This window comes from Populus nigra, chromosome 3 (assembly GCF_951802175.1).
Source record: "Populus nigra chromosome 3, ddPopNigr1.1, whole genome shotgun sequence".
Lineage (NCBI taxonomy): Eukaryota > Viridiplantae > Streptophyta > Magnoliopsida > Malpighiales > Salicaceae > Populus > Populus nigra.
This window is the reverse complement of record NC_084854.1, coordinates 3,905,791-3,965,634: the sequence shown is the minus strand read 5'-3', so window position 1 is coordinate 3,965,634 and position 59,844 is coordinate 3,905,791. Positions and strand designations below refer to the sequence as shown.

Genomic DNA, 59,844 nt, shown 5'->3' with positions numbered 1-59,844 from the left:
TTGAACATCAACTAAAACTAAATTCCTTGTTCATATTAAAAGAGTGTAGTAGTATACGAATATGATATGAGAGAGTTCTTGAGAACAAGTTAAAGACAAGGCGGCTCATAATAAAATTAGCTAAATTACGAGTTTATATATTTGTATTTTTTTTTGTTTTTGTATTTTAAAAATGTTTTTAAAAAATATTTATATTTTTTATTTTTTATCAGCTTCAAATTATTTTTTGTATTTTCATATCGTTTTGATGTAATAATATCAAAAATAATTTTTAAAAAATAAAAAATATTATTTTAATGTATTTTCGAATGAAAAACACTTTGAAAAATAATTGCTACTATACTTTCAAATACCCTCTTAGTCAGCTCCATAGACAATTTCAACAATAAAAATATGCAATCTTGTATAGTGAGATAATAAAGCAATTTTTTTAAAATAAATTGACCTCATATAAATGGCTTGAAAAATAATAAAGGACTTGCCATGAGTCCTTTTATTTATAAAAATAATATTATAAGGTTGTTTTTTATGTGTATTTTTTCATTAATATCTTGCATCATTTTCTTAATAGGCTTAACTGAAGCATCTTTTTATATTGTCTCTAAAACTCTAACCTCAAACTCTATATGTTTGCTAGTACCTTTGATCATTTCAACATCAACATAATCAACTTCTTTTCCTAGTAAAACATGCAAACTCATCAAAGGTCACGTCCTTATCAATAATAAACTTATGTGACTTGAGATCAATACATCATAATTGTTATTCCTTCACCCTAAATGCATATCTTAGGAATATGTATATTTTGCTCTCAATATAAGTTTATCTTCATTAATATGAGCATAAACAGGATAACCAAATACTTTTAATTTAGAGCATGGTTTTAAAATTCAGCTTAGCCCAACGGGTCTAACTTGGAGCCAAAACCAAACCAAGTTTAAGAAAAAATAGGAGAAGGAAGAAACCCAGGTTGACATGGTGACCTAGTTGACCCGGAAAGAGCCGGTCAAAAACTCAATTGCAACACGTTGACTATTTATTTATTTAACAAAAACAATATCGTTTTGCTTTATATAAAAAATTTAGGGTCTACCCATTAAAACTCATTAAAACTCGTGACCCGCTCCTTGGATCAGGTTTAAAAACTATGATTTAGAGTAATTAGCATAGGAACCAAACCATACTTTATATTAAAGTCTTTAACTTTAAATATATTGATGAAGATCTATTCACCAGATAACAAGTCATTTTAACTACTTCAGCCCAAAAATCCTTTGACAATACAACTTGTGAAAAACATATAACATATTTTTTTTTCTAAGGAAGTGTTTAGGAGTATGATTGCGGTTGCTCTTCACTCGAAAATGCATCAACATAATGTTTTTTTATTTTTAAAAAATTATTTTTGATATCAGCACATCAAAATGATCTGAAAACACCAAAAAAATATTAATTTGAAGTAAAGAAAAAAATGAAAAAAAATTTGTAAAGCATTTTTGAAACGTAAAAACAAACAGGGCCTAAAAATGTCTTGTTCATACATTCTGCAATCACATTTTGTTGTTGAATATTTCTGACAATACAATGTCTAACAATTCCTTTATTTTTGCAAAACTCATCAAACTCACCTAAGTAAAATTTCAAACCATTATCAATTTATAAGCACTTGATCTTTTTATAAGTCTACTTCTTAATCAAGATTTTTCACCACTTAAAGGTGACAAATACATCACTCTTTCTCTTCTGAAAATACACTTAGATTTTTTTATAGTTTTTATCAATAAATATCAATAGATATTGTGCTCCACCTTTTAATAAAATATGAAAATAGCCTCAAATATCAAAATGAACATAATCTATAATACTTTTGATAAGATGAATAGTTGTACCAAATTTGACCATGGACTATTTACTATAAACACAATACTCACATAAATTTAATTTGTTTTCTGATCGCATAGTAAATCTTGTTTGCTTAACTCTATCATCCCCTACTCACTTATATGTCTCAGTCGCAAATGTCATAACTGAGTAGAAATACTATCCGTTTGAAGTACCTGTCGAACTTTTCACATTTTATTAGAATACAGAATAATTAACCTTTTGCATGAGTAATTTATTTATTAATTTATATCATAACACAATTTAACTATTTTTCTTATTCTCAGTAATACATATCATTCATACTTATACCATAATACAAGTTTAAATTTCTCAATAGTCATACAATCGGTAACAACCAATTTCTTATAAGAACTAATTGAATAAAGTTATCCCAACAATCTATCCATAGATTTCAAAAGCCCCAACATGGTTAACTAGTCTAATTATTATATCTCAATCATCCATACACGAATGTCACTGACCCTATTATGTTCGATTAGTCTAGTTATTATATCTTGATCATCCAAACATGGATGCCACTAGCCTCATTATATTCAGCTAGTCTAAATATTATATTCCGGTCATCCAAACATGGATGCCACTAGACCCATTACATTCAACTTCTCTAATTATTATATCCTGATCATCTAAACATGAATGTCACTAGCCCTAATTTATATCTCGTTAGATTCATATGGCAAATATTGAACAAATAATGTACACTAAGAACATAAATAAACAATGTTCACCCTTTTAACAAATTTTGCTTGTAGGGGTAATATAGTCTTTACATTATGCATATAAAAAATAAAAATAATAAATTGTCCTAATCAACCTTTTAGAAGATTCTGCTTTTAAAGGTAATATAGTTTTTACACTGTGCATTTCAAAGAAAAAAAGACCAAATTATCCCTGATTAATCTCATAATGACTAACAACCCTTGTGAAAAAAGACCATATTACCTTTAATAGTAAGTCCATTGTTTTTTTTTGTTGGAAGGGCAAAATGATAATTATATTATTATAGTGAATAATGATATGTGTATAGAGATAGTGAATTCTCCATGCCACTCAGTTTTTTTTTTAGTTGTTCTTCCAACTAATTGAGATATAAAGAAAATAAAATTAAGAAAAATGACATGGTATAAACAGCTTGAAAAATAAGGACTTGCGATAATAAATAAATAAAAACATGTAATAGGCTTGTCATGAGCCTTCCAGCACATACTAAATGCTTCACAAGCTTAGTTTAAGACTTATTGTCCAACATATTATAGATAGTTGCTTGTAACTTGTTTAGTGGGTCTAGATGATGATGATGATAAAGAATTTTATCTCGAAAACAACCTTCACTAGCTTTGTGTCACAACTAAGATATGAGCCTTTAAATTGGCTTTCCAAATTAGCAAGGCTAATGATAATCACATAGCCAGATCAAAAGTTATAATTTGTTAATTAATCATGAATGTTTATCATTCCATACCATTTTTTTTTGCCTTTGTAAGCCCAAAACAATTCATAAAGTGTATCATGAAAACTTTATTCATCATAAAATATCCATGTACACACAAAGAAAACCCAACCTTTCAACAAAAATATTTGCTTAATAAATCCCTTAACATAAGAGAGCGAACCAATAACCAAAAGAAAATCCTTACCTTAAGATCTCTTATGTAGCATTCGGTTATTGTTCTGAGACAAAAAAAAAAAAACTCAGACATTAATGATAGAAAAGACAAAATAAAATAAGAGACAATAACATAATTGTATTTGGTTGTGGTGTAGAAGATAAAGTAATTGTCTTTATACATTGTTTGATTGATAATGAACAAGATAAAAAAATAAAAAAAAAATCTATTTTACCCTTCATACATATTATTGTTAAAAACTCGGGTCAACTCGCAACTAGAATAAAATCTGATCAAGAATCGGGTCAAAAACTCAACTTTTTTATTTGATTTTTTTTTGTAAACATCTTTGTTATAATCATTTTAAAAAAATTGAGTTAACTCAAGTTAACCCTCACAACTCGTAACTTAGGTCTTGCCTAGAGTTAACATCCAAGTTAAGTTTTAAAATTATGATAATAATCATTTTTATCCTTATATGTTTTAATTGGACAATATTGAAATTATAAGTTTTTTCCTGAGATATTTTAGAGATAAAAAAATTAAAAAAATGTTGTCTATGAAATATGTTAACTTTTTACCTCAGTTTTGAAAGTACATAAATTAACTTTGAAATTGTTTCAATGACTTTTATTTTCGTATCTTTATTGTTTCTATTTTTTTATCTCAGAATAATAACCAAACATTACCTCACAAAACATCTTGGCTTGTCTTCCACAACATGCAAGGAAATTAAAGGTATTGTTTTTTTTTTAAAGAAACAGAACTTATCGGACTAGTATAATGTTGGTTAAGGGAGTTCATGGATATAATTGATCAGATTTTAACTTATAATTATATCTAACTCGACTTTTGATATTTTACAAAATATAAACTCAACTCATTCAATTTGTTTTTTACTCAAGCTGGTTGAATATATCGGGCTAAGCTAAATTTGTTTTGGATATTATAAATATCCACAAGCTGGACATATTAATTCTTTTATTTTTTGACAATCCTAAAAAAAATATTAGGTTGAAACTAGATAAAACCCCTAAAATAAATATATTAGGGATAACATAAAAACTATCATAATTTCTACAAAAACAAAAATTACAATCAAGCATTTTATCAAATAGTTAGGGTGCAATATAATACAAAAATAAACTTGCAGATGAGACTATGAAGTGCTTTTGAGTTTGTGATTTGACTAAAAATATAAAAGTTCAATATGGATTCTTGAAATTTTTATTTATTTCTCATAATCTCTTAGTTACAAGATAGAAAAGATTGAAATTGTAAAATGCATTGTGATTTATCAAAACAAACTTGAAAAAAAAACTGCAATAATTTATGTGAAAATGTGGAAGAGAGAAAAGAGAAAGAAATTTAGAAAATGAGACAGTTGTAAATGTGAAGAGGAGAGACAAAATAAATAGAGAGAAAATTATTATCCATACCAAAAGGTAAGTTAATTACATTGATTTATATAAGGCTAGGCAAGTTTTAAAAATCTCAACTCATATCCAACTCATGACATTCATTTATAAAATTAGTTTACTCACTATCATCTGTAAAATCTATATTATCTGACATTAACATGTAAGATAATGCAAATATTACATATAAACCAGTTTTTTTAACACTTCTAATGCTGCTGGGCACGCAGACAAGCAACCCTAAAAAAATTTGTAACAGCCAATCACATGACAAGCTTGCCAGAACTTGTCATGACAGGTGCATTACTCGCTAGTAGTGAGTGTGCTTAGCATGTTGCTTGCCACTGCTTGCCATGGCAGACGCCCTGCCACCTATCAGTCCTTGCCATAGCAAGTGCCCCGCCTTGTCGAGTTAAGTTCACACACGCGCAGTATCGCGCGCACACCAATCAGCAACCTTTGATTACCAAAAGAATGTACACAAGACAACCAAATGCAAAATTTAAAAGCAATGATACCAATTTCCATTACAAAAAGTTTCCCTTCTCACTGTACAGCAAAGAGGTTAGATTAGAGCAGGCTAGCCAGGATGAACCATGCGATCCTCCCATGAAGCGACCACTTAGGTTTTGAATTTGCTTAATGAAGGTAGAGACAGTTCCTTCCCCAGGTCAATATATGACTTTTCTGATCCAGATGAAAGCCTATAAAATTTGTGTTTTGTAATGCAGTGAAGTGCTTTTGCAAAAATGCATTTGTACTCAAAACATTACTTGATGCGTTGTCAGGTTCTTTTTTATGTTTTTAGCATCAAAAACATCCATAAACACTTTAAAAGGCATCAAAATCATCCATAAGCACTTTAAAAGGCATCAAATTAATGTTACGCGCTTTGAAAAGAACTTTCAAACGCAGTGTAAATGCATTACCAAACACTGCCCAAGTGAAGCGGTTATGTGAGAAGCTGAACCTTTTAAGACATCCAGCTTAGAGAATGCTCAATCCTCAACCTCAGTGTTGAAAATAAAACTTGGAAAGACAGTGCTTATGTCCCTGGAAGATAATGATGATAATAGAAAAGTCCAATCAGTAGTTTTCATGAATTTTCAGTCATGGTCAAAGAGAGGAGAAATTGGCAAAACGAAAAAAGCAAAATGGACTAATTTTACAAACAGGGAAAGTGCACAAGGTACAAGGCAAGCCACTTACTTCAGATAAGGAAGAGTCATGTTGTTCAATAGATTTGGATGTCGAACCACAAAAGCCTTCCATTCTTCTTTGTTGATTTTACCATCCTTGTCGGCATCGGCATCAGCAAATGTCTGAAGGGAGATTGAAGGTACTATGTGAGCATCAAATGTAATTGTCGGAAGTCGGAACAAGAAAATAAATATTTAGACGACAGCTTGCCTTGTCTATGATAGCCTCCAAAAGATCATCTGGCAATTTCACATCAGATTCCAATAAAATAGCAATCACCATTTGCTTAACCTGAAATCATTAAAAGGCCAAATATATAAAGTTTAGTTGATACCGGGAGTATATTTTTTTCAGTAGTTAAATTAGCTTGCCCGTTAACTATGGCAACAATCACTTGAGAACAAAAGCCAGTACAGGATACTCACTTCCTCTCGTTCAATGAACCCAGTTTGTCTCAGGTCGTACAGCCTAAATGCAACTGCCAAAAAACAGAGTTTGTGGGGATGAAACATGACCACAATTCCAATTTATTTTCGTGAATCAAAAGAAAAGTATTGAGCCTTGAGCCCTCACAATCAGTTTTTTCTTCCATGGGTGCGTAGGGATGGAACACATTGAGTGCACGGACAAATTCCTCAAATTCGATTACGCCATTCCTCTTTTCATCAAAGAGATCAAAAAGCTAGGGAAGAAAAAAAGACAAGCACACTATTTTAAAACAGTCGGTTACAAAAATAAGTGGATGTAAGAACAGCAATTAAATGTAAGGGAACTCCTCTCATTAATATCCATATTCTCCAAATGCATATTTCATATTTTGTGTCATAAATTCTTTTTTCTTTTTGGAAACGTAAATCTGTTATTTGGCTCCTACAAATATCAACTCTTGACTTCTATGCCAAGAAAAACATCAAACATAAAATGATTTCATATTATGCACGTATATATTATCCATGATCAATAGCGTTGTTTTCACTGTGGGAGTCGAGTCAATTATGAAAGATCTACAAATGCAAGTTCAATATTTCTATTGCTCGTGTCAAAATCTTTTTTGCACTTGTTAGACCAACTGAAGCAATAGAAATGAGGACGTAATAGAAGTTGTTCAAGGTTCATTACCCGGTCTAGAAAAAGATTCTCGCCATGAGGAGCTTGGAATAGCGCTAATTGGAGCTCTTCCTGCAAGATAACAAGCACAAACAATTAAAGCATGCAATCACAGGTCAAGTCTAGAATACTGTCAAATATGCAACAAAAATTAATGTATGCCTGCATGATCAATCAGTTACACCATTTGAGAACCAAAATGCTATGAAATTTAACATCACCAGAGAGCAAGTGCATTGATTCTGTTTTTTTCATTTTGCAATTTTTAGATCATCAGCTATACCTATTTTTTCATTTATAAGTCCCATACACAAATTTCTAACTGTCAACCTGATAATTACATAACCATTTGTTCACTTCACCGCTTTCAGGCAAGTGAAGAAAAGCTTAATATTATAAATCATGAGTTGTAGGGACAAATTCTGATTTCAACATCCATCAATAAAATTGATCATACTTGAGATTATCCAATTAAAAAAAAAACAGAAGTACACCATAACCATAAGGGAGACTTCAGCTATGTCATGTATAATGGCATAACTGACTACCTGGACTCTTTAAAATCCAAATGAACAGCCACACAAAGGCCATTCAATTTCATAGAAAGCTTGAGTTACCCATGAATATTTCAACCTCAACCATCATAGACTTCTCTACAAGTTATTTTGAATTAAAAAATAATAATCAAAGTTCATCCAGGCACCATGCCTTGCCAGACAAACACTTATAAAACGAAAACAAATTAGCAATAGTCAAATAATTAAAATCACCTTGTGAATCAAGCCATCTTTGATTATCGAGTTACTCAACTTCTTATACAGCTCGTACAAGGCCTCCACTTCATTAACAGTAACTGCAATATCATCTCCATTAAAAACTCAACCACCCTATTCTCTTTTGATTGTTAAAACAGATAAAAATCTAAATACAAGCATTTTCACCCAAAAACAAACACAAAACCCATGTTTTTTCCCCTAAACTTCACTCAAATTAAGCTAAGCAAGAGGCTAAATTAAAATTAAATTATTTTCTTTGCTTTTCTTAGAAACCAATCAGCCCTTTGATCATTATTCAATGACCACCAGGAAACAAAACATAACAAAAACCGAGAGAGAGGGGCAGTACATCGAGATCCATCGGCAAGGCGAGCTATATCTAGGAAACCACATCGATTTCTTTTAACACTTGGGCGCCACTCAAGGCAATTACCAACAGCCAGAATGAAAATCTCAATGATCGCCGCAAATGGTATACACGCGGCACAGATCCGCTCCCCAATCGTCAAAGAACTCAATCTCTGCTAAAAAAATATTACAAAAATAAAAATGATTCTCTTCCAGAATGGTCGCCAAAATATAACAAACACAAAATGCTATAATAATGAAGGTTTAAGAGGATGTAGTGATATAATAATACAGGTGATCTGCTGCTGTTGTTGTTGTTGAAATCCATGGAGGTAGTAAGCAGAGAGAGTTCATGAGATTATGAGCAGCACGTGAAGGGAGTCCTAATATGGAAGATGGCATTGCATTTGATTGATTTGACCGAGGAAACTACTGAAGCCACAGAGAATAGGATTTCGAAATGTCTACTTATTGCGGAAGACAGACATGAAGGCCTGTAATTTATACGGTGTTTATCCTTAACTGAGCTATATAAATATATTTTCACCAAGGCAGTGAAAACATATTACACACGTTAGCCCCACCTTAGAGTCAACAAAATAACAATCCGTGCGTGTTTGATATTGTGGTTGGAAATGTATTTTATTCTATCCATAATTTATAATTGTGTAGTAAATATTTAAACATAAATTTTGGAGATGAATCCCATTAAAAATTTAATTTATATCATCAATTTTGATGAAACAAAAAATTAATGTTTTTCATTTTTTATTGTCCGGCAGTTGACATATGTGTAGAGTGAATTAATTTATTATATATTGTTCATTAATTTACTCTGCATTACATTTACTTCAAAAAGTGAGCGCTATCAAATGGATTAATTCACTTGGCATTATTCACGTGAACAGTGTCAAGTGAATTAATTCATAAATCACTATTTATTTGATCGCGTCCGACCCAAAAAAAATTTAACTTTTTTTTAATTGTGTTTTACTTAAAAACTAGTGTTTGATATTATTCAATAACACTATATAAATTGAAAGGAGATCTCATGATGACATAGTATTTGCATAATTTGATCGCAATTTCAATTTTGTTTCTGATGATATTTTACATGATTTTGTTACACGCTCAAGAAACCATGAAAACTGTAGTCCTTATCGGATAAATTTCATACGTGATGAAATTGTAGATAAGTTAATGGAACAATAAAAAAATATTTGATATAAAATATTATTTATTTAATAATGTAATAGTGGTAGTTAAATCTACAATATTTAAATTAAAAACCATCAATATTAATATATGTATATTTTTTAGTTATTTTATAACCTTAATTTGAAAAGCATGTTTAACCAAACACATTAAACTATTTTTTATTCAATCACAGTTTTAAACAAACATATATAAATATCAAACTAACTTCAACCAAAAGTACTTTTTATAAAATAACTTTTTTCAAACCACAATCACAAAAACTACCACAATATTAAGAGTTCGTTTGTTTACGCGGTAGAGGTTGCGTTTAAAGCAAAACGCAGGAGCCAAGCATTTGGTAAAGAAAAAAACACTAATTAATGTTCATAGGCCCTGTTATTTTATGTGTTTGCAACGCAGAATTGAAAGAAGCAGTGGTCACATGCTTTTCTAACACTGTTTATGTTAATTGCACTATTCAATTAACAGTGCAATTAACATGAAATACACTGTTCATGTGAATAGTGCAAGAGAATTGCACTGTTCACGTGCACTGCGTGAACATTTTTTTTTTAGTGTGTTAATTTTTTTAACATTTTTTAAAAAAATTAGTTTAAAGTGAATTTTATACCTGATAATATTTTATCTAATTTGATTACACACTAAAAAAATTATGGAAACTATAGTTTTTGTCAGATGTATTTCGTACATAATGGAATTGTAGATGGTTTCTTGGAATAATAAAAAAAAATTATATTAAGTATGATTTATTTCATGATGTGATAGCAATAGTTAAATCCATAATATTTAAATTATAAATCATCAATATTAATATATATATATATATATTTTAATTATTTTATAACCTTAATTTTAAAAGTATTCTTAACCAAATACATTAAATTATTCATTTCAACCACAGTTTTAACCAAACACTTATTTTTTCAAACCAACCTCAACTAAAAATACTTTTTATAAAATATTTTTTTTCAAATCACAACAGCTACCGCACTACCAAACACATTAATACACTAAAATAGATATGTTGTTAACATTTCGGCCGTGGGGCGAGTTTTTTTGTTATGTAAGTTAAAATACATTGAAGTCGTCTTTAGTCATTGATTCAAGTTATAATTTAAATAATATAATAATAATAATAAATAAATTGATAAAAAAAATAAAAAAACTATGCTCGAACCTATTTAAATTATCAAACAACTCATATTAACTTAATTGAAAAGAAAAAAAACTTCAAAAAAAACACAAGACACCTTTAAAAAGGGGAGATAAAAACTAAAAAGACTCGGTCGAACCTCATAAACCCGTTCTAATCTAAAAAACTTGCAATTCGTTAAATTTTTTATCTGAGTTCAATAGAAAATTTAAATGTCATTCAATTTAATTTTAAAAAATTAAATCGTTAAGAAAATATTAATAAAAAAACTTGCAGAAATAAATAAAACAAAAAAATAAGTATAAAGTTTGAGAGAAAAGCACCTAAGAATGATGAAATTTAGGAAATAAAAATGATCTTAAAACACTAAATGTAATTAAAAATATGAGTACATTTTGAAATATTAAAAAATCACAGGGATGAAATTGTAAAACATTTATAATTTGATAGATTATTTATATATTAAAAAAATAGTTGAGATGAATTTTTTTTTTAAAAAAAGATCATAAAGTGATAATCCAATAGAATTAATCCCAAAAAATAAAAAAATAAAACTCAAAAAAATAAAAAAACCTAAAAATATTAAATTTTTATTATAAAAAACCAAACCTAAAAATTATATTTCAAAAACATCGGGACAAATGTTTTTTAGATGAGTTGCTACTTATATTTTGAAAAAAAGAAAACAGCCTTAAAATCTGCTCAAGTTATAACTTAAGAAATTGTGAATGGTGCATATTTACCCTTGTTTCACATTCCAAACCTTATATCCATAAACACAAGTACTGTAATTTTATTAAGAGCCAACTTGTATTTTTTAATTATAAACATATACATAATTATGAATATTAACAATGAATATTCTATCCTGGTATAAAATATTCATGGTATAAAATACAGAGATAAGTAAGTTTGTTAGGACTTTTAAACAGAAGCAAATAGGCCTGATCCAGATACTGCATAAAAATCACGGCATAAAAACCACTTAGTAAATCATGCATAATAATTTATGTATTTTTATTCTATAACACATCAAGATACTGCATGATAAACAGAACATATCACGGCACAATAGTCAAGGCAAAATCCAGCACGGCAGAGGCCAAATAGGCTCTTGAAAATTGCCATTTGACACCACCATTTCTTTAAAACTAATATATCGTCAAATAAATATTTTCTATACAACCATAATGAATTCTTTAGAAGAATTATTTTGCTGATTTGACTTCCCACCATATAAGAAATATTGAATAAGAAAGAGACCACATTAATCCACGTAAGCATTTAACACCTGGAGTTACTATATTAAACAGGAGTTGGAATAGTTATTTTTTAAAGTGTTTTTTTATTTAGAAATATATTAAAATAATATTTTTATTTTTTAAAAATTATTTTTTATATAAATATATTAAAAAAATATAAAAAAATTAAAATAAAAAAAATATTTTTGAAACGGGAAACAAAATTATCTTAAATTCTCACTACTCCACTAAATTATTGCTTGTCTGTGGTCTCTTATGACCGATTGCGTGTGACACCACTAGACTATTCATATAAATAATGATGTTGAGCCGACCTCTACGTGGTTGAGGATTCATTAATTAAATTAAAGCCACAATAATTAGTTAACGCAGGCATTGTCGTTATGGTTCCTTGTAAGAATTGATAATGTTTTTTTTAGTTTAATGTGGGTGTTTGGGTCAACTTACATGTACTTCGATTAATTTCACGGGTTTTGAAGTTAACGATCATATAAACCTTCAGTGGTCATCATATGAGTAATTACAGGGATCGAACCTGAGACCACAGAGAAAACAAACCTCTTGGTCTCAAGTTCTTCCCACTAAACCACCACCTTAATGGTTAAGAATTGAGAATGTTAACCATCTAGGTGGTGGCCTAGTGGTAAGAACTTGGGACTAAGGGGTTTGTTCCCTCTTAGGTCTCAGGTTCAAACCCTATGGCTGCTCATATGATGGCCACTGGAGGCTTACATGGTCGTTAACTTCAGGGCCCGTGGGATTAGTCGAGGTGCGCGCAAGCTGGCCCGGACACCCACGATAATCAAAAAAAAAAAAAAAAAAAAAAAAAAAAAAGAATTGAGAATGTTATTAAATCATATACATGTTAAAGTTTGATTTATGATAGCTAAGTTTAGACCATAATTTGGGATTAGACAATTAGCGCACCCTGTCATTATTTTGATGGCATTTTTGAATGCTTGGTAGTGTGATAGCGATTGCTTTTCAAATAATTTTTTGTATCGAAATGCATGTCAATGATTTTTTTTATTTTTAAAAAATTATTTTTGATATCAGCATATCAAAACGATCTAAAACGTACAAACCATATTAAATTTTAATAAAAAAAATTAAAAATTTTTGGGAACGCCGTTTACACTGCGTTCCCAAACATAGTCTAAACATTTAACACCTGTGTTATTATATTAAACAGGGGTTTGAAAGAGAAGTAAATATTATTTTTTGAAGTGTTTTTTTATATAGAAATATATTAAAATAATATTTTTTATTTTTTAAAAAATATTTTTCATATAAACATATAAAAATAGTATAAAAATATTAAAAAAATATTTAAATAAAAAAAATATTTTTGAAACGTCGATAAAATTATCTTAGATTCTCCCTACCCAACTAAATTATAGCTTGTCTGTGGTCCATTATGACCGATTGCGTGTGACACCACTAGACTATTCATATAAATAATGACGCTGAGCCGACCTCCACGCGGTTGAGGATTCATTAATTAAATCAAAGCCACAATAATTAATTAACGCAGACATTATCGTAATGGTTGCTTGTAAGAATTGAGAATGTTATTAAATCAGATACGTGTTAAAGTTTGATCAATGACAGCTAAGTTTAGACCATAATCTGGGATGAGACAATTAGCGCAACCCATCATTATTTTGATGGCATTTTTAGTGGGATTGGTGTGAGAACGAGTAACAACCCAGCCCCGTCTAATTTCATCACATTTCAAAATCTTTCGTGGGTAGTAAATTAATTAACAATGTCTGCTTTGGTTGATGTTCTGAATTAACAACCTAAATTATATTTATAAAACCTCGTATAACTTGTTGGGGTAACCTATCGATCCATTTATACATGATTTACTTAGGCAAAGTCAATGAAAAAAAAATCATCAAAAATATATTATTTTAACTTTTTTTTTAAATAAATCAAAGTTCAAATTGACTTTGATCAATAGTAGATTTTTTATTAGCGCTACACTACGGTTCGGATCAAAAATATTTTAATGTAAAAAAAACATTCTTAGTCATTTAACCTAGATCGATCCAGTGTGTTGTCCCATAACAAGAATAACTCGGGGCCTTGAATAGTATGTATTTAAGAAAACATAAAAGAAAAATTGACTAAACTTGACCTGATTAAAAACATAGGCCGACCAACGACCCGCTCAAAACCATAGTAAAAAAACCTAAAACTACTTTTTGAAAAAAAAATATTTTTGTCAACACACGTGTCAACCTGGGTTAACACTCTCAACCCATAACCCAAGACTTGTTTTGGATCAGCTCCTATGTTAAATTTTATAACTATAATAATAACTATTTTTATTATTGGATACAATGGTGGACACAAGTTTGAAATTAAAAGTTTTTTATTTGAATATTTTAGGGATAAAAAAATAAATATTATCTTTTAAAACATGTCTACTATGCATTTCATGTGTTTGGAAGTGTAAAAATCCACTTTAAAATTGTTTCATAGACGTTATCTTGTATTGTTTTTTTGTTTTTATCTTTTTTTTAATTAAAAGCAATTTTAACTTTAATATCTCTATTTTTTTCTGTTTTAGAACAGTAATTAAAAACTACTCAGAGATCTCATACCGATAATACAGTATCGCTCCATATTTTATAATCATGTAGTTTGGTTTAATAATCAACTGTTTTTTTTAATTGAATTCAAATATGAAAACCAATTCCAAAAGGAATTGTTTCATGTGAATGTGCTATATGAAGAAAAAAATTAATCATAATTAATTTGGGTGCGCTATGAATTACTGGGAGGAGCTCTGCCACGTGTAGTTGAGAGTGTTATATCCTCGACTTTTTTTTTTTTTTTCTAGTTGTTTTACTTTGTAAATTTTTTGCCACACGTCTCATCTTGAGGGGAAAAAAAACCGTCTCATTTTGCCGTGTGATTCCACTCTCATCAATCACTCAAAATTGCAAATCGTTGAACTGACTACGATGGTAGATTCTAGACGGAACTTAGAAGTCCATCATTGACACTCAAAAGTTTGTCATCCGATCTGAATTCATTTATGCTGATCTATATAGACTAATTAAGAGGTTTAAAATATTATACTTTTTATTTGTAAAAAATTATTTTCAATATTAGTATATTAAAATAATTTTAAAAAATATAAAAAATTCAAATTTTTTGTAAAATATTTTTAAAATACAAAAAACAATAAGTGATGTAGCCTCAGAGCAAATAATGGACGGTCTTCGCATTGAAATTAGAATTACGAATCAATTGATTCTTCAAGAAACAAGGAAAATCCTGCATTTGGTTTGAATACTGAAAGGATTGCATGACAGTGAATTGATTAAGGTGGGGAGATAGAGATTGAAATGATAACCTGTCACGTATTTTAATGTGATTGGAGCAAGTTTCTATCTCGGAACAACGGAAGAAAGCCCATCGTTATCTCATATTTGATGATCAAAACCAAGATATTCAAATAACTAGTGAAAGCCTTGAGGAATTAACTAGGAGGAGGAGGAAACGTGTGTGTACATCCACAAACTCACCGCAGATTAAGACAGATGGAATCTTAAGGAAAGGACATGAAAATAATTAGTAGCAGTAGAAGTTAGAGAAGCATTTATGCTTGACTTTGCTGTTTGGTGAATGCCAATAGACTAGTGTATAATCTCCTAGTCTTTTTTTTTTTAGCATAGTAAAAAAACTTGATAAAAACAATTGAAAAAATATTTAGAAAACTAAATACACTAACACCAATTACATATATCATTTATGACTTGTTCAAAATTTAAGACCAGTGTTTTTTCTCTGTCTCCTTTCCTCCTCTCCCTCCCTCCCTTCTCTCCCCTCTCACCACCGGTCAAGATTTCTTTCTCTACCATGAAAAACACCCCCTAGCAGACCTAAACACTTGTGTTTCTCTATCTTTAAAACATTCTGAATTAAAAATATTATGTAATTAGATAATTAGTGTTGATATAGGTTAAATTATGAATTATATCGAATTTTATATAAAATAATAACACTAGCTATGAAATACATGAATTTATTTAATAATTTTATTATGGTACCATAATTTAATTAAAGCAGGTATTCGTCGATCAATTTATGTTCTGTTGATAATTGATGCCCTTTGATTAACCCCAAGATATTAATCAAATATAATTGTGTTTGGTTGTGTTGTTTGACATAATAGCTGAAAATTTAAGAATATTATGTTTTCATGGTGGTATCATTATCAGTACCGGTAATGGTATCACTTGTAATGGAGAAGACCATGAATTTCTAACTACCACATCGGACATGTCCCTTAACAAATTATTGAGAATATTATATGATCGACTTGGCTGGAATATGTTTGAAATAGATGTTGAAATTACTTGAAAAATATTACAAACCGAGGTTAGTCAAGCTCGTTATGTCGATATACCAATTTGTAGTGACATGAATATAGATTTAATGTTTAAGTTTTTTAGGATTAATGGGATTAATATATCAGGGCTCTACTTAAATAGTAAACCTACACGAGGAAACTCTTTTGGTATGGAGTTGACCTGGTTTTCGAGTAGCTCTAAGAGGACTACATAAGCATCATGAGTAGATGGTCCAACTATGTTAAGTGATAATAATATTACAGCTCTAGTCATGAGAACATATTCATATCGAGCTTCTAGAGAGCTTGGATAAAAACATGATTGATAATGTCACTCAGAGGCTACTCTCCACTGGTTTCAAGTAATAATAAAATATAATTAATTCTAGTCAACATGTTATTTATATAATTTGAATGTAAAAACATATACTACCAACTTTATGGTTTGTCTTGTCAAATGACATGATGCTAGACATTTCATAGCAAATACCACTCATGTCCATGAGTTTTATCTGAATGAGTTGGACGCACAACAATCGCATCATGTATATATTACAAATATATTTGATTTTTTGTTATTTTAAAGCTAATTATTTAGTTTCAATTGATTATTTGAGATAATTGATTTATATGTTCTGATAGGTTATATGGATGTTATATATAGAGAACTTGATACTTTTAGCTTCATTTATATGTTGCGAGGGATCTGACATTTGATTAGCAGAAGTCCCTTCGCCCTGCTTCAACATTGTTAAGATGCATTGTCCAGATCGGGCAATATGACAATTTGGACTATCTCAACATATATCAAATTATGTTGATACAAAAAAGGAGCTACACAATGTTAGTCATCAGAGTACGCGCGATGAGAATTGGTGAGTAATTTATGCATCCTACTTTGATCTTTGAGATGTTAGGAGAGATCATGTTTTTGAGAAGCGACAACCTACGAATGATATAGATATCCACATGACATGATGTATGTCCATTACACATCATTTCATTACATTGACTCGATACACCATACCCCTTAGTATCCAAGATAGAATCGATTGGTATGCAATATCGTTTTACATTTATTAAATACCAGAATAATTTTATTGTGAATGATGACTACTAATTGGTTTTTAATGTATGTATATAGATTAATTACTTGGTACGAGAAGCTTGGAAAGCAACAACGGCTACCCGTGAAGGTGTCAATGAGATGAGATGTATTGTGGCCAACACCACACTCAATTTATATTATGACGGACTTCAAGAGACTAGAGAGGTTGAGTGTCTTTAAGCACATTAGCAGAAGATGAAATATTTATCGTGGGAGTGTTGAGGATACTGACCCGTCCACGAGCATCCCAAACTCATTCACGAGCGATCCAGGTCCATCCACGAGTTAGGATGATATTGTTCTTTCTCAAATCTACATGGATATTACAAGCCCTACCTCGAGTTGGATGAGACGAGGAGATTATTAGATATAATTACATATTATTATATGTTATGATAATTATGGATAGATGTATAGATAGTTTAATTTTTAATAAAATGTTATGTTGTTTTAAATGTTAGTGTACATTTGTTATTTGCGATTTAATATATTATGTATTGCTTATGTGAATTGTGTTTTAAAAGTGGAGAACTGTTATTTGTGATTGTGCGAATTATTAATTTTTTTTTGCAGAAAATTGATAGTAGAATCGACCATCTTTAGACGTTTCTATTAAAGGAGTCGTAGATAACATTCTACAACTCTCTCAACTATACTAGATTCCTAATTATTTTTTCATATTTATTACTTCATATTTTTTTTAATATGCTATCTTACCATAACACTCTATTATCTCTGACCATTAAATTTATTGCAAACATTTCAGCCTACATTATAGCCTCTTTGTTCAACCACCAAGATTATGAATTATCTTCCCAGAAGTAAAAGTTTGAAAATTCTAGTAGTTTTTATTTATACTAACATTTAACTGGTATTTTTCAATGTTTTAAACTCCATCAAATTCAAATCTACTTCAAAGCATGGATAACTAAATTAAAACATCATCGTTAAATTTTTCTTAAAAAAATTAAATTAAATTATAACCGGATGAAAAGTTGATGCTAGATCACTTAAATTTATCTAGTTTAACTCACGTGTTTTTTTTTTTTAGCCCATCCCAGTCCACATTCCGGATCTACCCGATATGCCGGACGAGTTTAATAATTAAGCTATTTTAATTAAAACATATACCCAGGCCAGGGCCATGTACATACAACTGGGTCCATTAGTACGGCAGCCCACCACTAGAATTCATCACAAACACAACATTACGTGTAAAACAGTCAAAAGTTTCCATCGCCTGATCGGTAAACCCAACCGCAAACTCTCTTAATTAGCGCGTGAAAGACCGTTTCTCTTTCACTTCTCCTTTCTTCTACAGTACCGCTACCACGCTAACACCGATTTTTTTTTTCATTCGAAAAATCTTGATGACGTTCCGAGTCACACCAGTAATCACTGAGTCAACTCGGAATCTCGGCAAATCAACGCTATATTTCTTCCTCACAATCGCCGCTATCAAAGCATCACATTCTCTCTGCCGCCGCATTCGCTCTCTAACAATGTCATCTTCTTCATCTTCAACGAGTAACAGTACTGCTGATGCCTCTACTCTCCGCCGAAATCGTATTCTCTCTAGCAAGCTCTATTTTGACGTGCCTCTCTCTAAGGTTTGTTTTCTAAGAAATAAAGCAATTAGCAATTTAATTTCATTATTGTGAGTTTTTATGTTTGATCAAGCAGGTACCGCTAATTTACTCGACGGCTTATGATATTTCGTTTCTTGGCATGGAAAAGCTGTAAGATAATTTATTTGAAGTTTATTGTTGTATTTGTTTGTGTAGCTGTAATTAATTTGCTGTTTTCTTGGTTGATGGTACCTTTGTCATGGTATTGATTTTTACTTTCCTTTCCTTTTTTTGAGACTTAACAGTATGATTAATTGTTAATTTCTGTGGTTTAGATTAAATATAGAGTAATTTATTATGTGCTAATAGCATCTGATCATATTTTAGAATTGTTTTTGAAATTTGATTATAATTTGTGCTTCCTTATAATAATAACCATTTGATGCTTTTTCACTGAAAAACTTTATAGAGCATTGAACTTCTGCGGAAGAACGTATTGAATACATAGCAGATATGTAACCTAGTCATGCCTTTTCTTTGGCATAGAATCAGATCTGTTTTCTAACTTGATGAAATGGTACTTGCTTTCCTGGCACTGCAATGTGCTAAACCTTTAAAGTATTTTAACTTTTAATTACCATGGTTAGTATCTATATGCTGCCCTGGAAAGTTCAAAGCATAATTTTTGCTCTTCACTGGTGTATTTTTCAATAAATCATGATTACAAGTTAAACTATAGATTAAAAATCGTGCAATGTTTGTGGAGTGCATTTGGGTCAATGATCATGGTTACTAATATGTTACCTAATGCCTAAAGGCAACAAGCTTTATGATGTTTGGAATGGTTGGGAAATCGATAAATTGGTGGACACTGTAATTCTAACAAGCTGTCCTGTTTGTTTTTGTGTTTCAAAAGCGTTTTTGAAAAAAATTGAATTTTTTTTCTTTACTTCAAATTAATATTTTTTTGGTGTTTTTAGATCATTTTGATGCGTTGATATAAAAAATGATTTTTTAAAAATAAAAAAAATATTATTTTGATATATTTCTGAGTAAAAAGCACTTTGAAAAACAACCGCAACCATACTCCCAAACAGGCATATTTCACTGCGACATTTCTGGTACTTTATTTTTGTGTTGTTATTGGACGTTTGAGATATAAAATTACAGATCTAGGAAAAGCTTAAAGAGATGAAAAAATTATATTGTTGCTTCTGCTTTTGAATTTATTTGCTGTTATGGGAAGTCGCATGGCTTAGTTCTGACCTGCTATTGGTATAATCAACTTTTGCATATTTTTGGTGGCTTTGACTTTTTGGTCTTTGAGTTCAGTCGTAATGCTCACTAGCCCATTTCTCAAATTGTAACTGATGTAGGCACCCCTTTGATTCTTCTAAATGGGGTCGCATATGTCGATTCCTCATCGTGGATGGTGTTCTAGACAAAAATAGTATCATTGAACCTCTAGAAGCATCAAAAGATGATCTCCTTGTGGTACTTTCTATATCTTTTTGAAAACTTTCACCCTCTTTTTATTCCTGTTTGTATTGAATGCTTTTAAGGGAACATATGATGCTTGGGAGAAAAATCATCAAAGAGACTAAGAACCTTCTGTTCAATCTATGCAACTCAGTGTTGATTTGCATTTACCTTGCTCCAGACTTTTAATTGGAGTGTTTTTAATTTCTGATTTTTACCTTAGAAATTGTGTGAGAGTTTGGTGAACAATTTAAATTGCCCGGCAAGGATGAGAGTTTTGGATAAATAATTTTACTACCTTATGGTTGGCTTCTTGATGTGAGATGAGTGCTTATGGACCGGATTTATATAGTGTACTAATTGGTTTTCTTTAACAGGTTCACACGGAGTCATATTTGAGCAGTCTAAAGAGCAGTGCAAATGTTGCCATGATAATCGAGGTGATGTATATTTTCTCCTTTTACTGCCAATTTCTTTTTGATTGCTTTCTTGGAATTGTAGTAAATTTTATATTGGATGCTAACTCCTTTGCAAATAAAAACCTAGGCAATATTTTCAACTTTGTTGATAACAGATCACTTTGAATTAGTGATGATCTCAAGATGATAGTATTTGATCTATAACACAGGTCCCCTGTCACACTATTTCCCAGTTAATAAACTTTAGACTCAATGTTTCTTTAGGGCGATTTTAGATAATCTTTTCAGTACTTCTTCTTGTGATAAACATGGACTAAATTTGTCCAATCCAGCTAATTTGCAAACTTCTTTGCAAACAAAACCTATCTAAGCTATTTTTTTAAACTTCATTGATAACAGATCACTTTGAATTAGTGATGATCTCAAAATGACAGTATTTGATCTAAAATACAGGTTCCCCCAGTTGCACTACTTCCCAATTGTCTTGTGCAGCAAAAAGTTCTTTACCCATTTCGCAAGCAGGTATGTATAGTTTATATTTGACCTCTATTTTTACTTTGTAAGGATAAACTTTAGACTCCATGTTTCTTTAAGGCGATTTTAGATAATCTTTTCAGTTCTTGTTATTGTGATAAACATGGAATAAATTTGTCCAATCCAGCTTATTTGCTCAACTTTGTAAAACTTAGCTAAATATGATATAAACCCCGAAGGATTTTAAAGGTACTCTCTAAATTTGACATTTCAGCCAATGAATTAACATTGATAAAAAATGCACAATTAATGAATATTTTATGCACAGTATAATTTTCTTTGGTAGGAATCATCCCATACATGTAAAATAGTGTCAGCATATCCAAACAAAATGAAGATATGATATTATCTCAACAATATAATGTCATTACTGCAATGTGTTGCCGGCAGATATCCTTTTTCTTTTTATGGCTACAAGAAGGGAGTTTTTCCCAACTTTTGGGATTTCTTTGTAAATGCTATGAGAAATGAGAAAAGTATGCATAAGATTGCTTAGGCTCAAAGTGTTTTATGCAAGGTGGATTAATCTATCTAGAACAGGTGACATCTATTGCAACTAAATTTGCATGGCTGGTGTATCATTTCTATCTTCGTATAAGACAAAGGTTTCCATGTTGCTCTCGCTAATTGAGCATAGACCAGGGGACCAATCCTATTGTTCCAAACATAGATGGTCTTTTTGGTGCATATGCAAAGTCTGCAATTCAATGAGTGCAAAAAAAATAAAAATTCACTAATCTTAGTTCAGCACCATGCTAATAAACAGCGTTTAACTTACTATTTTTACCATGTTTGACCAACTTAATTGAACTGCATTTCCAAGTTAGTCGGGTCAGCTATATAGTCAGGAATTCTACATTCAGTTCTGTACGGGACAAAAATCTCTTTTTGTGGTTGTTAGCTAGATTATTCTTGATCTTTTCTTCAATGTCTTTGTAGAATTTGCTCGAGTTAGTGGAGAGGATATTATAACTGCAACTCAATTTGGCCACACTTCTCCATTTCTTGCTTTGATTCTGTGGTTAAACCATATTTCACCAAATTGAATCACAATGTTTCTGTCTGACCAAATTTTGATTAAGTTGATGAAGTTCAACTATCTTCACAGATTTGACCATTGCAATAGGTTTAGCAAAGAAAAAGACCTTAAATTTAGTAAATTTTTAATCACTTTTATCAAATTAGATTCATGAAATAGATTTGGTTGAAGTCCATGTCATCACAACAAGAAGAATTGCAAGGTTTCAAATTTCTGTACATAGCGTGGTGTCTACACTGATCATAGCCTACCATAGGCAGGGGGAACTGTTCTGGCAGCAAAACTTGCAAAAGAGCGAGGGTGGGCCATCAATGTTGGAGGAGGTTTCCATCACTGCTGTAGTGAAAGAGGAGGTGGATTTTGTGCTTATGCAGACATTTCTCTTTGCATTCACTATGCCTTCAACCGGCTTGATATATCAAAGTAATGGCTGCTGCTCAGATGAAGCAGATGCTACTTTTTTTGGTTCATGCTGCTATAGTGTCAGTTGACAACCATCCTTTACGAACACGCTTCTATCCTCACTGTTTGCAAAATTTTGCAGGGTGATGATAATTGACCTCGATGCACACCAAGGAAATGGCCATGAAAGGGATTTTTCCAATGACAGTAAGTTTATCTGTTCTTCTCCCCTTGCGATGTTTTAGTCCATTCATATTGTATTTGACTAAATAGTTTTGAAATTGACTAAATAGTTTTGAAATTTTGTTTCTTTCTGACAGGACGGGTTTATATTCTGGATATGTACAACCCTGAAATATATCCTTTTGTAAGTTGCATAAATTCAAAGTTGTCCATTTTCTCTCTATATATTTTATACATATATCACTCTCTGTAGTTAATTTGTGGATTTCATCTGTTTTAACAATCAAGTTGCTATCAGGTAAAAAGATAATTTGTTTATTGTGGTTATTTTAGTTTTAATTCTTAGTTTGTGGGTATTTCTCTGATAGGATCATGAAGCTAGGAGATACATTGATCAGAAGGTTGAAGTAGTGGTACGTAATTTTTGGTGAAGTTGGATTTGGTTGATGAACTATGCACCAGAATACAATTTATTCCTTTTCCCCTGTGGACAGAGTGGTACCACAACAGATGAGTACTTGGTGAAACTTGATGAAGCACTCGCGGTAAACATTCATGCCTCCTTTAAAATTGTTTTCACTGCCTCTCTATTTTTGTTCAATTGTATCAACTCAATAGAGCATAAGCTTTCAGTCTGAGTCCATGATAGTCTTCTTTATATGCTATGTGCTGGCTTCTTTATTCCGAAACTTCATCCATCTTATAGCATTCACTGGGTTCCTTGATTTTATCTTTTGCCAGTTTCAGTTTCATCCTTTTTTTGCTATGTGCCTACCTGTAATTTGTTGAACAATTTTCCATAGCCTTGATACTTGTGTGAACTACCTATAACTCTTCCTTTTCAGCTTGGTTGAGTTTGGTGCATCGGCACAATATGTCAATATAGATTTTGGTAATGCCCTTATAGTTCTTTGTAACCTAAAGCTGCTGGTGTTGACTTTATGCCATTCTTTCAGTTAGTGCATCGGCACAGTATGTCAATATAGATTTTGGTAATGCCTTTATAGTTCTTTGTAACCTAAAGCTGCTGGTGTTGACTTTATGCCACTCTTTCAGTTATCACTTCACTTTGCAGGTTTTTCTAGATCTTTATTACTTTATGCGTTGAAATTCCTGGATCTGATGCATTTGTTATGCCGAATCTATTCTTATAGATTATGTTTATGCGACACTAATTATTACAAGGTGTGAATGTTAGGTTGCTGGTAAAATGTTTGATCCTGAGTTGGTGGTCTTCAATGCCGGCACCGATATCCTAGATGGAGACCCATTAGGGAGGCTAAAGGTATCACAATCCTTGGATCTATTTGTGCAGAAAAATATTGCAAGTGTTTAATCTGTAATAGCACCTAAATGTGCAGAAGTTATGATGAGAATCTTGCATTGTCATTGGGCTTTTTTGGCTGTTATGCCAGAGGAATTGTATAATAAGCCGAGCTTTAATCATCCCACCAACATGATAATCTCCAGTTTATTATATAACTTTCATCATGCCAGTCTGATGTCATTGAATGAATTGGATTTGAAACTGTCGAGGATGCATCTATAGAATCTAAGAAAAAATTAATAGAATTTAGGTAGCCTATTTTCTCTTGAGCTGTTATTGATTAACTAAAGGAGATAATGTATGTGCTACTTGAAATGGATGTGCTGTTGTAACCATATAAGAAGTTAATTAATCATCGCGAGTCTGGTAGGAACCCATGTAATATACTATGCTTGGTGCAGATTAGCCCTGATGGAATAACTAGCAGAGATGAGAAAGTTTTCAGGTTTGCTCGTGAAAAGAATGCCTCTCTTGTTATGTTGACATCAGGTTCGGTTTTCAAATTCATGCTTAGTTTGTAATGGTCAAACTTGCCTATGCATGGGTTTGTGCTTGTATACCTGTGTGTGCTTTAAATTTCCATAGCCTGGTTGGTTGAGAGAGACTGGTTCCCTTGCAAAGAAAAATCTGTTGATTATCATATGCTTCATTCTTCTATGATTTCCGTTTTGGTGGATGGAATATGAGGCCCTTCAGTTACATCTCCGCGTATACTAAGACACATCACAGAATTTTATGATCCCATTACTAAATTGTATCCAATCCAGCTTCTTGGTAATCATGGTCGTCAACCAAACTGCAAACTGCATTAGGTTGCTAGAAACTGTTTAAGAAATTACAACTTGCGTTGGTTCCATTTTCGGATGGACGAAGCCTGAAATTATGAGGAGGTGTGAACACGATGCTTGGGTTTCTCCAAATTGTCAAGCATTTTGTCCATGCGTATAGTATCTGAACCAGCAATTCCCTTTTTCCATGCTTACCTTGTATAGTATCTGAACCAGCAATTCCCTTTTTCCATGCTTACCTTGATTCATTTCATCTCGAGACTTAAAAGTAGTTTCCTTTTGCTTCTCCGAAGAGAAATAGTATGTTGTCGTCCCTTTGTATTGCTTCTCTCAGATACAGACAGAGAAAAGATTGAGATATATCGCATGGAATGGTGCAAAAGGATCCATATAGCTGACCCCAACTGGTCTGGGTTGAGGTGTGGTTGTGGTTGCAACCTTTATTTTTCATCCTCGAGTGTCTTTGACGATCTAGGCCAGGTTGCTCATGCATGATAATTAGACAATCTGAGCTTTACCATATAGGATATGAATTGTTTGATTGGTTACATCGTGAGAATTCATCTTGGATAAATCTGTCTAGCTACATGCATTGTTTAATAATGTAACTTGTTCTTGTTTCAGGTGGTTACATGAAGTCCAGTGCCAGAGTTATAGCAGATTCGATAGCGAACCTCTCAAAACAGACCTTAATAAATTTCAAGACTAGTAGACCGGTCCTCAGTGAGGGTAATTAATATCAGTCTGTGGCATGCCCTTCAGGATTTTGGTCCATGTTTGAGATGAAACCGTGACAGCTTACCTCTTTATGCAGAAGGTTGTAAATATATGAAATGAAGAAAAAGAAAACACGTAGGACATTCACAGGGAGCAATTTAGTGCTTATATATATACGGGCTGTAAAGCTAAAAATGCTGTCCATGCCATTTAATGTGTACGTAGTAAATTTTCAGCTACCGTAGTAAATTTTAACAGCCTTTATCAAAGCTCTCTGTGCAGAGAAACCTGAACTGATCTTCCAGAATCCTACCGCGGGCCTGGAAGCTCTCTTGATTGTGGCTATTTTGTTTTTTCCGTCGTAAAGTGTTTTTGCAGAAACTTAGATTTGTTTTTTTTTGCTGAAAATGATGGAGATCAAAGGGTAACTTCTTTTATTCCACCCAATTGAATTTCAATGAAGAATCATTAATCTACTGTATATCTTGGCAATTCGGCAACAAGAGCTCCAGCAACATGCTGGAGATGCATTGGGTGTGAGGATCTCGAGAAGCTAGTTTTGGTTTCTTTATAAAAAAACTCTCTCACCTTTGATTGACAAACACTACTCCTCAGCCGATTATTGGTTGCTTTTAGTTGGATCTTACCTTTTCTATATAGAAATAAGAAGAGAATTTTATAAATGTAAAGAAGATTTTGTAATATATATTATATATAAAAAAATATATTGGGTTCCATACCCACACATTTTGGACCGACATGCCTAACCAAGTAGACCACCCTGAAAACACTGGTCATAGTCGATCATGGGTTTTGAACTCTAGTCAAGGACACAGCTACAAATGCACCCAACTTGCATTTCTCTCAACTCCCTGGTCTCCCTAATTTGTGGTTCTATAAGAAAATAAAATAAAACCACTGTCACTATTTTAGTCATTTTTCAAACAAAATATACTTTTGCCTGTGGCCCAGTTACACACACAAATTATTCATATTTAAATCAAAACCTTCATTAAGAAAATATTTTTGAGCATATCATCTGGCGTTCCTGTTGCAGAACCCAATTGATTTTATTTTTCAAATTTAAAGGATAATATTGGATTAATTTACGTGATAATTAAGATTAAATTATTTTTTTGAAAAGTGTTAAGAAAACAGATCTAATACCTTTTAAAGAATAAATCAATCTCTGACGATTTGATGATAAAATTAAGCAAATAAACCTTTTAAATCATCACCTTTCTTTTGAAACTAAAACTAAACCACCTTATTTTTATATTTTAAAACTGTTTTTTAAAATTTTATTTTTTATTTTTATTTCATATTTTCAAATCTTTTTAATGTATATGTAAATATTAAAAATAATTTTTTTAAAAATAAAATATTTTAAAAAACAATATTATCAAACTCCCAAAAACCTAGCAGTCCCGTTTCCAATTAAAAAGAAGAGAAATAACAAAAAAAAGAGAGAAATACATAAAAAGCAAATTGAAGAATTAGATCTTTGCTGCTGGTTTGCTTCTGGTTTCCTTCATATTCGATTCATGACTTCTACTTGACTACGCTCTCCTGCATTCCCTCCCCCTCTCTCTCAGCGCCCCAAGCAAAAGAGAACCCCCCCACCCCGCTCCCACAAAAAAAAAAAAAAAATTATCTATCAACGTTGACGTTTCTCCTCCAAGCAATGTTGAGAAGAGAACCATTGCTTTGCAAACTCATTTTTTTCCTCTTCTGTTTCGCTTCCCTCTCACTCGCTGACGAACTCACCGACTCAGATCGGCTCGAGTTCACCGCCAACGCTTCAATCTCTAACACTTCTCTGCCTAAACCTAAAGAAGGCGGGAGTTTTGCTGATATGATCGATAAAGCTCTCGAGAAAGAGTTCACTGAGAATGACCAGAACGAAGGTTCGTTTTCTTAATTTTAGGGTTTACTTCTTGATTTTGCGTTCAAGAAGTATTTCATCATGCTTAATTTAGTTAATTATATATATATTTTTTTTATTAACGCTTGCCATTTTTTGAGTGTCATTTTGGTGAATTTCACTCTATTGACGGGGAATGTACCATTGATATATAGAGGATTAGATCTTGTCTTCTTAGATTCGTTCTCAGAACTGACGAACTCGATCTCAGGATCGAAAACTTGATGGGTTTATCAGTCTTATTGAGAATTTTTGGTCTTTAAATCTCATTCAATTTTAATTGTTAGGCTTGATTTGATGATATAGTGACCTGCGTGCATTTTAGATTGTGAAGGTAGATGACAGTACAATAGAGTCCAGAAATTCAATTTGCGCTGAGACTCTACTATGTTGGTTATTGTTTGTGCAAGATGTGAATCACCGGATCATTGCATGCATATTTTCATCACTTAGCTAATCATGGTTCCTTCCTCACTTATTTTGTCTTATCGGCAGCAACTGATGCCGGAAGCTTCAACAACAGCGTAGCTGAACAGCAGGTTGGTTGTTTTTTTTTCTTTTCTCAAATTTTGAATGACAGCAGATTTGACTCCGTTGCATCGTTTAGTTTTGGATGTAAGATGAATTTATTTAACATTATAATCAGTGATTGAGGCACAATGCATTCAAGAAGGCAGATGATGCCATTCGTTTTGATTCACTGTTATGGTTTATTAGAATTTTTTAACTAATTCATGCTTTTATAATTCTCACCATGTATACTGAGATTCTAATCAAGTAGTTTTTTAATCGAAATTTATATTGTGATGAGAAAAACTGGCAATGGCGGTGTTTTTCACTTGTACTCTACTTGTGGTTATGATCTTTTTTTCTTGTTCATCATAAATTTGATCTAGTTGCTTTGAGAAAAGTCTGCTTGGTTTAGAGCTTTTATCTTTCCCCTTGTTTGGATTCATTTAGAACAAATTTTTGCTGAACATATCTTCTTGATACCTTTTCGTTGCTCAGGCAGTTTTGGAAACTGTTGCCAGAGTTAAATCGAAGAAAAATGACACGAAAGAGGAAAAGTATAAGCTCCTCTCTTGTAAATAAGTGGCTTTCCTTATTATTTTTTAAACCTTAAGTTGGCTTTTGCTTTTGTTTGGTATATGAATGCTGCTATATCATCTGAAACATTTCTCTTCTGAATCTCATTTTAGGTCGTTTAAATTTCATGATGTTTTTAATTTGGACAATGAGAATGGACCAGAAGATACCCCAACACTGATAGATCGAAAGGTGTGATTGCTTTTCTAAACCTATCCTGAGTTGGTGACATTGCTAGTGTTCACCTGCTAAATAATTGTTTGTTTCAGGATAATGTCTTCATTATATCGAACTTTAAATCAAAATATCCGGTGCTGCAGCTAGACTTGCGGTAAGTGTACTGATATTTTATATTTCATTCAATTTATTTCTCTTTCTCAGCTGGTAATTTAATCTGAGTTTATTGCCTTGTAGATTGATATCAGATTTGGTTGTTGTCATTGTATCTGCAACTTGTGGTGGCATTGCGTTTGCTTGTGCTGGACAACCGGTCTGGTTATATTTGATCTCTGCTTAGTTCATGACTCACTGCAATGCTATATCAATGTCGGAGCATTTCATTTAGTTAAATTATACCATCTCATCATGCTACTCTCATATCATTGTTCTAATGGTAAATTCTTGCAGGTCATCACTGGATACTTGCTAGCAGGATCCATTATTGGTCCTGGAGGGTTTAACTTTGTCAGTGAAATGGTTCAAGTATGTAGCATAGATATGCATTCCTTTACCAGTTCCCCTAAAACCTTTCTGGATGATTCTTTCTCTGCCTTAGTGTTGTACTTGGATATATTACAGGCTCTGAATGCATAATCTAGTAGTAACGACTAATTGGATTATTTTAGCTTTGAATCTTAGAATTCTGATGATTCACCTGTACCATTTCACAATCATAAAAGTGATTGTTCTTTACATCAGAATGTTCTCTAATATTTGAGGGTATTAAATATAGTTTTCGCCATCAATAGTTAAATGGTTCACCTCTATTGTAATTGCAACTATAAACAAGATTCCATATTATCTTCTTATGATGTTTTGCGAACACCAATGACAATCTTCTAAGTTATTGTTTGCAATTTTATAATCTTAATGCCCTAGCTTACCTTGTTATTGATGCAAATTTTCTTCTACCAACTTTACAATTCACTTGTTTTTCATCTGTCAGGTTGAGACGGTGGCTCAGTTTGGTGTTATTTTTCTTCTTTTTGCCTTGGGCTTGGAGTTTTCAACAACAAAGGTTAGTTCTCGACCTTCTTCTTCACTTTTTGTTTTTTCATTAATATTATATTCAAAGTTCATCTTCTTCAATTTCAGCTTCGAGTTGTCCGGGCAGTTGCTGTTGTAGGAGGTCTGCTTGAAATTGTTTTATTCATGTTCTTATGTGGCATTACAGCCATGGTATGATTATCTACTTATTGTTTCAGAAATTATATGCAATTATATTGCTGAGTTTCGTTAATATGTGAAGACCACTTTTACCAAAGTATACACTAATTGATTGTTTAACCAATCACAAGGAACCAAACATCGCATTCTAGAAAACATCTATAAGAAGGAATAAGAAATGATTCAACATATGCAATTTTTGGCTGAGAAACTGACAATTTGAAATGAACGACAGTTATAGAAATGATCCCATATTCAACACAGCATCATCTTTGTTTTTCCCATTCAATAATTTTTGGCTCTTAGATTCTGGCATCAGGCTTTGACCATAATGAGTTTTTGCTAAAGACAATCCTGCCATACCAGTTTCATACCTTGTGTGGTAAAGGGATTAGAGTTCAAATCTGCCTCATGGTTCCCAATTCAGTGTTTAAGGTAGTTGCTGCATGGTTTCATTGTAAAATTGGACCAAATATGCATCTTTCCTATCACACAAAAGTTTTGAAGTTGAGTTCTTTATTTTAACCCACTGGTGATAAAACCTCTAGTTTGTACCTGTCATTGTGGTGCGCACACACAGCAGAGGTACTATGCCATTGGTTTTGCTGCAGAGCATGTTGCATTCATATTTTTTCTTGGCAAGTAGAGTATATTGCACAGAGTTATTCATTCTTGATGCTGCAGTTCTGATTGGATGCTGTTTGCAGTTATGCGGTGGTAAGTCTTCAGAGGGTGTGTTTGTCGGTGCATTCCTTTCAATGTCTTCAACAGCAGTGGTAAAAAGCTTATCCTAATGTATCATGAGTCACTTGAACATTCACTCTCATTATAGAAGTCACAATGTAATGCAATGATCTCAAAGGTACATGGTTTGGTGCAGGTATTGAAGTTCTTGATGGAAAAGAATTCTATTAATTCCCTTCATGGGCAAGTCACCATTGGAACTCTAATTTTGCAGGTTGGGTTCTTTACACTCATCCTTCAAATCTCACTTCTGTTTGTTGAGTTCCATTATCACTTTCTGGCACTTAAGTTATCTATGTGAACTTCCCTTCCTTCCACCACTTACAACTTTGGAATTTTTTTACTTCTCAGGACTGTGCAGTTGGTTTGTTGTTTGCACTGCTTCCTGTTCTATGTGGAACTTCCGGTGTTCTTCAAGGACTAATGTCCATGACTAAAGTGTAAGTAAATATTAATTATCATGAGTTGCCAACTTTTTTCTTTGGAGTTAGCATGTATATGTGCATGTGTGTTCAGGCACGGTAAAGCTATTTATCTGTTGTAATATGCTCACTCTTGTTTCCAGGTTGGTGTTGTTGATTGCATTTTTGGCTGCTCTGTCAATATTATCTCGTACTTGGGTTCCATGGTTTCTTAAATTGATGATGAGCCTATCATCACAGGTACACATTTATTTGGTAAATAAGTTGTTTTAAAGAAGTTCTGCTGTGGGCTTATAAAAAAAAGGGTATGTGTGTTTTAGCTACATCAGTCTTTTTTCTAAGACATTAATGAATTTTTGCAGACCAATGAACTCTATCAATTAGCATCAGTCGCGTTCTGCTTGCTTGTAGCCTGGGTATGCATCATCTGCTTGTTTTCAATCTATCAGCAACTCTTGATTTCGCTTCGTTACACCTTTATGAGTACTATTATTGCTCGCTATGTTTCATTTGGGTTTCTATTTATGTACAGAAATCAAACAGTAGCTCTTAAAGAGCTGTACTTAGAGCATTTGAACCAGTGAATTGCAATGCTGCATGTGGCTTTAAATGTCTGAGGTGTTTCATTGTGGTGGAGAAGTCTTGTATTAGAGTTAAGCTCATGAATAGAGGTTGTTTATCAGGAAATGCTTCATGATATTTGAAATTATTGATATGCCATGTATTGAAACCATAATTAATTTGTATGGGACATAGTAGATCCAAGAATAGCTTTCCATTTTAAAAGTTTTTGAACACGGTTTTTTTTCTAACAAAAAATAAGATATTGGATCTGTTTTCATTTTGGCATCTGGTTTAGATGATTCCTCCTGAGAATATTAAAGATAGATGAACCAACATAAGAGTGGTGTATTTGGCATGTCACATACTGCTATAATTAACTGGGCTTTTATCGTTATCTAATTTTGGTTGCATCTGCTAAAGCTTTGATGTGTTGCATTTTATTATCAATGAAGTCCTTGCATTCTCCACTTTGCTTTTCATCTTAAAGGGTTTCTTGAGATAATTTAAGCTGGCTACCTCTATAAATTTCTTTGCATTACAGGTATTTGACACCATGATCTGCTTTTTTTATTTTATAACATTTCAGAGTAGTGATAAGCTTGGCCTAAGTCTAGAACTGGGTTCATTTGCTGCTGGGGTGATGATATCAACAACTGATCTTGCTCAGCATACACTAGAACAAGTAAGTTATAGTTAGAATGCTATTTTGTCAATGAAAGTTGTATACATTTGTATACTGTAATATATGTGGCATCTAAGGCGATGTTGCAACCATGAAAAATAGAAATGATTCCTTCTCATTTATTTTGTGATGTAAAGATATTTTACCATCAGGAGATTCTTGAAAGTTGTTAAGCTTTCCATGGTGGCACTAGAATTCAGCAATGAATTGCTACTGTAATCTGATTGGCTGACTTAACTGAATTTGGGCTTCTTGTTATTGTTGTTTTTTTAACTAATCAATGGAGGCAATATTTGTCTCTTAGGTTTAGCAAGTTTTGTTTGTTTCTGCTAAATGAATATGAGAGACTGTGAATGTTAGATGCTCTTCAGGGCTGTCACGTTGAATAAGGTGAAGGCTATGGTGAATGTGTAAAACCACAATGCTATTATCAGTGTTATGCATTGTAGTCGCAGTCCATCTTTGCAATGATAGTTTATTGGTTATTTTGTCAGGCTTTTGACATTTGATATTTGTTACTGGTACCAGAGTACTCTCTAGTTATCCCACACATGAAGCTTGTTACTTGTGCAGATTGAACCCATTCGGAATTTCTTTGCTGCTCTTTTCCTTGCCAGCATTGGGATGCTGATCCATGTCCATTTTCTCTGGAGCCATGTTGATATATTACTGGCGTCTGTTATATTGGTTATCATAATAAAGACAGCCATAATCACAACAGTTGTAAGGGGATTTGGTTACAACAACAAGACCGCACTTCTTGTAAGATTTTATGATGGCCTACTGGCTCTGTTACTTTCAAGAATATTGGTTCTTAATTGAGGGAACCTAAATGTATTTATGTAAATGTGTAGGTTGGAATGTCTCTGGCACAGATAGGGGAGTTTGCTTTTGTTCTTCTTAGCCGTGCTTCTAATCTTCATCTAGTTGAGGTAAGTGGTACAATTACAGTTTACTGGGAAAAGTTTTCAAATAGAGAACTCCTGGAAAAGAGAATTTTGTATCTACTACGTTGACTTCTACATTTTTTGCTAATGGTGGTGGTCTGTGGTAATATTTACTGGAATTGCCCTTAAGTCCTGCTGAGAGACTCTCTGGAGATTATGATGAAGAGCTAACTAGCTAATACTTTGATCATTCTCAGGGGAAACTGTACCTGCTGCTTCTTGGGACAACAGCTCTTAGCTTGGTATGGTGATTTATTTTACTAAAGTTCGTGGAATTTATAGATTTTATGTTTGCCATGTTTTTTAGGTTGGGTCTAACTTGCCCTGATGCATTAATCGCTTGTTGGTATCAGAAAACTACATGCAATTCTAGTTTAAGTTGTTTATCTGCAATTTAATTGCATATTTAGATTATTATGTTCATTCGAATAGGATGGTGACTTTTGCATCCACACTCCAGTTTCAAATCCCTACTTGCTGCTCAACATGAAGTGAAAGGTGCTTATAAAAAAACTTTTGTGCTTGATGCTTAGTTTTACTCTGGAGATGGAGATGGACATGGACATGGACATGGGACACTAATTTGATAAAATGTGGACAGGCTCTGCATAGTCATAGCATTCTATTAAGTTATTGACCTTTGCTAGTAACAATTTTCTGCTCATGGAAATGAGAATGAACATGGGAAAAGCAGTTACCGGTACAAATGCCATGCATCTTGAAATAAATGTGATGGTAAAAGAAGTTCAAATGACGGACAAACTTTGTGCATCCAAGTTATGCCTTGTCATTTGGAAGCTAGATCTGTGATAAGAGTGGGCGATGCTTTTTGATGTATTTTTCATTGCTTAAGAAGGAAATTTCTAGCGGTATTGAATTGCAAAAAAGGCGAACAATAGGGAGGAATCAATTTACTGTTGCCTGCACACATTTTGACAGATGTTGACTTACGTAACATCCCTGCAGGTGACAACGACTCTGCTTTTCAAGCTAATCCCTGCTGTAATGCATCTTGGAGTGCTGTTACGGTGGTTCCCTCCTGACAGCGCAGTCGAGGTAAGCATTGATGAATTGATTGCCTAGACATGGACTTGCAGCTGTTGGTCGGATCGGCCATTGACTTGTATTTAGCGGTCCTCCTCCTCTTGATCTCTTTCTAAACTTAACTATGTGCTTTTGACTTCCAGGTTGGATCTAAAGGAGATAACTTCCGATCTGACAGTGGTAAACAACGGATTAGTGTGTTAGTCGAAGGACCTCATGACTCATGAGCTCCGTAAATATGCCATTAAGTGGTATGTCAAGTTTATATGACTAACACTATGCTGCGGCTTTTTTTCATCCCTATGTGCAGATGAAGTTGACTGTGTTCCTCTAGGACTGGCACGAAGTTTTGCGTTCGATTTAGATAGGAAATTTTCTTTGCCATGATTTTTTCATTGTATCATATGCTCGATCCAGCTCGGAATTACAGTGATAATTCATAGTAACCCATACTTGATGTCTTATGAACCTGTAAAATGAACATGTGCATAGTGCATTTTTCTTTTTTTGTCAATTTTATAATTTTTCTACAATCACGTTGAGAGAACTCATCTCAATGTTATGGCTTTTTTAACTGCCACTGTTGGGCAGCTGTATATATTATGTTTGGAATCTCTTGGACAGAATCTCGTGAAATGTTAACCAGATTGTATGGAGCAAAATTTTTTTAGAAAAACTATAATTTGCCGAAGCTCATAAAACAATTTTTTTTTTTAAATAGAACTTTAAAAAATCTTGGCCAGAGGTTGGGACATGTTTAAAATGTCAAAGCCATTCTCTATCACTATGTCTTACCATATAAAATGAATGAGTGAATTGAAATGAAGGAATGACTGACAGTGATACAAATGTTGAATCCTTAAGCTGCTGGCAAGAGAGTTGCTAGCCAGCTCAACAACTTGGGCTAATGGCATTAGGAATTTATGCCACCAAATGTTGCCTCATGGTTAACCTCACCACGTACATTAAGAACATTCTTCCAATGTGTCCCGAACACGGAAATCCAATTCCATCCGGTTATCTAGCCGCCAGCTAGTATTTCATTTACATGGTCATGACTTGAATCCCATGGTGAACCAAGTGCCACAGTTATCGTGGCAGCAAAGACAGGTGTCATGAGGCAACATTTTGTGGCATAAATTCCTTCTGCCATGAGCCCAAATTGTTGAGCTGGCTAGCAAATCTCTTGCCAGCACCTTAAAGATTCAACATTTGTGTAAAATCATGGCGTCATTCATTTCAAATGATAAGATGTCGTGGTTGAAAACGCGATATCTTAGGTTATTATATTTCTTAACCCTGATATTTGTAAATATTATGTTTTTTTTTTCTGAAAATATATATGTTATCCAAATGTTTTTTTATCTATATTATTTGGCCAAATTGTGTTAATAACCGAAAACACCTCGAATACAAACCCAACCAAGTTTCGGGAGACGCAAGTACTGATTACCTTGGAATCAGCTACAAGAGCCTAGCTTGGCAAGAAAATCAACTGAAGGTGTTTTTAAGTGTTAGCTATTATTTTTCAAGTTTTTTTTTAAAAAATATATTAAAATAATATTTTTTTAATTTTTTTAAAAATATTTTTAACATTAGCATGATAAAAAAAATATAAAAATATCAAAAAAATTAATTTAAAATAAAAAAATTTAATTTTTTTAAAAACACTTTTAAAAAGTAAAGCTAAACAGGGCTATAAGAGAAGTATAACTTAGTCATGTTTTATTTTACATTATCATTGTATTTTTACAAATATTTGAATATTTTTTGTTTCAAATTAATTTTTTGATATTTTTAGATTGTTTTGGTGTAAGAAAATATTATTTTAATATATTTTTAAATAAAAAATATTTTAAAAAAACTAATATATAAATTTATGATAAATCTAAGAATTGCTAATAAATAAAAACGATTTAATTACTCTCCATAATCAATTCAATAATTTTTTCATGGGAATATCAAAGCCATCATCAATGTTCCACAAAACGATACCTCTGGGTCTGAACCCTGAACAATATTTTTCCAAGCCTTTTAGATTTTGTACCATTATTCTGGTTGGCACCATCATTACTCTTAACAAAAAAAAAAAAGTTTTTCTCTAAATATCGTAAATTTCTTAGGGAACTTTCTCCAATTTCTCATATTAACTGTTCCTTCTGCTCTTCATTTTATCGTGTAAAAGCTGCTTTATCATAATGTTGTTAATTAATATCTATACGACACGTTTCTATCAGAGTATTAAGTTGAATGCTGACACCCATTTCTTCATGGATCCACAATAACTCTTCCATCTTTAGATTTTCATGATGTTTAAGGTTAAAATTAAATAATTAATATAAAGTAAATTAACCAAGATAAAAACAGCTAAAGAACTTAATTAATTAAAATAAATTACTTTACAAGTGTTTATCTTTTATTTTTCTATTTCTTTAGAATAAAAAGTTAATTTGACCAAAACGTGTTATATAAAAGCATGGGTTAATAATGTTATGATGAAGTGATCGTTACATAACAATCAAGAAAGTAAGATCAACAAACCTTGGTAAAACTCAAGAAATTAAAGCATTCGAAGAAAAAAATAAATCTGATATTGCTGTGGTTATTTTTTAAAGTGTTTTTTTTTTAATATTTAAAATATATATTTTTATTTTTTAATATTATTTTTAATATTAACGCATCAAAATAAAAAAAATAATAATAAAATATTAATTTGAAAAAATAAATAAATATATATATATATATATATTTTAAATTTTAAAAAAAATATTTTCAAAATGCACAATAAACGAGGTCCCCAGTGCTCATGTCGTGACTGGCGCTCGTCTTTTTTAGTGCTTGCATCAGTACTGTCCATTAACTTTTAAATTTAATAATAATAATAATAATAACAATAACGCGTGATGTAAAATGAAAAGCATGTGCAGGGAACAGTAAAGTGAAGGCGACCATTCATGACTAACCGGAGAAATTTTCCGGTCCAAAGCTGTCTTGTATGGATAATTTAAGGAAATAATTATGACTCTGACTAAATTACTATATCTTGTAGACAATATAAATTAATTATGAAGTAAGAATCTCTTTCTCTCCCTGTTTCCGTCCATGTTTTTCACCTGTGATGACCTTTGATGATGCAATCAAACTGGCCGGCGAAATCAAAGAACCTTTCTACACCACAGGAATGGCACAGTGCTTTTCCAAAATGCAACAGTGATGTAGTTACAGAATCGCCCGCCCCATGTAATTATTCTCGAGCTCTAATGCATGATTTGGCCATCTTTCTGCGGCTGCTTCCGGTGGTTTTCGACGTAAGGGATCACACTTGACGACGGAAATCAGCTCAATCCCGCTGCAATCTCAGGCATAGCCATGGAATTTTGTTTTACATGACATGCAGCTCATGGTTTCAGGGACGCGCAAGCCAACAAATCCCAGTGGCCGATCTGTGCATGCAACGCCACGTTTCACACATCAACTTGGTCGTACAATGCCTAATTTTACGAGTGTTCTATTCTTAATCCTAACAAAATAAAGTTGCGTCACACCAATCAATTATAGGGACCTTGCTTTATGGTAAAGCTAGTTAGATAATTAGAGAGAATCTTCAATCACTGCTACTTTCTCTCGTCTTTTCTTCTTCTTCTTGTTCTTCTTTTGAATATTTAAATCGAACTACTATTTCAACCACAATTGAAATCAACGAATCATGCAAGCTCTTGGTGAACGAATTGCCTTCGTCATTGTTTACCTAATCCCTTCACTAGAAGTGTCGATCATGAGCTAGGTTCCATTATAAGCTAATTAGCTCTTTAACCCACTAACAAATGACTTAGAGTTTAGTTTATAAGAGGGCTTTCGAGTATGTATTGTGGCTAAATTAGGGGCTTCCAATCTAATATATATAGATCAAGTTAATTAATCTAAATCTTTTCTTTTTTCTTTTAAATAAAGAATAAGACAAAACTGCTACTCTTACAATAACATAGTTTTATATTCATACTGACATTATTTAATTTTATTCTTAGAACTTCAAGTTCCTTTGTCTGCTTAATACTTGATCGGTTTATCTTTTAGTCATTTATAATAATTAAAAAATCAAAAAACTCATTTCTCAACTTTTTTTTTACTATAAAAAAACCTAAAAGCATTTCAATTATAATTATAATTATAATAGTTATTATTGTTGTTGTTATCCTCATCAATAATCGAGTATTAATTAATCGCTTCGTGTACTGAATTTACGGGCTCAAGGAATGGTCTGCTGATCAAGTCTAATTTTTCAACAAAATGGCGTTGGTTAATCAACATCACACCTTTCCTTCGTCTCTACTCTCTGAAGCCATTCCCAACAATGGTGGATCCCCCGATCCCTCTCAACAACCATGTCATCGGGTACATTTCTTATTCTGTACGTCCCATAAATCAAACGTGCCGAATCTTAGAGGCATGAATATCGATGCAAATGCCTGTATTTACACCATGTTAAAAAAAAAGGGACTCTTCTAGATTCTTTAGTTTAACGATAAATGCTAAACAAATATTATTTAAGAAAATACTAAATTTTATATATGTTTAAAACTATAAGTATATAAAAACATAATTTATAACAAATATATTATCGATATAAACAAAAAAATATTAAACTTGCAATTAGTATAAAAGAAAATCATAGCATATTAATCATACAATATATATATAAGTTAAAAAAACAAAAAAAAAAGATACTTATCAAAACACTTAAAAATAATAAAACTGTTGTTGTTATCAATGATGAATTTTTTTATCTTTAAGACTTTATTACACCTCTCTCGATACAAAGAATTTACTATCAGATTTACTCGACTAAATAGCCTGGGCAATGGGGTAGGAAGGTATTTTTATTGTTTTTTCACACAGTAAAATGACTAAAATGACCTTAAAAAAAGAAAATGAACCAGCGTATAGGGATTGTTTCGACCTTTTCTTTTGAACAACACAATAAAATGATTATATTATCCTTGAATTCAAACTATCTTTATTTTTTGGTCTAGGGTTTTTTAGTCTTTGTATCATGAATTTTTTTTGGTTATTAACGAGCACGCGTGACAACATCCATGCTTTTTGAACGACGTGTGTGGTGTCTTACGATGGCCAAATGCTGACTTCCATGATGACGTTTGAATCTTCACGACGACCCCTCGAACCCCAACTGACATATGTAACCAATGAACCTCCGGTTTGATATCATTGACATTTTAGTTTTTCTTTTCTTTTCTTTTCCTCTCCCCTCGAGTTTTGCGTTGACTTTATAGATTTTTAAACCAGTCCTTCAACTTGTTCGTCTTTCATTTTTTTGTCTTTGTTACTGTTCGTTTTATTTTAAATAATTTATAAAATTGAGATTTTCTTTTAATTTTATACTCTGATTTTTTTTATTTGTAAAGTTTGGTCCTTATTCTTTATTTTGTTATTTTTTTTTGTTTTTAATCATTTTTGTAATTAAATTTGTTTTTCAATCGCGTCCATCAACATTTTATTTCTTTTATTTATCTCTCGTTAAATTTTAGTTTTGCTCTTTTATTTACCATTTTTTGTTGTTTCATATTCTTTTTTATTCAAACTTTCTTTTTCAACTTTTTCCCTTGTTAATTGAGATTTTGTTAATCGGGAATTTGGATTCAAGATAATTTTTTTTTTTAGATTTGCCTTCTATAGGATAGTTCAAGTCTTATGACTTGGATCACGGGTTTGAAAGGTTAGCCCGAGTTGATTTAAATCTTTTTCTAAGATAATTTTTTACAATTATTTTTTTCAATTTTGTACTTCAACAGGGTTATCTCGATCTCATGTGTCAGGTCGCGGGTTTTGCAAGTTAACCCAGGTTGACTTAGACCAATTTTATTTTGTTCAATTAATATGTTGTTACTGTCTATTTTATTTTATCATATTATTAAATTAATCGAGTTTATTGAATCCAATAAAATAAATGACCCAATTCTCTAACTTCTTTTATGTCTTTAAAAATATAATCATCGCTTAATTAATGGACGAACGCCGACTTTCACGATAGCATTTGAATCTTCACGATGACCCCCTGAACCTCGATTGGCATGTGTGACTAACGAACATCTGGTTTGTCATCGACAACCTTTTTGTTTTTTTCTTTCTGCTCTCATCCTTGATTTTTATATTGACCCTGTAGATTTTTAAACAAGCCCTTCAATTTATTTGTCTTTCATATTTTATCCTTGTTACTGTTTGTTTTATTTTAAATAATTCATAGAATTGAGATTTTCTTTCAACTTCATCATCCTTTGATTTTTTTATTTGTGAAGTTTGGTACTCATTCTTTTTATTGTTATTTTTTTTTGTTTTTAGTTATTTTTTCAATTGAATTTGTTTTTCAATCGCGTCCATCAACATGTTATTGCTTTTGTTAAATTTCATTTTTACTCTTTTATTTACTATTGTAGATTCTTTTTTATTCAAACTTTCTTTTTCATTTTTTCCCTTGTTGATTGGGATTTTGTTAATCGGGAATTTGGTTTCATGATTTTTTTTTAGGTTTGCCTTTTATAGGATAGTTCAAGTCCGATGACCCGGGTCACAAGTTTGAAAGGTTAGCCCGAGTTGATTTAAATTTTTTTTTAAGATCATTTTTTATAATAATTTTTTTTCAATTTTATTTTTCAATGGGGTTATCTCGATCTTATGTGTTAGATCGCGAGTTTCGCAAGTTAACCCAGGTTAACTTTGGCTAATTCACTACCAGAAAATCTATATATACAAACGAAAATATTGAGGGAATATTTCAGTTGGTAAATTTTCGAGGGATTTTACCGACGCAAATATTCCCTCGGTATATACCGAGGGAATTACAGTGTTAAAAAAAATTAAAACAAAGCAAAAAAATGATGATGTGTCATTTTTACCAACGAAATTACCGACAGAATAAATTCCGTTGGTAAAATCCGTCGGTAAATTCATAGGTAAACTGTGAACACTGTTCATCATGTCAATTACAAAGGAAATCACCGACAGAATTTTTCGTTGGTATTTTCTAGAGAGCTCTAGAACTGTTCACTTTCCAATTGCACTGTTAATTGTTGTTCTTTACGGACAAAATCACCGACGGATTGAAAAGTTGTCGGTGTTATTTGGAGGTTTTCTGAAAAAATTAAATAAAATTAAAATTTTCATTTAAATATTACAGACGAAATCACCGACATATTGAAAAATCATTGGTAATTGTTGGCGGTTTCTGAAAACTTTTTACGAAATTGAAAATTTAAATTAAATATTACCGATGGAATAATTAAAAAATATTAATATTTAATTATCGTCGGTAAATCCGTCGCTAACACGCCCCAATAAAAAGCCTGAATCCCCTTATTTCACATTTCACAAGAGACAAACTCATTTCCTCTTCTTCTTCTTCTTCACTATATGTAAAAAACATCAATATATATTTCTTTCTCTTCTTTTCTCTTCTCATCTTCTTCTCTTTTCCTCAATACTAGGGTATGTCTTCTTCTTCTTTCTTCTTTTATCCTCTTAGTTTTTTTTTAATTAATATGCTTTACAGAATTTTTTCTCTCTCCTTAGCTTCACTTGCAACTACATTAAGGTAAGATTTTTTCTTTTTCTTCTTTTTTTGATGATTTTTTCCACTATTTTTTTTTTATTTTTTTTAATTGTTTTTGTTCTTAATAATTGTATAAATGTTGTTGTGAGATTTTTTTTTCATATGAGATCAATTTTTAGTTGATTTATTTATAGGATTTTTAAATTTTTAGCAATTGCAACTTCATTTTTTTCATATGAATTTTTTTAGTTGAATTTATTTTTTCATTTTATTTATTTGTTGCAAATTTGTTTGAGTTGATTTTCTTATTCTTTTTTTCAAGAATTTTGAGTATATATTATACAGTGTTGATTTATGTTAATTTAATTATTTTATAAAATAATTTTTTTTTAAAATGTTTTTAAATAATTACCGATAGAATTACCGATAGAATTCCTGTCGGTATATCCCTCGGTAAATCCATTGATAATAAAAAAATATTATTACCGAGGAATATACCGACGAAATGAAGCAGGTAATTTTATTTTTTTATTACCAACGAATTTACCGACGGACAAAAAATTACCAATGAAAGATTCACCGACGGAGCATTTTTGTCGGTGATTTCGTTAGTAAATTAATTACCGACGGAATATGTGTCTTACGCCAATGGAAAAATTCCGTCGGTAAAACTGTTAAATCTTGTAGTGTTTTATTTTATTGAATTAATTTATTGTTACTTATAATTTTTTATTATATTATTAAATTTATTGAATTTATTGAAACTAATAAAATAAGTAACCCAATTCATTAAAAATATTATCATCGTTTAAATAATTTTTTTTTTCCATTTAAAAAAACTCAATTCAGCTCCCACAAACCATTATAGTGTTCCCAGTCCATGGGTTAGTGACGTGACAAGGAAACGTCAGCATGTATGGTATAAATCGCAGGACGCTTGTGAGGGAGAGAACGCGCAAAAGCTTGGGTGGAAAATATAAAGAAAAGAAACCATAAGCCCCTCTCGTCATTTAAATCACAAACCGTGGAGCAGTAAGAAGTCATAAGTAGTCTCTATCCATCCCTGAGTGTCTGTCTCGTGTGGATTTGGCAGTTCGCTGGTTTGATCATTATGGGCAGGAAATGCTCACATTGTGGGAACGTAGGGCATAACTCAAGGACTTGCACAGCTACTCAAAAAGAAAGTTTAAGGCTCTTTGGCGTGCAGCTGGACATACCAGCTTCGTCATCTTCTCCTGCTATGAAGAAGAGTTTTAGTGTGGGTAGCTTGCCATCTTCATCAACCACGCCTTCTTCTTCTACGTCATCCAATTCACCGCAGGTTAACACAGGCGACGAATTTTATCTCCTCTCCAATGGATATCTCTCTGATGGCCAAGTAGGGCGTACTCCAGAAAGGAAGAAGAGTGAGTTCAACTAGTTTTTGTGCTGCTTAATTTGCCACTCACCCTCACACATGTAGCTAGTTTCATCATCTTTTCTGCACACAAATTGAATTAATCATCTATGGAGATATGATGGTCATTACAAATCGATCATTCGCAGCTGTGTTTCACAAATTTCTTGGTTCAATTTATGTGACGTGTCTTGATGGGGTTTGGCTTTTCATGCATGGTTAGGTGTGCCGTGGACCGAAGAGGAGCACCGGATCTTTCTACTAGGCCTCGAGAAGCTCGGCAAGGGTGACTGGAGGGGTATCTCAAGAAACTTTGTGACCACAAGAACTCCGACCCAAGTAGCCAGTCACGCACAGAAATATTTTCTTAGGCAAAACAGTCTCACTAAAAGAAAACGACGCCCTAGTCTCTTCGACGTAATTATCACCATTATTTCTATATATATGCTTAATTTAGGCTGTGTTTGTTTTGCAGTTTGATTTAAGTCATTTTTTGGTTTTTAATTAAAAAAAAATCACAAATAAATACGCCTTTTCAACTTTTTACTTGAATAAAAAAATCATTACAAATTTAAGTCAAGATTTTACTTCCATTAAAAGTTGAAATTCCTAGCTTTAACTTGTAAATCTTACCAAACATAATTCAAAATTATATCTTGACAGGTTGGGAATGGTACTAGCTCAATCCAACCGGTCACTGCTAGCATTCCTGAGGTCATAATTGAAGGCAACAATATCTTTGGAGGGTTACCATTGATGAGCACAGTAGCTTCTCCAATTTGCACTAGTTTTTCTGAGTTGGGTTTAGGTGATCATCATTCTGTATTGCTTCCATGTTCAAGTCCTGATGAACATGTCAGCTCCAAAACTTCCAGCACTCCTGGTCCCAGCAAAGCCTAGCTAACACTCACTGCCAGCCGCGCGCACCTCCATTCTAGTCTCCCCTTCTCTTTAATTAGCGTTGTCCTCTTTGATACCCAAATTTATTTATTTAACTGCCAAATCGCCATGAAAATAGTACTGGGTAGTCTTTATTTTTGCTTTTCTATTTTCTTTAATTTTAAATCGTGGCTAGATAACTTTAGAATGTCATGGGGGCTTCCTGATGAGAGGAGAAACTCAAGCCTTGTCATGGTTTAAGATTCTAATTAAAAAATCAAAAGACTCTTCAACCTAGAGCTAGCCCTTTAGGCTCAGCATTTTGGGTCAAGGTTGATGATGACATATCATGGCATTGCTCCTGGTAGGTCCATGAAAAAGTGACTAATTATTAAAAAAAATTCTTTCACACGGATATGGAAGGAACATGATTAAGAAATTAATAAAAGTTTTAATAGGGCTTTCTGTGAACCATCAGAAATTAAAAATATTATAAGTATGCATCATGGTTGTAAGAAATAAAAACAAATATTCATCATTTTTATGCCAGTCAAAACCTCTTAATTAATTCTCATATATACTGTTTGAAATGATCTAAAACCACTTGCAAAATTAATTACATTTGATCCATTTTAATTATATGTTATTTATAAATCTCGTTACTTTATATTAATTTATTAGAACTTGATTCAATGGACAATAATATATTCTTCTTTTTAAAATAGTCTTGTAATTTAACTGCATGCATGTTACACTCTCTATATATATATATATATTCTAAAATATGTATTAATTTAATAATATTGTATATGATAAATATTTATTTAATTATGTACGTAATTAATTGTTATATATAACGGATATAACAAAAATAAATATTTTTAAATAAATAGAAATTATTTTATGTACTGTAATATTAACTTCGAGTGGATATCAAGTAATTTGTACTAATTAAAAATGTAGAAGGGCCTACCATACCGGTATTTACAACTTTGGGATGCAGGCATATTCTTGAGAATCAAGCAACTAGCACGATATTCTTTATAAAGTTAATGCACAGTGCGATCTTGATTCTACTACATTTATTTTTATGCAGCTGACGTTTCCTTAGCTCTACTGCTTCCCCAATCTCTTTCCAATTTATTGCATTATTGCACCTCTTCTTGGTGGTGAGTCTAGAGGGGAATCATTTTCGGTTTCCTTTTTAATAACAAACAAAATTTATTTTTTAAAATTTAAATCGATACAATTTAAATAGATTAATTTCAATTCGGTCCAATCCGGTTTATATTATTAAAAAACCAGAAAAAAAACCAAAATATACTTTATCAAGTCAATTGAAAGATCCCACCCGCACAAGTGGTGGGTATTCGGTTCCTAGGGCAATGGCATTCTATTTATTTTGTTTTAATTTAGTAATATAAAAAATAAAATAAAGATTATAAAAAATTATTATTTTAATACTTCTTTAATTAAAAAAATATGATGCATTACCAAATACATAACAAAAACATTAACCTGAAGAGCAATGGAGTTCCTGCTCATGTTGATGATCTATACAGATCCCATCATAAATAAAATAAAATCAAATAAAATCTCCACCACCAGAATTACTTTTGGTAGAGCATAAAATGGGAATTGCCTTTGTTCCGCTACTCTCTTGTTTCGTTACATCTCTATTCTCTCGTACCAAAAAATAAAATAAAAAAGGAGAGAAAAAAAAACCTCACACGTCGGGGTACGAAACGACTACCCGCTCTATCTAGCTTAATAAATAATAATTAAAAAATACTAACGGGTAAATGATTGAATTAATGGGCCGGGCACCCGGCTCATCTCCGTTCCTGCTTGAATGTACAGTACCTTTATTAGTAGAAGTTGCACTCTTTAGCCGGGCCAGAAAATCTGGCCCGTTACCTCGTTTTGCAGACTCTTAGATGCCTATCAGCCTTAGAGTCTTGTTTATATAAGCCCAATTCCATAGGCCCACCATTCATAAGAGTTGCACTCATTCAGCAGTTAATTACCAGCCAACACCAAACACGAATACATTTTTTTTTGAACATCAAAACACATATTTGAACAAAATACTTCTCATGTTATGGCATAAAGGCTTATGGAGCCGATTAACAACGCGGTGTAAATTGTATTTTTTTTTTAATTTTTAGATTAATTTAATATGCTAAATTAAAAATAATTTTTTAAAATAAAAATAATTATTTTAATATATTTCTAATTAAAAAAATAAAACTACTATTACAATCCTAAATAATCTCTTAACTGATCATGAGCTCGCCAGATAGACGCCATGATCGAACCGTGCACCTCTTTCATCTTTCCCCAACTTTTTTTTTATTTTGTTCTTGTGTGTGATTAAACCATTGACTTAGCACACGACCATGTATCAAGTGATTCCCAGGTACTCAACAAAAGAGCTAAAGAAGAGGGGAAAGATTTCATCCAGCTAGGTGAGTGTCTTGTTTCTCCTTTGCCAGCCCTAAAGACAACACATCTATCCATGTGGGAGTAGAAAGGAGACAAGGCAAGGACTAAAGGGAGTAATAACTCCAAGACTCGTGTCTCCTTTTTTCTAAAGTAGCTATGCAAAAGGTCAAGGGTTCCTCCAATTGGTGTATTGGAGGAGATAAGAGAGGACAAAGGAATCCAGTCCAATAAGGGGCTCCTTGCCGATCTCCCTGCTCGGCGGCTACCCAAATCACTGAAACGGCCTTGCCATTTTGGTGATCTTCCTCCTCTCCACGTTTGATCAGATGAGAGACATGAAGAAAATGAGTGGATATTAATTTCATTTTGAAGTTTAAGATTCAATTATATATGTATGATTAATGTTTTTTATTGCCTTTCAACTATCATAAAATCAACTTGCTCTTTTTCATGAATCAACTATTTCAAGTTGGGGCCATTTTTAATTTCAATGATTTGGTTGCAATTAATTAATAGAATATTTTTCATATAAATCAGACTGATCCCATAAGGAATTGGCTGGATCGCCTCACATTTATGGTTGACTTATGTATAAATTATGGAACCCTCGGTCAGTATCTTTGCTCTGAAGTACAGTCTCCAAACAATGCACCTAATTCATGATCTCATTCACCGACTAAAAAAGAAAAGAAAAGGGGAAGTGCACCTGATTTGAATTCAAAGTCCTCTCTGCAAAATGCAGCATACAGCCATGCATGCAGAGCTGTGCTTACCTGTTTCCAGTCTTGCTCCTGATAAACATGACCATGTCTCTCCCTTGGTCACTGAACTCATACAACTTTTCCAAGAAAATCAAAGAAAAGGAAACCAATGAAGGGAAAATTCATTTTGTTCTTAATTTATGGTACTGCTACACGACAAAAGTCATGTGAGTTGTTATTCATTTCATCTTCTTGTCCAGGGGAAATAAAGACCAGAGATTACACGCCTGCATTGGCTGCATATATAAGTGGATCGATGTCAGCCAGGTAGCTTTGATGGTAAGTTGTCTGGTAAACCTCAAAATTGAAGGACGTCTAAGTGCTTTGCTATGCAGCTTAAGAGCCAATGGACTTCTCAGTTAACCTAAGAAAAAAATATATTACATCAGTAAATTAATGTACGTAGAAAATTATTATAATTATGGTAAAATAGGGATATATATATATATATATATATATATATATATATATATTGAACTATCTAATATTATAACAATATTTTGATGCTCTTGTTCAATTCTCGATGTGTAACTAATGTGTGATGCTTTGTGAAGAATTAATACGGTATTTATAATTGATTAATAATTAGCTAATTTAGTTTGTGAAGTAGTGCTCAATGTAATTCAAAGTGATAATATTCTAATCAAATTCAATTATACTTAAGATAAAATATTTATATTCAATTATCGAAGATTGAGTATTTTTTAATCATCTTATATATAAATCAATTTTTTCTTCAACCGATATTAAAGACAAGTTTTTTTAAAAAAAAATCTGTTTAATATTAAAGATAATTTTTATTTACGCAATTAATGTGGGGAAATACATGGCACAGAATTTGGGAAATAAATCTGTGAAGTGGTAATTCAAGAAATTGATAATAATAATAATAAATGTGAGTTAGGGGGAATCCTGCAAAGTAGAGTTATGGATCACGCGGGGGTTTGTTAGACTTCCCACATGATCCTCGAATCTCCAGCTGCCTTTTCAACGATGGCGACCACCCTTCATTTACCACTCCCTGTCTCTTTTCTCCCTCTTTTACTCTTCTCTCCTTCTCCTTTTCTTCCATTTTCATTTCTCTTCATTCTTCGGATCCCAAACATACCACCAACAATTAAGTCACAATTGCTAATAATGTATTAATCAACCAAAAAACACTTGGGTTCTCGGCTTGAGGGTTGATATATGATTAATTAAGCAGAATCCGAGTGATTATGGGTTTTTAGTCGAGGAAGGGTTGGTCAAAGTTTGATTCTCTCGGCGTATCAAACAAAGGAATAAAGAAAACTAAAATGGCTGAAATAGGGTAGGCCGCAGAATCATGCAATTAGTTCCAAATAGCATACGTCATTTTAGTGATTAGTAATAATAAAACATCGACAAACACCTTTGCAAAGCACCATCTTGCTTCTTATTTAATTAGCACCTTGTTAAATGTTAGAAAGATCTACCTTTATGCTCGAGCATTCCCTAAAGATAAGCACAATCGAGCAGGTAAATCGATACAATCAACAATTTTATTATGCTAAACACAGACACTTTCCTCTTATAGTTATGTTCGGGCCACCCCTTAATTCTCTCATCCTGGAAGTAATCACATTTTTAATGTTTGGACAAAAGCATGGCCCTGACAAGTTTATTGAGCCAAGGACACTTCTGTCAGAAAAACAAAAGAAATTAAGCCCAGCTCTTTAATATATATATATATATATATATATATATATATATATATATCCCCAGCCGTCCATGTATCGATCAGTTTACATTATTTGCTGTCTCTTTGCCTCTCTTCCTCCTCCTCCTCCTCCATCTATCTTCATTTCTTCTTCTTGCATGCTAAATTTCTTGTTCAAACAGAAGGCTAACTAGCCGCTCTTTCCAGCATGGATGCTAATCACGCCCCACCAGTACCACAAGGCTTAACCCAAGAAGAATATGTGGAGCTGAAGCCCTTGATTGACACATACCACAAATTTGGGGCAGCAGTACCCAACACATGCACGTCCCTCATAACCCAACGTATTGATGCGCCAGCTCATGTTGTGTGGCCCTTTGTTCGTAGGTTTGATAACCCACAAAAATACAAGCACTTCATCAAGAGCTGCAAAATGAGTGCTGGTGACGGTGGTGTAGGCAGCATAAGAGAGGTCACAGTTGTTTCTGGGATACCAGCTTCCACAAGCACTGAAAGGCTAGAGATTTTGGATGATGAGAATCATATTTTAAGCTTTAGGGTTGTTGGGGGCGAGCATCGGCTAAACAATTATAAGTCTGTTACATCAGTTAACGAGTTTAACAAGGAAGACAAGGTCTACACTATTGTTTTGGAGTCATATATTGTGGACATACCAGACGGCAATACAGTTGAAGATACAAAGATGTTTGTGGACACTGTTGTGAAGTTGAATCTTCAAAAGCTAGCAGTGGTTACCAATACAGCTCTGCATGGACACGAGTGATTCTAATGAACCAGATTAATCATTTCCTTTGATGATGATTATCATGGTAAGATTCCCCTATTTGAAATCTTAGTGGTCAGTTAAGGATTTTGCAAGTTGGGTTTTCTTTCCCTTTCCCCCTTTCTCTGCTCTCTTCTCTTATTGGTATTAATTGGTTTGTATATTTTAGTTTTATATATCAGGCAAGTTCAGCTATATTGTTATGGACTTCTGTTTTAAAAAATGTTATCATTTTCTATTCAATAAGTTAACCAAAGCCCGCAACAAATGATGAAAGCACTCCTCTCTTTTTTCTTCTCTCTTACAAAATTTCCTTTTGTCAACTAACTAAAGCAATCTAGCTAGTGTTGAGTAATCAATGGCAGAAAGTAGAGTGCAAATCAAATAGAATTTTAGTTACATATGCACACTTTTTTTCATGAAGTGGCAACGCAAATAGTACTCCCAATTAGAAACATAATTTTCCCTCCATGTTTTCCAAGGACTATCATATCAATTTGGTACTCATACACAACCAAAATATTGCATCATGCTAATGCTAATAGAATATTTCATCGTTATTTAAACATGAATTTTGTTAGAAAAAAAAAATTATCAATAGAATCACAAACGCCAAATGATTATAGAAAAATATGTTATCAATTATTTCTATTCTATTAGTAATATAATTATCAATTGATTTACAGACAGCAAAAACACACTAAAATTTTGAACATCGTTCCATTGATAATTTTATTAGTAAATATGACTTATTATAAACAAAGCAGACCGTTGATAAATCCATCGGTTATTGAATACTAATCCATCATACGCAACTTTTCAAATGAGATTCAATACTTCAACGAACGATCATTCATTACTTATATGAAATTTATATAGAATATTAATGAAAATATATATTAATTAATAATATGAACTAAATAAATTATCATTACTCAACTAATTAGCTATTATTGATTTATCTCAAATTTATTTAATATATTTTAATAATACCCTTAAATCATTATCAATTTTCTCTAAAAATACAAATTTCTCCAAATTTACTGAAATTTTCAGCTTAACAATAAAATTGATAAAATATGAAACGTGCCCACTAAATAAGCCATTATTTATTCATTATAAAATACATAAGTTATAAAATTAAACTCAATTTCATCAAATGACAAATAAATATAATCTTTCAAAATCTCAACCAGACTTTAACATGTATAAATGTATAATATCCATATAAAAAAAGCTATAAATCAAGTAAATACACAAACAAAATACATATACTATACAAATAACACTATAATTTACTGATAATATTGTTTATGTCGGTACATTTTTATTTTTATTTGATAATTTTCTAGTGATATCTTATACAGATATAATGTGGATATGTACAGAGTGACATCTCTCATCTCCAACAATATATGCTAATTATAATAAATTTCTTGCTAATTAGTTTTCGTGTACTCTAATACAAAAGCAAGGGTGAACTTGTTTACAGGAGAAACGGCTGCCATATTTGTGCCTTTGTCAATGATGTACGAGACTGAAGTTTACTTGCAAATAAGTGAGGGCAAAAAATATTTCTACGTACTACATGGATTTGTTTCACATGAGACTCCATGATCATATCATATGATTGAAAGCGTTTGGGAAAGGGAGAGAGCGTATTAATTTCTGTTTGTAGGTTTACAGGTGAGGAGATTGGGTGAATACATATATATATATATATATATATATATATATATATATATATATATATATATATAGCTTTTCGTGTGGCTTCAGTGTCAACCCTGAATCCACCGGCAGGGACAAATTAAAGATAAAAAGTTTTAATATAGACACTTGTGATCATGAGTAACATTGGAGGACATGTGACCTCGTACGTAGCCCCATCCATATTTATCTTTAATCAGTGCATCAATCCATCGTCGTGGGAAAGTAGCAAGCAAAATCTGATCTTGTTTGCCTTCAACTGCATTAATTAAAACAAGCTTTAGCTTTTCTCCGTGTTAATTAATTATCACCCAACTTGTTTGCAAGACTTGAATGTATATTTAATTAAAAAAATGCCTTACTGTACATTTTCCTTCCTTACTTTTTGATAAGCTTTTTTTGTTTCTTCACAAAATAAAGAAGACTACTTGAATGCATTGTTTGTGATTTTTTTTGTTTAACATGGGTGTCTGGCTCAGCTTACGCGCACCTCGATTAATCCCACGGGTCCTGAAGTTAATGACCATGTAAGCTTCAAGTGGTCATCATATAAACAACTATAAGGTTCGAACCTAAAACTATAAAGGAAGCAAACCTCTTAATTTTAAACTTTTACTATTGAAGTACTACTATCTAGATGGTTGCACTTGTCTTGTAGAGAAAGAATGAATTTCAACTTTTTACCATTAATAATATTAATATACTAATAAATTAATTAATGGCTCTCCTTTAATATAATTTTCATCTAATGGAACTTATAAAACGTAAAATATCATTATATCAATATAAAACTACTAGTTAACTCTTGGTGTCAAATTTTTTAAATTTACTGATGACAAAATTCTTGGAGAGTTGCAAAATTAAAGCAAATCTCCTTTGAGAATTACCAATTAATATCAAGTCAATGAAAGTCTTGCTAACCCGATCACAGAGCAAACGAACATGCCACCCAAAGGAAGGGGAATTCCAAGAGTAGAGTCTCCCTTTCGGAGAATCTGATGAGAGGGTAAAAAGAAGCATCCATTGACAAGTAGGAGTCCGTCTTACGAGATATTTGGAAATGTATATGACATGAAAAATCTTTAAAATATTGTTTTTTAAGTGTTTTTTTTTATGATTTTGATATGCTAATATAAAAAAATATAAAAAATATTTATTTTGATGTATTTTTAAATAAAAAACTATTTTACAAAGCACATTATATTATAATCTCAAGCATACATTTACCGTCTTTCCCAATTATTTTTTCATTGCTTTGCCTGACCTAAAAATAATTAATTTTTATTTTTATTTTCATTAGTTGACATACACACACAATTATGATAATTGGCTTACTTTTTTTTCTCTAGTTATTATCATTAATACTAGACTATTGGCTCATATTCTGCTGTAAGTCATTTTTTTTTAATATTCGAGTATTGCTAATATTTTTCTAGTAAAAAAAATAAATCATGTGAAAATTAATTCAATGTGACCTGATTGAATTAATTAGTTTAAAGACAACTTAGATGATCGGTAAAAATATAGTTTGATTCATAAAAATTCAAGACAATATCTTTTTTAAAAAAATAAAATTGAAATGGCAACATATTTAATAGATTTGGACCAACCCGGACTAACTTGTCAAATCTTCAACCTGGATCATAAGACCATAATAACCTTATATAAAACAAATAAAAACAAATTACGAAACTTAATTTCTAATCAACCTAGTGTTGAAGAATAAAATTAAAAAACAAAAAAAAACAAAAAAATTAGCTTGAGTTAATTTATCAAACTTGTGACTCGGTTATAAGATTAAGATAACTTCAAACAAAGTAAACAAAAAAATAACTTGAGTCAACCCGAGTTAATCTAGCAAACTTGCGACCAAGATTATGAGACTATGATAACCCCATAAAAAGTAAATCAAAACAAATTATGAAACTTAATTTTCAATAAACTTATTGTAAAATGTTGAAAGTTCAAAAAACTCAATCTAAAAATAGAACACGATAAAATGACTTGAGTATACTCAGATTAATTCGCAAAACATGTGACTCGAGTTATAAGACCGAGATAACCTCATGGAAGCAAACCAAAATAAATCATGAAGCCTCATTCATTACCAACTACATGCTAAAGGATAAAATTAAAAAATTATTAAGAAAAGATAAAAAAAACTCGAGTCAACTAGGTTAACCACTCAAACCTACGAACCGAGTCATGAGACCAAGATAACTTCATAGAAAGCAAACCACAATAAATCATGAAGTCTAATTCTCAATTAATCTAATATTGAAGGATAACATTAGAAAAATAAATATAGATTCAAGGAAAAAAATCAAAGAAAAAAAGAAAAACATTATTAAAATAAATATTGTTTAATGAGGTGGTGCCCAACAAAAGCACCATCTCTTCTAATTTACACTACTAGATTGGTGCTCACGTTACATTGTGGGTCTGCGTTCCTTTTCCTTGAATAACTTTTAGATGTTGCAAGTGCATTTTAAAAAACAAAGAGAAACCCAATAACTCGAGTTATCACCCTGACCAACCAAATAAGTTGGCTTTATTTGAATCACATGGGAAAGAAAAGAGGCAATGATAATAAACAGGAAATATATATATATATATATATATATATATATGATAACATGGGGAAAAAACTTTTTTCCAAGAGCAAAGAGATGATGTCGTTAATTTTTATCCGACTAAACATGAAAGGGTGAAATAGGGTAAAAAAAGATTTTAAAAAAAATGGTGCGTGCCATCCAATCCAGTATAGTAAACATATAATATGGATATTAAAGGGAGAGTTATTCCAGATTAACCTAACAAACCCGCCTTCTATGTCATGAGATCGGGATAATTTGATAGAAAAAGAAATTGAAGAAAACCATAAAGCCATATTTTTACATTAAAAAAAAACAAAGTCAAACAACGATATCGAAAAAGAAAATAAGACCAAAAAAAGTCAACCCTTTTACTTTTCAAACTCATGGTCGGGGTCATCAGACCGGAAGCACTATACATGAAAAGATCAAAAGGCATAGTCTTTAGGAAACGAAACATTAAAGGATAAAATTGAAAAAAAAATGTAAAAAAAATCCAAAATAAAAAAATATCAATTAAAAGAACGAGGGTTAAAATCAAAATAAAAAATAAATTAGAGGGCAACATCAAATTTTCACTTTGAGAGTTAAATTGAAAAGAACAAAAACATTAACAGAAGGAGAAAAAAATCAAAAGAATAATAACCTAAATGAAAGAAAAAAAACAAACACTATTAACTTGGATTGAAGAATGGAATTAAAAATAATAAGACTTTTATAAAAAGGTTAAGGGAAAAAATAAAAAATTATAAGAATAAAAATCAAATTGAAAACACCAATACATGATAAGAAATTAAATATATAGAGTTTTTCAATGTATTTTTAACATGAAAAAAAATCATATATGTAAATAAAAAAAACTTATGCATGGAGCTAATTAAATAAATCACAAACCATTGTGCAAATAAATAAAAAACAAAGTCGTTAACAATAAATAAAAATATAATTGGGAAAATTAAGATACAAATATCGATCACGATATTTAATATCGCAACACAGGTTATTAACTGGTTGTGTTTAATAAATTTGTTTATTAAAATCAGTTTGTAATAGAAATCGATATACACATAAAACTTATTAAATTAAATAAAAGGAAAAATATACTATATAAGGGTTAACATATTAAAAATATTATCAAATAAAAAAGTATTTAATATAAAAAAATACTAATGAATTATACTAATCTATTAAAAAATTACAAACACTTAATATAATTAAGAAATAATTGATTTTTTAAAAAGTCTAAATAAGTCAAACAAATCATAAAGAAGATGTATTAATTAAAACTTAAATTTAAAAATTTATTTTAAAAAAATACATATAGAAAAGGTATTAATAAAAAAACAAATTTGGTTTTTTTAAAAAAGAATAAGGCCAAGCATCTGGTTCACTAAGAAAAGGCTCGTGCATGGGTCTGCAAGTCCATAACATCCGCCCCAATTGTATGGAAAAACAATAGACAATGCATCGTCTAAAAGTCCCTAAAATCCGACCACTGTGATGGCTGGAAAAACAGGGTTGATATGTTTTTCACCCAAAAACTCATTTCCAACTCAGTTTTTACCCAAAACACCCTAGATACCTTGTTATATCAATCCTTGGCTTCTAAAATGCAAAAAACCAACCCAAAACCCAAAATCAACCTGAAACATATAAACAAAATCTCTTTGAGCTTAAATCTATTTTTTTTAGGCATTTTAAAGGTAAAAAACACATAATATTAACTTCCCTCATTATATTGAACAACTTGATATAAGAATCAACTGTTTTAGTGACCAAAATCGTCGTCAATGATAACTTTCTCTCTATACATTGAAATCTGACAACCCCCTCTCTTCTCCACCAAAAAAGGACTAAAAAGAAGGAAAATAAAGTTTGGTATCAAAATTAAATTTTTAAAAATTAGAGATATTGATCACCTAATAGCTAAAAAAAATAAGGGATTAAAATAAACTCTACGAACAAATTTCAAAGTCACCACCTATTTTACTTGTTTTTTTCACTTCAGTCCTCTTTTTTTCAATTACACCCTCCCTAAAATAAGGCAATTAGATTCTAATTTAGGTTTAGAAGGGCTTAATTATGAAAAATAAAAGTTGAAAAATCAAATTGAATTTTTTTAAAAAACTCACTATTGAAATCCACAGTGAAAATGAGTCTGTATGAAAAGTAATGAATAGGAATACCCTTTTTTCTTATAATTTATACTAGATTATTGTCCAAGCTACACTGTGAGTCAAATTAATTTTTTAACATTATAAAAATGTCTAAGTGTTATTAACGTGTTTTCTAGTAGAAACAAAATAAATTGTGTGGGGGTTGACTTGATGTAACCCAGTCAACTTGACGAGTCTAACGACAACTTGGAAAACTATTAAAAATATAATTTGACTAAAAATATCCAAGGCGACATATTTTTGAAAAACATATTGAAATGAAAACATACTGGATCAACCCAGGTTAACCTATCAAATCCACAATCTGGATCATGAGACCTGGATAACCCTATAGAAAGCAAGTCAAAGTCTGTCAATCCAATGTTAAATGATGAAAATGAACAAAAAAACTCAATTAAAAAAGAGATAAAAAAACAAACAACTCGAGTCAACTCATATTAACCTGTCAAAACTACATCCTGAGTCATGTGACTGAGATAATTTCATAGAAAAAAATAAAAAAAAATATGAAGCTCAATTCCTAATTAATTCAATGTTAAAGAATGAAATTAAAAAAAAATCAATTAAAAAAATAAGAAAAACTCGAGTCAACCCGAGTTAACTAACCAAACTTGTGATCCAAGTAATGAAAGTCATATAACCTCAAAAAAAAAAAAAGCCTAATTCTAAATCAACAAAATATTGAAGGATATAATTGAGAAAACAAAAAAAGAATAAAAAAACTCGAGTTGACATGTGACTCGGGATAAGCAATCTCAATTATAAAAGATGAAAAAAAAAACTTGAGTCAACTCAGATTAACTCCTCAAGCATGTGATTCCGGTAATGTAACCGGAATAACTTTATAGAAAGCAAAATGAAGAAAAAAAATATGAAGTATAATTCCAAATCAACCAAATATTGAAAAATATAAATTGAAAAATAAGAAAATATTTTGACTTGGGTTAACCTGTTGAACTCGTGATCCGGATCATGAGATCGAGATAACCTCATAAAAAATAAACAAAAAAATAACTTGAATCAACTCGGGTTAACTTGTCAAACTCGCAACCAAGGTCATAAGATTGTGATAACCTCATTAAAAAAATAAATCAAAATAAATTATGAAGCTTAATTTTCAATAAACTCATTGTTTAAGGTTGAAATTGAAAAAAAAATCATTATGAAAACATGACACAATAAAATGACCACAGTCTACACGGGTCAACCTACAAAACACGTGACCCGAGTCATAAGACCAAGATAACCTCGTATAAAGCAAACCAAAATAAATTATGAGGCTTAATTCATAACCAATCCAGTGTTGAATGATGAAATTAAAAAAAATATATCATTTAAAAAAATACAAAAAAAAACTCAAGTCAATTAGGTTAAACCACGACTTGACTCATGAAACTGGGATAAACTCATAAAAAACAAATCAAAAGTAAATTAAGTCATAAGACCAGGATAATCTCATAAAAACCAAACAAAAAAATCATGAAATTTAATTCATAATCAACCCAATGTTGAAGAATGAAATTAAAAAAATACAAAAAAAAAATTGATATTATAATAGGACATTGTCTCGCCAGTAAAATCATGTACTCTTTTATTTTTTTCATCTTTTCTCTCTCCCTCCCTCGAGATTCATGTTAACAATGCAGAATTTCATAATTGCCCCTTATTTATTGAGATTTCACCTTCAGTCTTTATTTTTTTATTTCTAATTTTGTTATTGGACATTTAGTAAATTTTGATTTCTTTTTAATTTTATCATTTAATCCTAACTTGTGATATGTTATTTTTTTTTTCAACTTGGTTCTTATTCTTGTGATTGATTTTTCTTTTCAATTTCACCCCTCAATGAAAAAACATTATTGTCCTCTAGTTTATTTATTTTTTTAATTTTGATCCTTATTTTTTGTTAAATTGATTTTTCTTTTTAATTTTACTCTTCAATAAAAAATTTATAATTGTCATATAGCTTGTTTTTTTATTTTAGTTTTGATCCTTATTCTTTTAATTTTTATTTTGTTAAATTGATTATTTTTTAATTCCACCTTTCAATGAAAAAATTTTAGTTGTCCTCTAATTTTTTACTTTATTTTCATGTTGATACTTATTCTTTTAATTTCTATTTTGTTTTGGATCATTTTGCATAGTTTTATTTTTTTTCAATTCCATCCTTCAAAATTTGATTCGTTCAATTTCATCCTTCAATAAAAAAAATTACTTGTCCTCTAATCTATTTTTTATTTCAACACTGATGCTTATTTTTTAATTGCTATTTTTATATATTTTTTTATATAGTTTTTTTTCTTCTAATTCTATCATTCAACATTTGATTGGATGAGGATTGAATTTCATGATTTTTCCCGATGAGGTGCTTCCGGTCTAATGACCTGCTTTTTAAGTTTGAAAAATTAATACGAGTTGACATCTTTTGTTTTTACTTAAGTAATTAAAATAATTATTTTCTAGTGAAAATTATCTAAATTGTTATTTAAGGTATATAACACAATATTTACATATGTATCGCTAAATAATTATATTGCTAGGCTAGATTAAATTTATTCAATTAATAGAGATTTTTTATTCACTTTATTTTTCAATTTCTTCACTTAATATTTGATTGATTAAGAATTAAGTTTCATAATTTATTTTGGCATGTTTTTTATAGATTATCGCAATCTCAAATAAACATTCTAGTATTAAACTATTACTCGATTTTATGAACATCTATTTTTATTATCATATGGTTAAATAATAAATAATTAAAAAAATAATTAAAAACTCAATGGAGTCCATGATCTAAATTAAGTATCTAATTGGTAAATCTGAGACAATTAAATATGTCACTGTCTTGATATTTAAAAAAAACGAGTAAGTTTTGATTTCTTTTATAAAACTTTCTTACTACTAAAAAACACCTTAACAACTTTTGTATATATTTTTTTAATTTATGTCTAGCGATATCATTGATAAAACTTCTCTTATGCATTAGTACAGTCTATCTACACAATAAATAGTAAATTACTATGGCAGGATTTGAGAACTACCAATTAAATTATTTAATAATAAATAAGAAAAAAAACCATCAACCCGCCAATACATGTATAATAATGAAACAATCATCTAGTAGGTGGCC

The 59,844-nt window shown here is 31.4% G+C and overlaps 5 protein-coding genes across 8 annotated transcripts; 4 read left to right on the top strand and 1 right to left on the bottom strand.

Moving 5' to 3' along the window:
- Positions 1 to 4,995: 4,995 nt before the first annotated feature.
- Positions 4,996 to 8,859, bottom strand: LOC133690045 (calcineurin B-like protein 10). 2 transcript variants are annotated; one of them, XM_062110189.1, is made up of 9 exons: positions 8,654 to 8,859; positions 8,363 to 8,537; positions 8,008 to 8,090; positions 7,250 to 7,309; positions 6,704 to 6,812; positions 6,556 to 6,608; positions 6,341 to 6,421; positions 6,140 to 6,252; positions 4,996 to 5,983 (listed from the first exon to the last, which is right to left on the bottom strand). In XM_062110189.1, exons 1-9 carry the CDS (start codon positions 8,687 to 8,689, stop codon positions 5,929 to 5,931), a joined length of 765 nt encoding a protein of 254 aa, XP_061966173.1. In that variant the 5' UTR covers positions 8,690 to 8,859; the 3' UTR covers positions 4,996 to 5,928. The 2 variants fall into 2 exon arrangements, with proteins under 2 accessions (XP_061966173.1, XP_061966175.1); XM_062110191.1 differs by having other exon boundaries at positions 8,363 to 8,534.
- Positions 8,860 to 18,698: 9,839 nt separating this feature from the next.
- LOC133689927 (histone deacetylase 2) lies at positions 18,699 to 26,308 on the top strand. 3 transcript variants are annotated; one of them, XM_062110034.1, is made up of 13 exons: positions 18,701 to 19,081; positions 19,155 to 19,210; positions 20,416 to 20,533; positions 20,896 to 20,958; positions 21,391 to 21,463; positions 22,771 to 22,933; positions 23,055 to 23,119; positions 23,233 to 23,279; positions 23,464 to 23,508; positions 23,590 to 23,640; positions 24,294 to 24,380; positions 24,824 to 24,911; positions 25,835 to 26,196. In XM_062110034.1, exons 1-13 carry the CDS (start codon positions 18,842 to 18,844, stop codon positions 25,945 to 25,947), a joined length of 1,209 nt encoding a protein of 402 aa, XP_061966018.1. In that variant the 5' UTR covers positions 18,701 to 18,841; the 3' UTR covers positions 25,948 to 26,196. The 3 variants fall into 3 exon arrangements, with proteins under 3 accessions (XP_061966019.1, XP_061966018.1, XP_061966017.1); XM_062110033.1 differs by having other exon boundaries at positions 18,702 to 19,081; positions 21,391 to 21,459; positions 22,767 to 22,933; XM_062110035.1 differs by lacking the exon at positions 24,824 to 24,911 and having other exon boundaries at positions 18,699 to 19,081; positions 21,391 to 21,459; positions 22,767 to 22,933; positions 25,835 to 26,308.
- A 1,085-nt stretch (positions 26,309 to 27,393) lies between these two features.
- On the top strand, positions 27,394 to 35,388 carry LOC133689835 (K(+) efflux antiporter 6). Its single transcript, XM_062109901.1, has 21 exons — positions 27,394 to 27,834; positions 28,347 to 28,390; positions 28,860 to 28,918; positions 29,051 to 29,129; positions 29,207 to 29,268; positions 29,352 to 29,427; positions 29,565 to 29,639; positions 30,103 to 30,174; positions 30,252 to 30,335; positions 31,031 to 31,099; positions 31,204 to 31,281; positions 31,419 to 31,507; positions 31,633 to 31,729; positions 31,852 to 31,905; positions 32,640 to 32,735; positions 33,309 to 33,497; positions 33,590 to 33,667; positions 33,880 to 33,924; positions 34,649 to 34,738; positions 34,870 to 34,906; positions 35,037 to 35,388. The coding sequence occupies exons 1-21, from the start codon at positions 27,612 to 27,614 to the stop codon at positions 35,111 to 35,113; spliced, it is 1,773 nt and encodes a 590-aa protein (XP_061965885.1). The 5' UTR covers positions 27,394 to 27,611; the 3' UTR covers positions 35,114 to 35,388.
- A 7,845-nt stretch (positions 35,389 to 43,233) lies between these two features.
- On the top strand, positions 43,234 to 44,706 carry LOC133689258 (transcription factor MYBS3-like). Its single transcript, XM_062109060.1, has 3 exons — positions 43,234 to 43,696; positions 43,910 to 44,103; positions 44,350 to 44,706. Exons 1-3 carry the CDS (start codon positions 43,402 to 43,404, stop codon positions 44,584 to 44,586), a joined length of 726 nt encoding a protein of 241 aa, XP_061965044.1. The 5' UTR covers positions 43,234 to 43,401; the 3' UTR covers positions 44,587 to 44,706.
- A 4,816-nt stretch (positions 44,707 to 49,522) lies between these two features.
- LOC133688998 (abscisic acid receptor PYL2-like) lies at positions 49,523 to 51,930 on the top strand. Its single transcript, XM_062108692.1, has 2 exons — positions 49,523 to 50,279; positions 51,726 to 51,930. Exon 1 carries the CDS (start codon positions 49,658 to 49,660, stop codon positions 50,231 to 50,233), a length of 576 nt encoding a protein of 191 aa, XP_061964676.1. The 5' UTR covers positions 49,523 to 49,657; the 3' UTR covers positions 50,234 to 50,279; positions 51,726 to 51,930.
- Positions 51,931 to 59,844: the final 7,914 nt, after the last annotated feature.

What these genes read in the sequence shown, in the direction of transcription:
- LOC133690045 (XM_062110189.1), bottom strand. Translation starts at nt 8,689, where the DNA reads ATGGATTTCAACAACAACAACAGCAGCAGATCACCT. An exon ending in TGGAGGCTATCATAGACAAG is followed by an intron (nt 6,253 to 6,340) that starts GCAAGCTGTCGT and finishes ATCTCCCTTCAG; the next exon opens with ACATTTGCTGATGCCGATGC. An exon ending in ATGACTCTTCCTTATCTGAA is followed by an intron (nt 5,984 to 6,139) that starts GTAAGTGGCTTG and finishes ATTATCTTCCAG; the next exon opens with GGACATAAGCACTGTCTTTC.
- LOC133689835 (XM_062109901.1), top strand. Translation starts at nt 27,612, where the DNA reads ATGTTGAGAAGAGAACCATTGCTTTGCAAACTCATTTTTTTCCTCTTC. An exon ending in ACAGCGTAGCTGAACAGCAG is followed by an intron (nt 28,391 to 28,859) that starts GTTGGTTGTTTT and finishes TTCGTTGCTCAG; the next exon opens with GCAGTTTTGGAAACTGTTGC. An exon ending in CAACACTGATAGATCGAAAG is followed by an intron (nt 29,130 to 29,206) that starts GTGTGATTGCTT and finishes TGTTTGTTTCAG; the next exon opens with GATAATGTCTTCATTATATC.
- LOC133689258 (XM_062109060.1), top strand. Translation starts at nt 43,402, where the DNA reads ATGGGCAGGAAATGCTCACATTGTGGGAACGTAGGGCATAACTCAAGG. An exon ending in TACTCCAGAAAGGAAGAAGA is followed by an intron (nt 43,697 to 43,909) that starts GTGAGTTCAACT and finishes ATGCATGGTTAG; the next exon opens with GTGTGCCGTGGACCGAAGAG. An exon ending in GACGCCCTAGTCTCTTCGAC is followed by an intron (nt 44,104 to 44,349) that starts GTAATTATCACC and finishes ATATCTTGACAG; the next exon opens with GTTGGGAATGGTACTAGCTC.
- LOC133688998 (XM_062108692.1), top strand. Translation starts at nt 49,658, where the DNA reads ATGGATGCTAATCACGCCCCACCAGTACCACAAGGCTTAACCCAAGAA.
- LOC133689927 (XM_062110034.1), top strand. Translation starts at nt 18,842, where the DNA reads ATGACGTTCCGAGTCACACCAGTAATCACTGAGTCAACTCGGAATCTC. An exon ending in AACCGGCTTGATATATCAAA is followed by an intron (nt 22,934 to 23,054) that starts GTAATGGCTGCT and finishes AAAATTTTGCAG; the next exon opens with GGTGATGATAATTGACCTCG. An exon ending in ATCAGAAGGTTGAAGTAGTG is followed by an intron (nt 23,509 to 23,589) that starts GTACGTAATTTT and finishes CCCTGTGGACAG; the next exon opens with AGTGGTACCACAACAGATGA.